Source organism: Coptis chinensis, chromosome 3 (assembly GCF_015680905.1).
Source record: "Coptis chinensis isolate HL-2020 chromosome 3, ASM1568090v1, whole genome shotgun sequence".
In the NCBI taxonomy this organism is placed as follows: Eukaryota; Viridiplantae; Streptophyta; class Magnoliopsida; order Ranunculales; family Ranunculaceae; genus Coptis; species Coptis chinensis.
In genome coordinates this window covers 25,732,725-25,804,813 of record NC_141458.1, presented here as the reverse complement: position 1 = coordinate 25,804,813, position 72,089 = coordinate 25,732,725, and the positions used below count along the sequence as shown (strand labels likewise).

The following is a 72,089-nucleotide window of genomic DNA, read 5'->3' as shown; positions in this document are numbered from 1 at the left end:
TGATAGGTCGCGCCCGCGTTCTTGAGGCCGAAAGGGAGGACGTTGTAGCAGTAGATCCCTTACTCAGTGATGAATGAAGTTTTCTCTTGGTCCTTTTCTGTGAGTAGGATCTAGTTGTACCCACTATATGCATCCATAAATGACAGGAGTTCGTGGCCGCAGGTCTGGTCCACAAGTCGGTCGATTCTTGGTAGGGGAAAACTATCTTTGGGCGTTTCTTGGTTGACGTTGGTGAAGTTGACACAGAGGTGAACGGTGCCATTCTTTTTGGGGACTGCTACTATGTTAGCGATCCATTCTAGGCAATCGACCTTTCGGATGAAGCCGACTTGTTTGAGTTTGTCGATCTCATCATTAATTGCTTTTTGAAATCTCAGAGATAGCTTCCTAGGTTGTTTACGAACTGGCCTAGCATTGTGGTTGACATTTAAATTATGACATGTAATACTAGGATCTATACCAGGTACATCGATGTACTACCAAGCAAAAACATCTTTATTCAATGATAAAAAGCTTACAAGCTGTGCCTTGAGGGTAGGGTCAAGGTTAGCTCCTACATAGACAAACTTGGGATCATCTTCAGTTCCTAGGTTCACTCTCCCCTTTTCTTCAGTCTGAACTACTGCTTTAGAAGCTGAAGCGACCTCAGTGGAGCTGGTCTCGAGTGATGTTTTCTCGACCTGAGGAATGGAGATCTTGGCAACAGGAGTTGGTGCAACCTTTGAGGTCTTGACAATGGGAGCTGGAGCGACCTCTGGGGTCATGACAACAAGAGCTGGGGCGACCTCTGGGGTCTTGAGAATAGGAGTTGGGGCGACCTCTGGGGTCCTGACTTGTGGAGTGACTTTTTTGACAAAGCCCCCAGCGTTCTCCTTTGGCATTTTGGTTTTTACCTTAGCGATGAAGTCTTTGGCCATCTTGGTGCTAGCGAGCTCGCTTTTGGTTCGGATGGAAGCCCCAGTGGGCTTGTTCGCTGAGAGGATCTGATTGCAGTGGTAAGCCTCGAGTTGGTTGTTGCGAAGATCCATCATACCTCTGGGGCCGGGAAAGCGGAGTAGCTGATGGAGTGTTGATGGTATTGCTTACATTTGGTGGATCCAGTGACGTCCTAGGATGGCATTATAGGACGATTTGACATCTAGAACGCTGAACCGCATGGTGATGCTGACCTTGTCCTCTCGAGATCCAACGGAGATGGGAAGTATGATGTCGCCAACTCGGTTAGTTCTAGAGCAATTGAATCCATAGAAAGGGGCAATTGGATAGATGAATACCGACTTGGGTAGATTCATCTCTTTGATGGTCTGATAGAACAAGATGTCACAGGAGCTACCTGGGTCGATCAACACGCGCTTGACTGTACAGTCGCTAATTTTGACGTGGACAACTAAGACATCATTATGGGGGAGGCAAACCTTGTTGAGGTCAGCCTCAGTGAAACTTATGTCGCCTAAACTGCGACTTGAAGTACGTGGGGCAGGTGCGGCCTGTGAGGAGAACTGGTAAACTTCCTGGATAGCGCCTACTAGTCTACATTTTTCCCTAGTAGACATAATAGAATTGTCTTGGAAGGTGATCATGTTGATCGTCCTGTCGTTGTCTTTGTTAGATGAGTGTTGATGGCGGTCATGACGGGATCGGTCGCTGGGACGTCCTCTTTGTTGAGAGCAAGTGTGGCCATGGTTGCGAGCTGGAGATCTGCTACGCTCTCTGCGAGCCATGAGTTTATGGCACAGGTCACCATCGACTATATTGGCATAATGTTTGATATACCTTGATTCGATGAGGTCTTGGAGGTAGTGTTTGAGCCCCCAGCACTTGTTGGTGTCATGACACATTGCTCTATGGAAGGCGCAGTATGGCTTTCCTGGTCGATTTTCTGGCTGCCTTACCGTAGGTCGGTAATAGATGGCTTTCTTGATTTTCTCCAGTATGTAACTGGGAGATCGGGTAAGAACAGCGAACTCACGGCTGCGGTGCGTTCTGTCTCCTGAGTTCTGCCCGTTTTGTCTGGGACGCTTCTTAGAAGGTAGGGTGTCGTCAGAGATCACTACCACCTGTTGTTCTTCTATTAGGCCTTCCCGTTTCAGGCCTTCTTATAGCTTGATATAATTGTCTACTCGAGCATACAACTCAGCTAAAATTTCTGGATGTTCTTTCAAGAGTGATCTGGAGAGCGCTGTGTTGCATACACGGCAGGCGTTGGTGAATGGCAATGTGGCGAATGACTCTTTAAGGCTACTCTCCATGCATAGCAGTTCGGTTTTGAACCGCCCTAAGAAGGCGCAGATGTCTTCATCTTTGCCCAGTGAGAGCTGGAAAAGTGAATCTAGGTCGGCCTTTTTACTCTTGTTATGGACGTACTGGCTAGCGAATAGATCAGTGAGATTCTCGAAGTTCTTTATTGAGTCGGGCTCAAGTAAGAAGAACCAATCGAGAGCGTCATCTTTAAGGATTGCAGGAAACAAACGACAGTGGAGATGGTCGAACTCTTGGGTACTATAGAGTGCGAGGCTCTGTATGTAGCGAGCCGCGTGTTGACCGGGACATGTGCTGCCATTGTACATTGCAAAGCGTGGTTGGATGAAATCTGGAGAGGATGGTTTGCTAAGTACCTCAGCAGTGAAAGGGGATGCACGGTACGTCTTTAGCATTTTTTGAACGATCTGAGTAGCGTCCTTCTTGACTGCACTCTGATCGATTCTTTGCGACAGCTCGTTAATCTGCTGATTAATTTCATTGATATCGTCCTCTGCTATGGCACCATTAGGGTTTTGCGCGTCCACTTGTACTTGTAATGCAACATTCTCCTGCCTTAGCAGGGTGATGTGCTCGTTCATTGTACCTATATGATTTTCTAGGCTTTGTATTTGAGCTTTAAGGCTTGCCATGCTTCGTGGGCTTGAGGGTTTTTCTTATTGGATGGTTTGTGAAAGTTGGTTTCTCAAGAAATCGAGACCACAGACGGCGCCAATCTAAAGGTGTTATTTGGTTTGACCCTACAAATGTGAGTAGGAAGGAGGAGAGGGGGTTTGTAGATTGGAAAGACTGAGTTCGTTATGAGCGAACTGCCTACGTATCAAGCTCTCACTTTAGAGGGGAGAGTTGAATCAGGTCTGGCGTAGTTCATGCAGGTGGTATTTATAGTAGTTGTGCATGTAGATCTGCGCAACACGTGTACTGATGAGTACAGATGTGTGGTTGAGATCAAGGATGCGTGTAGGGCTAGAGCTGGTGGGAATTTTGTAATGATGGGGAGTAGTTGCAATAGTTCGTATATTGCGGTAAGGGGTTGTATAAGTATGGCCTTGGTAATGATTGCATCAGGACAAAGGATGATGTCATGAGATGAAGCGTTCTGCGTGAGATCGTCTGTTCGACCTGCGTCACCCTGGAGCGAGCTAGTAGGACAAACATCTTAGATCGGGCGATGATGTCGTTGCTTGTAATACAAGCTGAAGTAGACCACCAACATGAGGCGAGTTGCTTATGAAGCGAGCTCAGAGGACGAGGACATGAGGTCGGTAGGATATTTCTGCTTATGCTGGACGCGTGCCTGATATTCATTAGATGTGAATATCACTCCTTCACATTAAGCAAATATAATAATTGAGTTATCAAAGCAGAGCGGGTAATCTTTTCTAACCAGGTTAATCTTGCGAGTTCTTGAAGTTTAGTTACTTTCACTTGAACTATTCATATACACTCATTATGGAGTTCTTTTGTTTAGTACCTACACACTCCATTTTCCAACTCTCGTCGGAAATTAATACTATTACAAATCCACCAGACTAGATACTCCCAACTAATGTTGAGGAAACTGGACAGTGCTTGGTTAGTTGCACATTTTCGCTCTCACTATGTCATTTTATGTTTTAAAGATTTTCTGTGATTACTTGGAACGCTAGCACAACACTATGGAATGAACCGGAGTAGGTATTACATCAATGTTATAGATGAGTGTATATGTTGTGATATACTGGTTGCCTATCTTCTTTAAACTATCAATCATATCATAATTAGCACTATGAGCTCCACAATAACTACCTACTTAAAACATATAATTTAAGTACTTTAGATTAATGTTATTTGCGATGAACTGTGGATAGTAAACGTTAAGAGTTATGCTGGACTAATTGGTAGCGACAGTGTCCAATTTCAAGAAATAACCTAAAATCATTCAATGAACATTATTGGGTTAGTCAGACATACCCCCATTACTAGTTCCAATTACATCCATCCCATCCCCCCCCCCCCCTTTTCAAAAATATTAGGGTCACTCCTCCATTTTCATACTCCGTCCAATTTTCCAGTGGAAATTAGGCTTAGCCGAATGTCAGGGACATGTCTTACATCCTTGAGTGTCAAGGTGTAGCCGACACTGGTTTCTACATGAACATCACCAATGCCTACAATCTTTGAGACGCCACTGTTACCCATATTTACCTCACCAAATTCACCACAGCTGCAGGTAGTAAAAAATCCCCTGTGCGGTGTGACGTGATAGGATGCTCTTGTATCTATCACCCACTCAGTATCCTGGCATGAGGTGCTAACACAACACTCACCACAATCTGACACAATTCCCACTAGATCATCGTCTACTAGTGCGGTAGTATCTCGACATGTGTTTCCATTCCTCTTTACCATGTCTTCATGTACACAGTTATTCTTCTCATCCCTCTTCAGTGTTCTGCACTCATATCTGAAATGACCCTTGGTGGCACAATAGTAACATTGTCTTTCTGCCCATGTCTTCATGTACATAATTATTCTTCTCATCCCTCTTCAGTGTTCTGCACTCATATCTGAAATGCCCCTTGGTGGTACAATAGTAACATTGTCTCTCTGCCTTAGGAGTTCTAGCTTCATCCCTAGATTTGCTTCTGTCATCACCTCTAGAATGAGATGGTTTTATGATATTACCTCTCCCCTGCTTCTCTGTGACAAGGATCTCTGAGTAAGAGGAGCTGCTTCGTGAACCCCTTATTGTCTCCTCATTCAACAACCGGTAGCTATCTCCATGGAAATAACTCCATCCTTAGCGGCTCTGTTAAGAGAAACTGCTAATGTCTCCCAATTGTCGGGTAGAGAGTTTAATAGGAACAAAGCCTCAACTTCGTCACCCATATTAATCTTCATCAAGTGCAACTGATTGATGGTATTCCGTACTTTATTAAGATGCTAAGACATTGAAGAACCTTCTTTGTACTTCGTGTTAGCAAACTTCTTAATGAGCAGTACCTTATTTCTGGCCGACTTTCTCTCAAAGAGGTCTTTGAGTTTCTTCCACAAGCCAAAAGTAATAGTCTCTTGGGATACATGGTGGAAGACACTGTCCTCAATCTACTGTCGAATGTTTAGCGGCTCTGTTAAGAGAAACTGCTAACGTCTCCCAATTGTCGGGTAGAGAGTTTAATAGGAACAAAGCCTCAACTTCGTCACCCATATTAATCTTCATCAAGTGCAACTGATTGATGGTATTCCGTACTTCATTAAGATGCTAAGACATTGAAGAACCTTCTTTGTACTTCGTGTTAGCAAACTTCTTAATGAGTAGTACCTTGTTTCCGGCCGACTTTCTCTCAAAGAGGTCTTTGAGTTTCTTCCACAAGCCAAAAGTAATAGTCTCTTGGGATACATGGTGGAAGACACTGTCCTCAATCTACTATCGAATGTACCCAATTGCTTTTCTGCCAAGCTTGCTCCACTTAGCCAGAGCAATCGCTTCCAGTTTTTCTCTCCCATTCTTAATGGGTTGTGCCAAGTCCTTGCAATAGAGTAAGTCTTCCATCTTGGTTTTCTAGATAGTGTAGTTTGCTCTATTTAGACTAGTCATTCGAGTGTTCACAGAATGATCCATCTCTACAAGCTATTTCAACTCAAACCTTCTTCCAGGGATTTTATCAAACACCTTCCGAGCAAAATTTGGATAATAACCTAGGTTAATCTAACCTGACTCTAATACCACTTGTTGGGGACAACGATACTAATCGATCCCCACTACTAAGATAACTTGCATTTGGACCAACTACAATCTCCAGACAAAAATCTAAACTTTCACTATAACTAACCTAGCAAGCCCAACTCTCTAAACAACTATCACAAACAAGTTATAATAATGCAAAGAAAATAAAGTATACCATAACACAAAGATGTACAGTGGTTCGGCCAATGATGTCTACTTCCACAAGAGCTAATTCTATTATAAGTGTGGGAAGGAAGATTACAATCACTCCTCTCAAGTCTCTCCACCTTACTAGATCTCTCTTCTCTCTTTACAAATTTTTCTCTTTGGAAGGGTTTTCTCTCAATCTTGATTGCTCTCAAAATTGGGTTTCAATTCCGTTACTTAGGTTTTCCAAGACCGTACTTCTGTTTTTATATTGCACTTTCAATTTTGCGGTTACTGTAGAAATAGAAACTGCAAATATAGGCATGGGCACGGGCGCGCTCTCGGCAAGGCCAATTCAAGCGCGTGAGCCCTCAAAAGTCCAGTAACAAGGGCACGGGCGTGCCTTGGGCTCGGCCAATCTGAGTGCGCACGCGCTCAGACCTCATCACATGAACAGTACGGCTTTTTCCAGCTTCTTCCTCATCCTCATGTGAGGGATAACTCCAACATGGGGGATTACGGAATGTTGGGCAGTAATAGTGAGTTACCAATTAGCTTGGAGCATATATATTTCTTTTTCCCTGTAAGGAAGGTGTTCATTCGGACGAAATTTCAGAATTCATTCTTGCATAATGTATATGGCCTACACGCCAGTTACGGAGAACTGAAGCCAAATCAGCAATGTTCGCACAAGCTAGTTGCTAATTCTAAATTATATTAACAAGGGGCTCTTGTTGATAAATACAGCTTGAACCATCATAATTTGCACATGATGGTGCATTGAACACTTGAACAACTTCATATAGACTCGTCAAGTAATTTAAGACACTTAAAGTTCGCACTTCTTATTAACAGTACTTGACAAAGTTTTACCTAGAGCACCTAATGATCATGACAAGTTATTGATGAAGTGAATAAAGTGATAGATATGTGGCTGAAGAAAATGGCCAAGGTCACACTCTGGTGTGTTCGGATGGACCCAAGTAGGTGGATGCATGAGTCATGTGGGAAGATGTTAAAGAGTTAAGGTTGGTTATTTTAGCATCTATATAGTCAACAATTTCCACACATAGCTGTTGGAACATATGTATTCTGATTAATTTCAGGAATTGACAGAGGGAACTATATATGGAAATAGGGGCTGCAGTGGTCCCAATTACGATTTTGACCAATTAAATGGGCTCTCGTGAAGTCACTTGAGTCTAAAAGGGCGATTTGATAGGCGATTTCTTATCTTCAAGAGTCCACTTTCATATTGAACTATGAATCTATCAGAGTTTGAGCTCCCACCTGCTGTTGAGAACACAGTGAGAGCAGCAATCAAGAAACTACGGCAGCGAAAATGTTACTGATGCAAGTGAAAAAAGACAGCTTTTTTCATATGCAGATGCAGCAAGGCAAGTTAGACCACCACAATTCGATTTCCAAAACCTTTCCCAGCCTGAGAAGATGGGGGAGTACCTAACTATTCAAATCCCTCAAGCCGCTTATGAACGTGGTTTGCAGTATTGCAAGTTCTGTCTCATTGGGAGGATTGATCTGATAAAAGTACCAATTGACAGGGTGAGGCAGATTGCAAAGGAGAAATGGAATCCTTCTGGAGACTGGCTCATCACACCTATAGGTAAGGGTTATCTCTTCATTCGATTTTCTAATGCCGATGATTTGAATAGAATCTGGGCTAAGGGCTCCTAGATCTTTGGGGATTTTCCCTTGAGACTTAGCGCTTGGAGCCCTGATTTCAACCTAGATGTATAACGCCAATCTCATGCCCTCATTTGGGTTAGATTCCCAGGTCTGAGTCAAGAATATTGGGACCCCAAAGCTCTCATGTCAATTGCTCGAGATGTGGGGCATCCTATGCAAATCGACCAAAAAACACTTAATAGAGACTTCGGCTACTTCGCAAAAGTATTGGTAGATGTGGATCTATCTTGTACTATTCCTGATCAAATCTATGTGAATACTAAAAATACGGAATTCTGGCAAACTGTAGAAGTTGGTCAGCTACCTAAAATGTGCAATCATTGTAAGTGTGTTGGGCACCTAGTCACTGATTGCAAAAATTTGAAAGGAGTCATGCAACAACAAGACAAAATGAAGGTTGTGGCTGAGGATATTGCACCTATATCTCATCAAGCGGATGTTGGTACCATGCATGGGTAAGAAAAGACGTCGGAAGAAAACTGCTAATGCGAATGAGAAGGGGAAGGAAACATGGGTCCCTAAAGCACCTCAAGTTAAAGATGTCTCAAATAAATTTAGCGTACTTGCAGACCTTGCTGATGCATGTTTATGCATATGAGTCTAACATTTCAGCAACTAAATCATCCTCACCGATGGTTGAGAAGGCTGCAGAAAGCACCCAAGTTGAGGTGGTTGAAGTGATTAATGTTGCAGACAACCTGGATGTAGAGAATGAGCAATTTGTCCAAGCTTCAGCAGGAAAATCTCTGTGTCAAGACGGAACTGAAAACTTTGTTGAAGGTGCACTGGAAGATGTAGATTATGGAACTGATAATGAGGGTAGTGGATCTGAGGATGAAGTCAATAGTGGCTCTGAACCAGAATACGCGGATGCCCTCAATGCACCAATTGAAACTCTAGTCCCTACCAGTGAACGCAGCAACGAGGCAACCGCTAACTTGGCTGAAAATCTTGTTACTACTGATAAAGATTTGTCAGATGATGTTGACAAGGGGGGATATGAGATGAATCAAATGAGGTCAGATGTTGAGATTCAAGGGTTTCCAATTCTCAACATAACTCCTAACTTAGCATCCCCTCTTGATATAGATAAAGGCACTGCAGTTGGGAGCCCGAATAGTCGAGTAAACTCCTATTCTTCTTTATCTACAAGATATGCAGATCATTCTTCTTCCATTACTGGAGATGGAAACAGGCTCAAATTATTGAATGAGGCAAATTTACTGCTAAAATCGGTTAATTGGGCTGACCTCGCAGATGATGATGAAAATGCCGAGGATGGTAAAGAACCATGGAAGAAGATAACAATGAAAAAGTATAAGCCTGCATGGATGTCGCAGGAGCATGTTGATGACGAGGATAACTCACAAGATGGTGATGAACCATGGAAGATTCAAAATAAGAAAGGAAGCAAGGAACCATGACAGATTCAAAAAAAGAAAGGAAGCAAGAAAAAGGGGAAAGATGTGGATCTGACTCTTCTTCCACCCAGGGCTAGAAAAATTCCAGCAAGATATAAATGAATTACTTTTTTTGGAAATACACATGGTTTAGACATTAGAATGAAGGCTTCATCACCCTCAAGGATTTTATTTTTTGGTTTCAAAGTGGGAACTTAATTCAGCCCGGGTGGTGCTTAACCCCTGGATTGTAACCTTATTATTATATATAATATATTCACATTTTGCCTGCAAAAAAAAAAGGGCAGCAGTGGTAAAATATTTTTAGAAACTCTGTGGTTGTGCGTGGTAAACCACTGATTTGAAACATGCAAACTCACAAACAGAAAACTTCAAACTATTTCTGATGACTTACACCAGGGACGGCCGAAGATGAGCTCGGATGAGCTATATCTGGTTCCTATCCCAAATATCCTTTTTGTTGAGACATAATTAAATATCCAGAAGTTTGTCTTGTTAATAATGGCGAACTTGAAGCTGTACTCTTTCCATTCGAAATTTTCAAAATCAAACCAGTTGATTCAAGGTGTTGGAATGGGTTTGGAGGTGGGCTAATCTCGTGTCCTCCTTCTAGCATCTTCACCACAGTGCTCATAAGCGGTCTTGCCTGAGGCAAGTACTGAACGCCCCACAAAGCAATCATAGACATTCTCTCTGCTTTCTCTCAGTTTCTCTCTTCAATAGAACAAGACTCCATGATCCCACCTAACTGTCCTTGATTGAAATTCTCCCAAGTCCACCTCGGAAGCCACTCACGGCCCTCACTTAAACTAGCATCGAGGTTTCTCCTCCTTCCAACGATCTCGAACAAAAGCATTCCAAAGCTGTATACATCACATTTATGAGAGACTGGGTATGGCTGCCACAACTCTGGCCCCGCATATCCTGGGGTGCCTTTACATCCTGTCATGGCTACATGAGTATCTTTGTTACAAAGCTTTGCCAATCCAAAGTCTGCAACCTTTGGAGTGAAGGCTTCGTCAAGAAGCACATTTTCAGGTTTTATGTCATAGTGAATTATCCTCTTTTGGCATTCCTCGTGCAAGTATGCAATTCCTTTCGCTGTTCCAATTGCAATTTTTTGTATTATTTCCCATTGAATTGTCTTGTTTTCACCAAATAAGAACTGGTCAAGAGACCCATTCTCCATGTATTCATAGACGAGCGCTCTCATGGTTGAATGGAAGCAAAACCTGTATAATCTGACCAGATTGACGTGGTAAGTTCTTCCAATTGTGCTTACTTCTACCATAAACTGTTTCTCAGCTTGCTTGTTCGAGTTGTTGTTTAGTATCTTAACAGCTACTTTCTCTCCATCTGGAAACTGTCCTTTGTAGACTACTCCATATCCACCTAATCCTAGTACCATGCTGTAGTTATTGGTGATGCCTTCCAATTGTTGAGGCGAAAATCGGATAGGCTTCTCTTTCGTTATGTCTCTGATACACCTTTCCGCGGTTGCTGTTTGAACTCGTGAATCTATATTTACTAGGAAGTCTTGTGGAATAGTAACTTTGACAGCATCAGTAATTGAATTTGGGTTTGCAGAATCATTATTGGAGATGCATGCATTCGTTGATACCAAATTCGCTGCCTTCTTGCACTTGATGATTAAAACGATTGTAACGACTGTTACCCCGACTATTACTGTAACAACTGCAAAATTTAGAAAAGTTAGATATGCGATTAACAGTTTCCAACCCATTTTGCATGACAAGAATCTTTATAGACTATTTATGAAGTATTCTGCTCAAGACCACATAAGAAAAAACAGCAAAACAAGCTGAAGATTTCTACGAACAACAGCACTATCACGATATTAATTATTAATACGTCTAATAAACTATAACAAATGTAATAAATTCAGATTAACTTGAAATGTATGCATTAATTAGCTTACTAATGGGAACTGCTACAGCCCATTTATACGTAGACATGATGCTGGCAAAAGATTTACGATGGTGGTGTCCGACGGGAAATTCGTAGAATTGAACCCATCACCTGGCCAGTTATTAGACATCTCTTCGGAGTTTCAACAAAATCAATGGATAAATAAAGAGAGTGCAAAAGTTTCTTTCAGTTTGGAAGTTAACTTCAAATTTCAACTTTCCCTAATTGGATACAAAACTTATACTTAATTGAATCATTATATATTTTTGCGATGAATCCAATGTATATATTAGAATATGGAAAAGAAACTCATATAAATATAGTGATTGTTTGACCATACTCTTTTTGTAAAAACCAATGTTCACATAATGTAAACTAGGCATTTATCTCCATCCTGTGTATAGTAGGACTTATTTTGGATCTTTGGTGGTGTATAATGGATATTTGGATGTCAATTCACTTATTTCCTATGCTGTTACTGTTTTTAAGGAGAATACCAATGAGACAAGTAATGGAAGGAGGATGCTTTGCTGTATCAGGAATGTGGTGTACTTAGACCTACTTTTTACGAGAAACTGAAAAGAAACAAAAAGGAGTTTTTGGCGTGTGGACTGTGGAGGGATCACAATGAAATTTCGTTGTGGTTGCAGTTCTCGATATGGAAGACCCGGTACCATAAGATGTTAAATAATGATCATGATGTTAAATTATGCTAGGAGATACATATAGTGGTTAGCTAGTTAGGTTAAAGAGATGAAGTGGAGAAGAAGAAGAAGAAAGGATGGAGGCACAAGAAGAAGGTAGGGTTTAGAGTATATTTACTCTAACCTACAATTCATATATTTATCCTAGGTGATAGGTTTCACCGAAATGGAAACTACTAAATAAGATACGGTCTCACACTTATAGAATGTGTGAGACTCTACATACTTCAACACCCCCCTTCAAGCTGGAGCATAGATATCGCTCATACCCAGCTTATTACCAATATAATTTAAAACTGGACGAATCACTGGTTTGGTGAAGATATCAGCTAACTGATCTCGAGACGCCACATAAGGAGTACATATGATGCAGTACAGATGCTTGCGGAAGAATACCTTGATGAATATGATAGGGTCGTCAAAGTATGAGTGGTTGCTCTGAGGAGTACGAGCGCGGGGTGCGCTCAGTTTACCTTGATACAAGCGCAGGTCACACTCAAAGCTAGTGAATGTTACAGTAGAGCAAGCGCGTGGTGCGCTTAGTTTTGTCTTGATATAAGCGCAGGTCGCGCTCTGGGCCTTATCGTGGGCTTTACACGAATAATCGATTGTTTTTCTTATTTTTGGTAGGATTGGTTCGGAAAAGTTACCGCTTGTTTAGTTTAGGGTTAGGATGCCTATTTAAAGGCTTAGGAGGATTGTGATAAGATCATTCATTGATTTTATAAAGTTATTTTATCGTTTCTTAGTTAAAGAGCGATTCTTTTGATTGTTTGTGAGCTAACGCACTTAGTATTACATTAGTTGGTATCAGATTCAGCTACGATCTAAATATGCCTCGTCAAGCAGCAAGAGGACGTGGTAGACCTCAGAGAGAAGCTTTTCTGGACGATGTGTATGCTCGTGACCTCATGGCCGAACTTTCAAGGCAGGTAGCAGCACTAACCCGCCAGGTCGAGGCCCTTAATTGGCAACCCGACCAACCACAAGACCGTGAACCACTACACAACACGTGGAGGACGTTCTGGAGGCAGAGGATAATAATTCCTTTGCTGTTTTGGAGGAGGATGATAATTTCCCGCGTGTTCCGCAACACAGAGAGAACAGACGCTGGGAATCGGGTTTGAAAATTGATTTGCCTGAGTTTCATGGCAACTTATAGCCGGACGATCTAATTGATTGGCTCGGGACTGTGGAGGAGGTTATGGAGTTCAAAGAGGTGCCAGATGACAAACAGGTGGCGCTTGTGGTAACTCGTTTTCGTGGTCGTGCTATGGCTTGGTGGCAACAGTTGAAAGCGACTCGTCACCGAAGAGGTAAATCTAAAATCGTTGATTGGGGGAAACTAAAAAAATATCTCCGTGCCGATTTTTTACCATTCAATTATACGCGTGAACTATATCAACTCTTTCAGAACTTGCGTCAAGGTGCAAAATCTGTGGATGACTATACCAAAGATTTTTATCAGTTATTGTCTCGTGTAGATTTGACAGAGTCTGATGATCAGTTGGTGGCCCGTTATATTGGGGGTTTTCGTTCTAACCTACATGATGCCTTGAACTTGTTTGATGTTTTTTCGATCTCTGAGGCTCATCGGCGTGCCTTAATTCTGGAAAAACAACAGAATCGTAAGAGTAGTGGTCATGTTCCCCGTACTCCTAATGTTCCTATCACTAGGCTGTAGGGTCCAGAAGCTCTAGGTCGTGGCACTAATGCGGTTAAGTGTTTTCGTTGTGGTGAGATGGGTCACTATGTTAACCGATGTTCCAAACTGCCTGCTCCTGGTAAGATTTTGTTTGCCGAGAATGAGGATATTAATGAGGATCCCGTGGGTGGTTTTCTGGGGGCTCCCATTTTTTATGTGGGTTCGGATGACAGTTCGAAAGAACTAGTCACTGGTGATAGGAGTGAACTTCTGGTGGTGCGCTGACTGTGTTTTACTCCTAAGGAGACTGAGGGTGATGGTTGGCTCTGCAACCATATTTTCCAGTCGACTTGTACCATTCTAGGGAAGGTCCGTAAAGTCGGGTTATTAATTCGGTAGTCGTGAATGTCATCTCTTCAAGTCGTTTCAGAAAACTTAACTTGGCCACTGAGAAACATCCGGCGCCTTATTCTCTCTCTCTTGGCTGAAGAAAGGCACAGAGGTAACAGTGACTAAACGTTGTTTGATTTCTTTTTCTATTAGTTCTAAATATGTTGATAAGGTGTGGTGTGGTGTTGTTACTATGGATACTTGCCATTTGTTATTGGGTTGCCCCTGGCAATTTGATCGGCGGGTTGCTCATGATGGTTGGAAGAATACTCATAGTTTTCAGTTTGAGGGTGTTAAAATTGTGTTAGTACCAACTCGGGAGCCTGTGCCCACAGCCTCACCCGAGCCAAAGTCTTCTTGTTTGGCTTTGCGCAGTTTTGAGACCGAAATGCTTGGTGCTAGTCACGTGTTTATTTTAATGTGTGAACCTAACACGCCAAAGATTGCAGTGCTAGCGTGTGTGCAGGGATTGTTACAGGAGTTCTCAAACCTTTTTCTGGATGAGTTACCGGCTAGTTTGCCTCCTATGAGGGACATACAACACCAAATCGATTTGGTTCCTGGTTCTAAAATCCTAAACCGTCTGCATTATCGGATGAGTCCGGAAGAGCATGCTGAGTTATAGCGACAGGTTATCGATTTGCTTGATAAAGGTTTTATTCGGGAAAGTTTAAGCCCATGTGCGGTTCCTACTTTGTTAGTTCCCAAGAAGGATGGGTCTTGGCGTAAGTGTGTTGACAGTCGAGCTATTAATAAAATCACTACCAAATACATATTTCCTATTCCAAGGTTAGATGATCTTCTCGATCAGTTACATGGTGCTGTCGTCTTTACCAAGCTTGATTTAAAATCGGGTTATTATTAGATTCGCATCCGAATTGGTGATGAGTAGAAGACCACCTTTAAGACTAAGGAGGGCTTATATTAGTGGTTGGTCATGTCATTCGGTCTCTCTAATGCACCCAGTACTTTCATGCGAGTCATGAACCAGGTGTTGAAGCCATTTTTGGGCAAGTGTGTGGTGGTTTACTTCGATGACATCTTAATTTACAACAAGGATACCACGTCTCATCTCCAGGATCTCCAAGCAGTGTTGTCTATCTTACGCCAAGCTCAGCTCTTTGCTGTTGTTGCCAAATGCGTTTTTTGTACTGACTCAGTTATGTTTCTGGGTATGTGGTTTTGGCAGCAGGTATCTCTGTGGATATGTCTAAGGTCGAGGCGGTTTGCTCCTGGCCTAGCTCGACGACTTTAACTGAAACCCGTAGTTTTCATGGGTTTGCTTCTTTTTATCGCCGCTTTGTTCCTCATTTTAGTACTATCACTGCTCCTATTACTAACTGTTTGTGTGGTAGTAAATTTCTTTGGTCTCTGACAGCTGAAGAGAGTTTTCAGTTTCTCAAGACTAAGCTTATTTCGGCACCAATTCTTAAACTGCTGGATTTTTCATCTCCCTTTGAAGTATGTAATGATGCTTCTAAAGTTAGTATTGGGGTTGTTCTTAGTCAGCATACTCACCCTATAGCTTATTTTAGTGAGAAACTCTCAAGTGCGAAACAGAACTATAGTGCTTATCAGTTAGAATTTTATGTCATTGTTCAGACCCTTAAACATTGGCGTCATTATTTGATTCACTCCGAATTTCTCCTTTATACTAACCATGAAGCACTTAAGCATATTGGTAACCAAGATAACGTCAGTGCCCGCCAACTGTGTTGGTCTAGTTATTTACAGGATTTTACCATTGTCTTGCGCCACAAATCTGGGGTTCAAAATTGTGTGGCGGATGCTCTTAGAAGGTGTTCTTTGTTGTTGGTGTCCTTGCGTACTTCGGATTTTGGGTTTGACTCTTTTCTTGAGATGTACACTAGTGATCCCTATTTTTCACTTATTCTGACTGATATACAGGAGGGCCAGTTATCTGAATTTTCTCTCCAGGAGGGGTTTTTGTTTAAAGGTAAGTGTCTCTGTGTTCCTGCCTACAACCTTCGTCTCCGCCTCATAACTGAATTGCATAATGAGGGCCATTTTGGGCGTGACAAGACACTAAGGCTCGTCTCTGAGTCTTATTTTTGGCCAGGTCTTAGCACAGATGTTCACAAATTTGTTGCTCGTTGTCATATTTGCCAAGTCTCAAAGGGCCATGCTATTAATGCAGGGTTATATATGCCTTTACCTGTTCCGAGTCGTCCATGGTGTGATATCAGTATGGACTTTGTTCTTGGTCTTCCTCGTACTCAACGGGGTCATGACTCTATTTTTGTGGTGGTGGATCGGTTCTCTAAGATGGCACATTTCATTGCGTGCAAGAAAACTACCGATGTTGTCAGTGTTGCACAGTTGTTCTTTCACGATGTTTACTGGTTACATGGTTTGCCTACCTCTATTGTTTATGATAGGGATACTCGTTTCCTTAGTAATTTTTGGCATTGTTTATGGAAGACAATGCACACTGAGTTGAAATTTAGTACTGCCTATCATCCACAGACGGATGGCCAGACTAAGGTTGTTAACCGGTCCTTGGGTAATCTGTTACGTTCTTTGGTGGGTACTATGATCAAGCAGTGGGATTCTCATCTTGCCCAAGCCGAGTTTTCCTTTAACCGTTCGGTTAATCGGAGTCCGGGGTATAGTCCCTTCCAGGTTCTCTATGGGTTTAATCCTCGCATTACGGCTGATCTGGTGCCTATTCCTAGTTTACAGCCTATTCATTCTACTGCTTCTGAGATTGCTCAGCACCTTTAGGATACTCATGCTACTGTTCGTCAGAAGTTATTAGAGTCCAATGCAAAGTACAAGGATACTTGATAAAACATAAAATTGATAGTTTACCTACGAAATGAACAATGAAACTCAAAACGTAAGTAAACTAAAACTAAATTATGTGCCTATATTTTATCAAAGTTTCTACTCTCAATCCTATGAGATATAGTGGAGTAGAGTGATTCGTTCCACTCCTAGTCCTTCCGCATACTGTGTTCTCTACGTATAAGTATTCTTAACTCTAAAGTCTAATGAGAGATTTACGAAGTGGCAACTAGACTACGATGCAACTACCCACAAGATGCAACTAGTCGACTATTAGAACAACTATGGGAATGCTACGTTGATTCTATGATAAGGAGTTAGAGGGGATTGATTCCACCTTAACTTCGACTTAATCCTACTAACGAATCTAATCGTCAGAATCCGAATTGAATTGCTTCGCAGGACAATATGGTTACTCCTAATCCCTAATTACACATGACATTTCTACCAATTCATAACTAGTATGTGAACGATTAAACCCATTCTCATAGTGAACTAATCGTTTCTAGAGTGGAAAGGAAATTACGATGACTCTACGATAATCGGAATCAAGCTTTCATCAAGGCTTCTCAACCCCCTCAATGGAGGTTTAGCCGAGAATCATCACGCTATCATTCCCAATGGAATTCAAACAAGACATGATATAAAGATTGAAACTTTACTTGTTTAAACCCAATTCAAAACTACTAATGCAATAATTTGAATTAAACTAATAATGACAATTAAATGAATCTACGAATTTAAATTAAACAATTAATGGAAATGAAACTAACTTATGGAGAACACTATTTTATTAATCTAATGAATAATAAAACAATGATTCAATACTAAATTAATAATCTAACTAATCTAAGTCTAGCTATCTACGTAATAAGGGAATTTAGATCTACACAATTGTAAATGGCAAGAATCAAAATTGACAAACTAGCTATTTTATTAATCAAACTAATTAAGAATAATGATTCTAAGAGTTTAATCTAAAACAAGAATTGAAATGGAACTAAACTTAATTAATCTACTGAAAACTAGATCTAGAATTCTATATATTTTTAGGTCTAACTAGCTACCATTAACTATCTACCCTATCTACCATTAACAAAGAGTGAAGCTTTGGTTTTTATACATTCAGATCCAAAAATCGTGCATGGGCTTGGAGCCATGTTTTGGGCCAGAGAATCAGGCCCAAAACCCAATTCTTTCAGTCCAAAAAGGCCTCTTCAGCTGCAGTTGGCTTCAACAGATTTTTCGTCCACTTTTGCTCCTCTGATTGGGTCAAGGCTTAGACCATTGGAAAGCTCTTTCCGAGCCGGTCGTTTTGACATAAGGTAGGCCCCATTCCGAGGTCTGAGTCCAAAGATACGGCCCTTCTAAGTTCTCGACTTGTGTTTTGTTACGCGCTCGCGTCGACTTTTCAGCTTTTGATCGGCTTTTAGAAGGCTTTGTCTTCTTGAATCTTGGCCTTTAGTCACGGAACTCCTTAGTAACCGACCTTTTGCTCCTTTATCTCGCTAAAGTGGCACATTTATGCACATAATGGACTTTGAAGCCCGAAATGCATAAAAACACGTAATCAGTGTTAACTCTTAATTATTACTCACATAATTGGTCTAAAAGTATGACTGTTACAGGGTTAAAACTACAGTTTTGGGCTCTTATCAATACTGTTGATCGCCACCGTCGTGATGTCCATTTTGAGGTGGGTGATTTTGTCTGGGCTGTCCTTACTAAAGACCGTTTTTCCATTGGTGACTATAATAAGTTGAAACATCGCAAGATTGGTCCTGTGGAGGTGATTGAAAAGATTAACACGAATGCCTATCGCCTTCGTTTGCCTAGTCATATCCGGACTTCGGATGTCTTTAATGTTCAACATCTGTGGTGCGCTAAGTTTTGCCTTGATATAAGCGCAGGTCGCGCTCTGGGCCTTATCGTGTGCTTTACACGAATAATCAATTGTTTTGCTTATTTTTGGTAGGATTGGTTCGAGAAAGTCACCGCTTGTTTAGTTTAGGGTTAGGACGCCTATTTAAAGGCTTAGGAGGATTGTGATAAGATCATTCATTGATTTTATAAAGTTATTTCATTGTTTTTTGGTTAAAGAGCGATTCTTTTGATTGTTTTTGAGCTAACGCACTTAGTATTACATTAACTTATCTCCTTTGTTTCAACCTTATGTCTGACATAATGACAATCTACCTCTATGTGCTTAGTTCGCTTATGAAATACTGGATTAGAAGCAATATGAATGGCTACCTGATTGTCACAATGAAGAGGGATCAGTAGATGTACCTCGAAACCTAACTCATGTAGCAGATTACGAATCCACATTAACTCACCAGTCCCCTAAGCCATAGCTCTATACTCAGTCTCTGCACTAGACTTTGACACAACTGTTTACTTTTTACTCTTCCATGTCACTAAATTTCCACAAAGGAAGGTACAATACCCAATGGTGGATCGTCTATTTGAAACTGATCCTGCATAATCAGCATCTGAATATCCAACAACATCAAAATTTCCATTAGAACGATATACCAATCCACAATTAGGAGAACCTTTCAAATACCTCACAATACGAATAACTACCTGGCAGTGAGGAATCTATGGTGCATGCATATACTGAGATACTACACTGACTGCAAACGAGATATCTGGGCGAGTGATAGTAGCATAGATCAGCTTTCCCACCAATCTACGTTATCCCTCAATATCGACATACAACTCTCCAACATCTGACTGGAGTTTGTCATTCGAATCCATAGGAGTCTCTACTGGGCGAGCTCATAAATTACCTATCTCACTGAACAGGTCTAATACATACTTTCTTTGTGAGAGATGAATTTCACCAGAGAACCTTGTAACTTCAATGCCTAAGAAATACTTCAGTTCTCCTAGATCTTTGGTCTGGAACTGTCTTGAGAGATTGACTTTAAGTTGAGCAATACCCTATTTGTCAGACCCTGTGACAATGATATCATCAACATACATAACTAAGATTCATTGCTGGGTCTTTCGGTAAAACATGGAATGATCATATTCACACCTAGTCATTTCATTAGCCATCAAAACATGGCTAAATTTCGCAAACCAAGCTCTAGGAGATTGCTTGAGCCCATAAAGAGACTTCTTTAATTGACAGACTTTCCCCCTTTGAGCAACAAAACTAGGAGGTTGTACCATATAGATTTCCTCCAGGAGATCTATATGTAAAAAGGCATTCTTCACATCTAACTAAAACAGAGGCCAGTGATGATGAACAGCAAGAGAAATAACAATATGCACAGAGGCTAACTTTGCAACAGGAGAAAACGTCTTGGAGTAATCAATACCATAAGTCTGGGTAAAGCCTTTTGCAACTAGGCGAGCCTTTAACCGAGAAATAGTACCATCCGGATTATGCTTAATAGTGAAAACCCACTTACAAGCAACCGCTTTCTTCCCAGAAGGAAGATCTGTAAGGACCCAAGTGTCATTAGAATACAAGGCACTCAACTCCTCATCCATTGCCTTCCAGCCAGGATGGGATAGAACTTCCCTGATGTAGTTAGAAGGGACAGAGACAAACAACAAGGACGTAGCAAAATACTTGACAGATGGTGGTAAATGATCAGTGGAAACATACTGAGAAATAGAATACTAGGCATACTTACTAGGAAGACGCATACTGGCAGGTGGACGTTCAAGTTTCCGTAGGGCAATAGGAACATCGAGGTCAGACGGAATGGCAATAGGATCCACAGATACAGTGGGAAGAGGTGAGGGCAGCGGAGCATGCAGTTGAACTTTCGGCCTCAAACTCGCGAAGAGCAGCTGTAGGTAAGGGGGCGCGTGCTTCTGTAAGGCTATCTGTAGGGCGTGCATGCGTTCCGTCTGATGGAGCTCCAACCTGATTATTAGCTTCCTCATTAGCACCAATTGTCGTAGGAAGATCAACAACACTAGATGGCATAACACAATATAATCCTCAAATGGTTCAGAGGACACCTTCCCTTCTGAAGAGTAAAACGGGACATCTTCAAAAAAAGTAACATCAACACAGACAAATGATTTGCGCAGATGATGAGGACTATAATACTTGTGTACGAGAATACCCAAGGAAAACACACTTAATAGCACGAGAGCCCAACTTATCACGACTCGGTTGAAGATTATGAACAAAGCAGACACAACCAAAAATTCGAGGGGGAAGATGGAAAGAAGGTTGACCAGGAAAAAGAACAGAGTGTGGTGTTTTTCCCCCTAACACTGAAGAGGGCATACGATTAATCAAGTATGTGGCAGTAAGGACTGCCTCTGCCCAATAAAACTTTGGGAGATTTGTTTGAAACATTAAGCATCGAGCGACTTCAAGAATGGGTCCGTTCTTTCTCTCAGCAACCCCATTTTGTTGAGGTGTATCCACACAGGAGGTTTGATGTGTAATGCCATGGTCATCTAAAAAACACTTGAATATTGCAGAGGTATAGTCTTTTGGCATTATCAGTTCGAAAAACATGCATGTGTGCAGAATACCGATTAGTAATATCAGCATAGAATTTTTGAAATACAGAGAATACTTGAGAACGATTTTCCATAATATATACCCAACAAACACGAGAGAAATCATTTATAAATGTAATAAAGTACTTGGCTCCAAAAAGGCCAATGGTTCTACAAGGACCCCAGACATCTGAATGAACTAACTGAAAATGAGCACTAGAACACTTATTTAACCTATTTTTGTAAGTAGCACGACGATGTTTAGCTAACTCACAAATCTCATAACTTAAAGACTGAATACTAGAAGAAATATTGGAAACTAAACTTCGCAAACTAGCCAGAGGAAGATGACCAAGACGTCTATGCCACTGAACAGGAGAGACTGAGACTGTGAAAGCCTGCTTTTGGTGAGAGTGCCCATAACCATCTTGAAAGTAATAGATGTCGCCGTGCTCATACCCCCCACCAACTAGTGTCTTTGTCTGTAGATCCTGAAACACAACATGATTAGAAGAAAACATGACATTACAGTGAGAAGATTGGATGAGACGATGAATAGACAATAGATTAAAGAGAAAATTTTGAATAAGCAAGACAGAGACAAGTGATATATTACGAGTTAACTAAATAGTACCCCGACCAAGAATACTAGCCTTAGCCCCATTTGCTAATGTGATATATGTTGGTGTGTGAGTATACTCAAGATTAGGAAACAACTGGGGATTACCTGTCATATGATTAGAAGCTCCTAAGTCAATGACCCAAGAGTTGTTACCACTTGTATGAAAACATGTTTTACCTGAATCGGCTAGGGTTGCAGTGGGTTGGATAGATGAACTCGATGAACTGATTGGAATAGCTTGTATCCGCTTCATCAGGGCTGCAAGGTCTTCTTGAACTTGTTGAAAATCGGTCACTTTCTGATCAACTACTGTGGCATTGTTGGCTTTATGCAAAGGTGGGCGTCCTGTTATATCCCAACAAAAATCAGAACTATGATTTGTGCGCCCACAATGCTCACAAGGATCAAAACCGCCAATACCACGACCACGACCACTCCCTTGGTTACGACCACCTCTACGTCCACGACCGGCTCTACCCCCTCTACCTCCATTACCACGACCAGAGGAGGGGTTGTTATTGTTGCTTGGAGGGATCAATAAAGCCGCACTGTCATTGTGCCTTGGAGGAGGTGCAGTAATACGAGAAAGACGAGAATAAGCTTCAGACAGAGTAAGGAACTTAGATTTAGCTTGAACTTGGGCTTTCACATTAGCAAACTCGGGACGTAGCCCAGATAGGAATTTTGAGACTCAAAATTCCTCTATTTGTTTCTTCAACTGATTTATGTCTGTAGTAAGTGGGTGATAAATATTCAGTTCTTCTCACTTGCTACGAAGAGAATTGTAATATTCAGAGATAGACATATCGCCTTGAGTGAGATCAAAGATGTTCTCATACAACTGAAAGATATAAGAAGTATTCTGAGATTGAGAGTATGATTCTTGTAGATACTCCCAAATCTCCTTAGAGGTTTTGAAAAACCGCACAGTATTACGAACATCCTTCTCTATAGTATTCCACAGGAAATTCTTAACCAAGGCATCATCTTTCGTCCAGGTTGTCTTTCTTTTATCATCTGGGGGATCTATCAGATGATTTTCCTTACCTTTTCCAATAAAATAAACAATAACTGCCTCTGCCCATTAAAGATAATTGGCAACACCCTCCAATTTGACAGAGGTCATACCAACAGAGAAAATAGACGTATTACCGAATTCATCGAATTTTGGAACAACATCAGTCATTATAAAGAGAAGAAAAACTCACTTGATGGAAAGAATAAGAAACCGAGATACAATGGTTCGAAAGGCCAAGCGCGACTTCAAGACTCTTTAACCGAAAGCGCCGCACGTAGAAATTGAGAGATACAGCGAGATGACGATATCACGCCTTCCCCTTTTGAAAACTTGTAGTACTCCTCTTTATCAATATCGAGAGATTGCGGAAGCGAAACAATACTAAGACAGCAATTAATACTAAAACTGGAATCTTGAAACTGCATATCTCACTCTCTTAGCATTCTCTAAACAGAGTCGGCTCCTGATACCATGTTACATTATGCTAGGAGAGACATATAGTGGTTAACTAGTTAGGTTAAAGAGATGGAGTGGAGAAGAAGAAGAAGAAGAAATAATGGAGGCACAAGAAGAAGCTAGGGTTTAGAGTATATTTACTCTAAGCTACAATTCATATATTTATACTAGATGATAGGTTTTACTGAAATAGAAATTACTAAATAAGATATGGTCTCACACTTATAGAATGTGTGAGACTCAACATAGTTCAACACATGATAATGATTTGGACCCAGTGATGGTGTTTATTTATTTTTTGTTTTTGGTAAATCAACTGACAGTGATTTTCAAATTAATACTGTCAGTAAAGAAGCTAGATTAAGTCCATGCCTCAGCTGGCTTCGTTCACGATCCTATCATCTGAAATAATCATTTTAGTTTTGAGGAAAATTAATCCATTTGATGGCGTATTTATTTATTGTATGCCATCAGGGTAGTAGCGGCAGTTGGCCTGAGGAGACTGGAGACGCATGTTGAGTCCCCTGGCTTGCAATGCTGCTGAAAGTGACTAATTAAGAGACGGGTGTGATAGCCTACTCCCCTGGCTTACCTTAAGAAATGCCTGGTAAGCTGGCAGGACTCTGTGGTGACTAGGACCACCCGAACTCCCGAAGTGAAAACCACGTTAGAAAAAAATAATATATTGTATGCCATTGGATTTAGCTACAAAGAAAGAACTAGCAAATTATATTATCATCACTTAGCATACCCTCAACAAACCATAAACTGATATTCAAGTAATTCAATCATGCCATCATGGGCCAAGTAGCAGGAGAAGGGCTGGACTCCGATCCTAGGAAAAACAATGTTCTTAATTATTGCTAATTCCAGTATAAGGGATGCATAAATAGTCGCAGATTCATTCTCGTGAGATCGAGATGTCCTTGTATGACCAAGCATCATTTACAAAGTCTCTTTGGAAGAATCCATTTTAGTTTTATGCCTGTAAAATTCTAGAAGCGCATCTAAGGTGATCTTTATTGGGAAAGTATGTTGTCTTCGTTTAATAGACTATGGTCCAGTGACTTGGTGAGTATTCATGTGTTTGCTGTACGTATTCCAAATTGTGGGAGAAGAAAGACGAGCGCAGTTCGTGCCTTTGGACAAGCAAAGTCGAGGGCAGGGCGCGCTCAATCGCCTGGAGATTCGGCAAGGCAAGAGCGCAGGGTGCGCCTCGACCAAGACCAATATGAGCGCAGGGCGGGCCCTAGTCGGTTTTGACAAAAATTTATCAAATTCGTATGTTTTCTATAAAGGAAAGTCTCCAATCCTTTTAGAAACAATAGACACGAATATGCACTCATGTTGTGCTATATAAACATCTCTGTAACTCAAAACTATCTTATCTCAAGCAATATAAAACTTTTCTTCTCCCGTGGACATAGGTCGCTGCATTGGCACCGAACCACTATAAATTATTGTGTTTTGTCTCTTTACTTAGGTGTTAAATTCTACACAAATGAAGTGAATAAATGAAGATCAGAATTGCTCTAGTAGTACACTGTACACTACTTGAGGGCTCATATAGGAAATGAAACTGTTCGTCCAGTGCCGAGGTTTCTAACACTTGCCATGGATCAATTCTTCCCAACTACCAATGCACAATATATTAGGCAAGCCACCATGAGATCAATGTCTTTATACAAATTGGGCCTTAAAAAGCTTAAGCATGAAATCTGATTTTAAAGATACCTTGAAAGTGAACATATATTGCTGAAGCATGACAGAGTACCTGGACAAGTAACAGGCCGAGGAAGAAGAGGGATATATGGCTGAGAGAATGGTCAAGGTTGGTCTACAGACTACAGTGTTACCAGTATCGAGTCTAGTAAAGGCTGATGATAATTTTGGTCAAGATGTAGCTTAGGAGACATCGTAACATCATATCCCCTGTCCTGTTTCCACACTTGGCTATAACTCTATAAGCTAGTGCTCCTCCATTCTGATATGTTAGGAACTGGACACCAAGTGGTGTTATGTATGATTGAAAAACATTAGGCAGAGATATATGTTTCATTACATCAACAAGAACGACGGAGGACACTACTTAACTAAGTTGTCAGAATATATTAATACAGCTGATTTGATACAAAAACTTCTTACAAACGCAATTAATTGGAAATAATTTTTGATGAACTTGCTAGCTGCTTTCTATCTCGAATATCCTTCTTATTGGGAGAGAGTAAGATATTTCAGAAGTTTGTGTTGTTGATATCCAAGAACTTGAATCTAGACTACTTCCATTTGAAACATTCAAATTTAATCCAGTTGATTCCAGATGTTGGAATGGGTTTGGAGGTGGGCTAATATCATGTCCTTCCTCCAGCATCTTCACCACAGTACTCATAAGAGGCCTTGTCTCAGGCAAGTACTGAACACACCACAGAGCAACCATTGCCGTTCTCTCTGCTTTCTCTCGGTTTTCCTCTTCAATCCCACAAAGTTGCATCAGCTCACCTAAATGTCCTTGATTGAAATTCTCCCAAGTCCACCTCGGAAGCCACTCGCGTTCCTCACTTAAGTTAGCATCGTGGTTTCTCCTCCTCCCAACAATCTCAAACAATAACATCCCAAAGCTGTAAACATCGCATTTATGAGAGACTGGGTATGGCTGCCACAGCTCTGGTGCGGCATATCCTGGGGTCCCTTTACATCCTGTCATGGCTACATGAGTACTATCCCTATTTAAAAGCTTTGCTAATCCGAAGTCTGCAACCTTAGGAAACAAGGCTTCGTCAAGAAGAACATTTTCAGGTTTGATGTCATAGTGAATTATCCTCTTTTGGCATTCCTCGTGCAAGTATGCAATTCCTTTTGCTGTTCCAATCGCAATTTCGTGTAGTACATCCCATTGAATTGTCTTGCTTTCGCTAAATAAGAACTTGTCAAGAGATCCATTCTCCATGTATTCATAGACGAGTGCTTTCATGGTTTGATCAAAGCAAAATCCATACAGTCTGACCAGATTGACGTGGTATGTTCTTCCAATTGTGCTGACTTCTGCCATAAACTGTTTCTCAACTTGCTTGTTCAAGTTGCTGTTTAGTACCTTAACAGCTACTTTCTCTCCAGTAAGAAACTCTCCTTTGTAGACTACTCCATATCCACCTGATCCTAATATCATACTGTAATTCTTGGTATAGCCTTCCAACTGTTGAGGTGAAAATCTGATAGGTTTTTCTTTCGCCATATCTCTTATAAACAATTCCACAGTTTCCTTTCCATCTTGTAAGTTTGAAATTAATGGAAAATCTTGTGGAATAGTGACTTTGACAGCATCACTGACCGAATCTTGGGCTGCAGCATAAGCACTTGAGATGCGTGCATAGGTTGGTATTGCAGTCCCTGCCTTCTTTAAGCAATCAATGATTGCATATACTATTGCAACTATCGCCACTGCACCTATCACTGTAGAAACTGCAAATTGTGGATAATTTGCAATGTTTAGTACATAGAGCAGCCTTACAAACCGAAGTAACCATATAATTTAGCTCATCTATGGCGATACAAATATCAAACATAAATGATTGTTACTTCTCAGTTCACACTATTATTCTGTTCAACTATCGATCAGCTAAGCAACATGTAAAAGAGAAAATTAATATGAGCAAGTGCGTTGTATCTTGTATCATGATAAAATCAAAACTGAAAATATATGAAAATTGTTATAGAACAGGCTTCCAAAAACTGAGGTTAAGTGGTGGTCGAATACCCGTCTTAAACATCTTATACAATACAGACAACGCTTCTCTCAGCCTATGATAGCATTTACAAGCCAAAGAGAGACACTGACACTGATATGTATGGACTTCTCAATCCAGGCAAATCACTTTTTGCGAATTAAGGTGTGAGAGCAACTTTGTGAGTAAGGGTATTTCCGACCTTTACTCTCTTTTTACCTAAATTACAGAAATAGTTTCCTTTTGTAGCAAGTTTTCTAGATAAGGTTCGTGAAGGGAGGAAACCTTTCCTTTTTAAAATGGGTTGACCGGCGGTTAACCCCATTTTCCTGATCGGAAAAGCTTTGCAAGAACAGAGAAACCATGGGAGACATCATAGAAACAACCCCTCTCCCTAAAGATGCAGTATTTTGCCCTTGGGGCTTCTTGGATGGAATTTCAGACAAGGAAACTGATAACGAACCTCTAAATGCTTCACTGAATGCTACAACCACTGGAGAAGTACAAAACATTCAAAGCACAGGTGTACATGGCAAGAAAACATATGCAAATGTTACGAGGACCACATATGGAAGGGATGTTGATACAGCTACGCTTCCAACCCCTGGTCGACAAGGTGAGTACCCTACTATCTCGATTCAAACTGATGATGTGGATAAAGGGTTAGAATATTGTAAGCTTGGACTGGTAGGAAGACTGGACATGTCTAAACTCAACATGTATGATGTCAATAATAAGGTTAAGGAGCTCTGGAAACCTAAAAGTGAGTGGCAAGCCACCCCACTTGGTAAGGGATATATCATGTTTTGTTTCACTGATGAAACTGATTACCAAAGAGTGTGGACACAGGGAACTTGGGTTTTTGATGAACAAGTCCTTAGATTAAGCAAATGGACTCCAAACTTTTCCACTAGTAAGGAGAATCATTTGAATGGTCTTGTTTGGATAAGATTCCCTGGCCTCAGTCTTGAGTACTGGGAACTGAAAACTCTGTTCTCGTTAGGAAGGGCTGTGGGAAGACCAATTCACACTGATGAGAACACCGCAAAAAGAAAGTTGGGATACTACGCAAGTGTTCTTGTTGATGTAGACTTAACACAAAAAATTCCGGAAAAGATATGGGTTGAAGTCAGTGGCAGAGATATTAAGTTCTAGCAAAAGGTGGACACAGGAACCCTTCCTAAATTCTGCAATCACTGTAAACGAGTGGGCCACTTGGTGACTGAATGCAGAATTTTGAAAGAAGATTTGAACAAGAATAAGGAGAAGGAAAAGGAAAAGGAGCAAGTTGGGAGAAGAGAGGATGCCACTAGTGGAATGTCCAAGAACCAGAGAAGGAAACAAAGGAAGAAGGACAAAGAGAATGCAATTGTGGAGAATACTGAACAAGGGAAAGTACAAGCCAGTGATGGAGAACACCTGCCAGAGATAAACATAGTAAGTGATGCACAGGGTGAACCGATTGAAATCGTTGATGATAAGGGCCAAACTTCAGAGAGTCAAGCTCAATGGGTTACAACAGATGCACAGAATGAGAACCAAGAGGTACAACAAGAGCCACTGAATGAGAATCAAGAATCCACAACAGTTGCACAGAATGAGACACTGAATGAAGCACAACAGGATCCAAAAGAGACTGAAGTGCAAATTCCAAAAGAAACGCATGCTGAGAATCAAAAGGAAACTCAGGTTCAGGAACAGAATCAAGTTATATCCCTCCCTCTTGAGGAACATACACTTGAGAAACATAATTTGGAGGAACAGACTATCTGTTGCATTAATGAAAATCTTCCTCCAAAAGATGTTGAAGAATCCCTCCAAGTAAGTAACAAATTTGCTTTGCTAGAAATAGAAGGAGAAGTGGGTGTCGAAAAGCAGAATCCTCCTACAAGAAGCTCCGATAGAGTAATTAAGCCCACACTTAAAGCAAAAGAACTTCAGCAGCTCACTAATAAGAAGAAGGGCAAGGACTCGGACTTATCCTCTGGTGTGAAAACTCATGAAAAGGTGAAAGATAATCCTACCCCCCAAAATTCTCAATGAAGACAATTTTTTGGAATATTAGGGGTGTAGTGAAAGAAAATGGTAGGGAGAGACTTAGGGAAATGATATATTCCCATAGCCCAGATATTGTTTGTTTGGCGGAACCTCTAGTCAAGCCACAAACCAGTTTCTTGAATGATTTTAGATTGGATTATTTTGAGAATTCCATTATTCACAATGATTCTCAGAGCAGATTGGGTAACTTATGGATTTTCTGCAAGATTGGCATAGATATGAGGGTGGTGTTAGTTACTGAACAACATATTTCGGTTCTTGTCAATGATTGTGTTTTGTCTTTTGTGCATGCAAGTTGTTCTCTTATTCTAAGAAGAGAACTCTGGCAAGACCTTAAACTCATTAATACTACTTCGCCATGGGTAGTGATTGGGGATTTTAATGTGGTCTTGCGTAATGAGGAAAAGAAAGGAATCAGAGCACCTAGCAGAGTGGCAATGCGAGATTTTAATAATTTTGTTAACGAGATTGAGCTTTTAGAGAGCACTTGGGAAGGCATGAAGTTCACTTGGTGTAACAATCAGCTGGGATACAGGAGAGTTACTAGCAGATTGGATAGAGTATTTTACAATGAAGCATGGAACCTAAAGTTTGCTGGTTGGAAATACAAGGCTGAAGCCAGATATGCATCTGATCACTCCCCAATCATCGGCTTTCATCCTTATGTACCAAAGCCAAAAAATATCCCCTTCAGATTCAATAAAATGTGGTGTACACACTACTTTTATGGATATGGTAAAATACAGTTGGAATCAAGCCTTTGAAGGGTATCTTTCACCTATCATCAAAGTCATGAGAAAACTACATAGATTGAAAGTGGATATCAAGAAGTGGCATACTGAGACCTTTGGGTTGGTAGACATAAACATCAAAAAAGCACAGGCAGAGTTAGTGAAACTACAGATGCTTGCAGATGAAAGTAATGAAGATGGTTTAGTGGCTGAGATGGTTCAGAAGGAAGTTGAGCTGGATGCAGCCAAAGGAAATAGAGCTTCAATTTTGAGATAGAAAAGCAGAACCAAATTCAATGAAGAGGGGGACAGAAATTCAGCTTACTTTCATAACATGTGTAAGATCAGATTAGGTGCTTCTATGATGACAGAAATTATGAAAGAAGATGGAACTCTCTTGACTAAACAAGACCAGATTAAGCAACATGTAATCAGCTTCTATGAAGCAAAGTACCAAGATACACCAGTCACCCATGATCTAGAATTGCTGAGTATTATTCCAAAACTTATTGATGATGAAGATAATTATTTCCTCACAAGAATTATCAACTATGAAGAAATCCAAAAAACAGTTTTTTCAATGAAAGCGGATAGCTCTCCAGGTCCGGATGGATTTCAGGGTCATTTCTACTTCAAATGTTGGGAAATTATCAAATAGGATGTGTGTACTGTTGTTCAATCCTTTTTCATTCAAGGGTGCTTACCTAATGGATTAAATGCTAACTTCATTGCATTGATTCCTAAGGACAAAGAAGCCAAGAAATTAAGTCAGTTTAGACCCATATGCATGGGAAACTTCGTGTTCAAGATAATCACAAAGCTTTTACAAAGAAGGATGAACTCTATGGCTGATAGGATCATTACCAAGGAACAAACAGGTTTTGTACCAGGTAGAAGCTCCCAAACTAGCATTTGCTTGGCTTCAAAACTCATGAATGAGATGAAGAATAAGAAATATGGTGGCTCAGTGGCTCTGAAGCTGGATATAACACAGGCCTATGATGCTATGAATTGAGATTTTCTCTTTTAGGTAATGAAAAGGCTTAGGTTTTCAGATACTTGGATTAAGTGGATTACAAAGATTGTGAACTTAGCTTATATTTCTATCTTATTGAATGGAGGTCCAGTGGGATATTTTGCAATGAAGAAGGGCTTAAAGCAGGGTGATCCCTTATCTCCACTTCTCTTCACTCTTGCTGAAGACACTCTAAGCAGAGAACTGCTCTATCTGAGAACTAAGAAGCACTTAATGCCTTTAACCACCATTAAGAGTGTTGAAGCTCCTTCTCATCTGCTTTTTGTAGATGATATTATCATTTTTGCAAATGGAGGGATTAAGGGTATCAGAAAGCTTAACCATGTTTTGGGAAGATATGTCAGCACATTAACAAAGTAAAGAGTAAAGTGTTTTTTGGAGGCTTCAATGAAGACAGAAAACATACAGCTCTACAGGAATTGAACATGGTGGAAGAGAGGTTACCTGAAAAGTACCTTGGGATTCCTTTGAATCAAGGCAAAATCACTAGAGCACGTGCTGCTCCTATTCTTGATAAGATTAAGAAAAAGCTTACTAGTTGGATTAGTAGGAGATTATCATTTCAAGGTAGAATTATCTTAGTCAAATATGTGTTATGCAGCATCCCAATTTACAACATGGCAATTTACAAATGGCCAATGTCTGTAATTAGAGAAGCTGAAACTCTCATGAAGAATTTCTTGTGGTCAGGTGATCCCACCACTAGGAAAGGTGTGACTATTAGCTGGAATAGAGTGTGTAAGCCGTTGACTGAAGGTGGACTGGGTATAAAATGGTTGAAAACTATGAATACAGCAATGTTAATGAAATTGGCATGGGGGGTTCTAGCTGGTGATACTGATCTGGATATTTTTCTTAGAGCCAAGTACTTCAACAAAGATGGAGAAATAATCACATTTCATAAGCCTACTTCTATTTGGGCTGGCATCAAAGAGGCGTTAAATGAAGTGATCCCAAGATCTCAATGGGTGGTGGCAGATGGTGAAAATGTGGATTTGTGGAGAAGTAACTGGTTGGGAACTAAGTCTCTGAAACAATTGCTTAACATCAATCCAATGGAACTGAAAGGGTGTAGAACAAAGGTTTGTGATCTACTGCAAGATGATCAATGGTCTATTCCTTCAGTCTTACAGGAGGTGATGGAGAGTGTGAATGTGGACATTACGTCAGTACAGAAGTGTGATTCAAGCTTCAGTGATTATGTAGTGTGGTTTCCTGATACGACGGGCAATTTCTCTACAAAATCAGTATATAATCAGCATATGAAGAGATCAGAGAGAAGGAACAGGTGATTCAATGGAGCAAATGTATCTGGAACAGTTATATACACCCTAGACCTACAGTTTTAGCTTGGAAGATCTTGCAAAAGGGTGTAGCAACTGACGATAAAGTGCAAAGACTGGGGGTACATATGGCATCTTGTTGTAGACTATGCAGACAATACCCAGAGACACATGAGCACCTATTTTGGCAATGTAGTTCTTCTCAACAATTGTGGCAGTGGATCTCTACAGCTTTTAATGCCACTCCGGTGTTAAATCTGAATGATGCGTTGAGAGTGAATAACCAATGGAGCCCAAGAGTGAAACAGCTGTGGAATGCTTGTATGGTTGCTAGTCTAGTTGGTATACGAAAGCAGAGGAATCTGATTCATTTTGAGGGAAAGAAGCTTAACATTCGTGAGTGTAAGTACTACATTCGCACACAGGTGAAAATTACTAGCAACTTGTCAAACACCTATAATTACCGATCCCAGTTTGAAAATGGTGTTTTTAAATTCTGGGATGTTGGGTCTAAAGCACGAAGAGTACCAAGTATCAAGCAATGTATTTGGATTCCTCCTGAACCAAATATATTGAAGTTGAACACAGATGGGGTTTCGCTGGGTAATCCGGGAATGGCTGGAATTGGCATTTCTTACAGAGACAATATGGGAGCTTTCAAGCTTACTGTGTGGAAAAACATTGGCAATGGCACAAGCTTTTGTGCAGAGTGTATGGCCATTCTTGAAGGGGTGGAGATTGCAATATCTAGGGTATGGTTAAACCTATGGGTGGAGACAGACTCTGAGGTTGTTGCATTGGCTTTTAATAGTAGAGATGTGCCGTGGAAATTGCAAGCAAGGTGGAAAAATTGCATACTTGCAGTTCCGAACATAAAAATTACTTGCATTTTCAAGGAAGCCAATTTTACTACGGATATATTGGCTAAGACTGGAACATCTCTTGCTGTTAATGAACGGGTAGTGTGGGACGGAAAACCTGATTGGCTTCACACATGGGAAGGACCATTCCAAACTTTCTACCGTTTTCAGTAAATGTAAACTATTTCAAATCTAGTTGGAGTAGTAGATGCTTGAAATGGCTTGACCTTAGAGTGTGCAGAATGTTGCAACTCTAAATACCCTCTGTACTTTCTTTTTATTTTAATACATTTAACCTTACCCAGCAAAAAAAAAAAAAAAGGTTAAGTAGTTAACTGATAAAGCACCGCCTTATATTAGATTTACTTATGTTATTAATATGTAAACTTCTAGATACGGCACATGCATGTCACATGATAGGCACCTTGTAAACATGTATATGTATATGATATGGCACATGCATGTCACATGATAGACACATGGCATGTGTCGTATCTAGAAGTTTACATATTGATAACTTAAGTAAATCTAATCTAAGACGGTGCTTTATCACAACCTGCTTGAATTGGATCCACCACTAATAGACGCATCTATAGCCACACACATAGCATACACGAGAGTGTTTGTTAGTTAATCACTCCATCGCGTACACAATACACACAAGAAATTAAAATTGCTACGAGCAAAAGTGCAAGAGCATACCATGCTAGGATTACATCTGAACATGTATTGTGCTAATTGAGAAATACTAATTGCATGTTGAGAATATCTTGAGTCGTATCAACTTACTAATGGAAATCGCCAAAGCCCATCTAAATGTAGAGTTAACTTCGTCGTTAAATGTGTCAAAGTTGTCCATCGGCTGAGGGTTGCTGAACACATCATTTGGCCAACGAGTATTTTCCAAGGACATCTCTTCGGAGTTTCAAAAGAAATGATTAACAAACTCAACACTAAAAGAGATGAAGATGAACAAACAAAGCTAAGTCTTGAAGCTTTCGAAGTTTGACTTGTAAAAATTCAACTCCTCATGAGTCATAACGCGTTTCCCATGGAAATTTCCTAGAAAAAAAGCATGAAAACTACTTTGACTTGGGAAGTTGGGAGGGAATTATTTTTGTCAGTAAACGTATCTGTACTTCGGACTCGAGATCTCTACAACCGGGTACAGAGATCATCACTGTAACCGTGTTATTTCGCCGTTGATCCGAATTCGAGATGTGTGTGCCTCAATATCTGTGTGTATTTCGAGATGTGTGTGTGCGCCGAGATACGAGATGTGTGTGTGTGGTACAGCGATCAATCTCTGTACCACACACATCTCTGTAATTCAACCGGCCTCGTCACGGCTCATCTATTTGTTTTGAAACCTGACTACATATTCAGGCTTATGAAATTAACTTGTTCATCAATACTCGATCAGTAATCATTTTTAAAAGAAGGGTCCAACCAAATATTGAAATTTGACACATAAAAAAACCTCTTGATCACTTAGAAATTTTAGATTGGTCCAAACTATAAGATATTTGTTACTTTGCGCAGACTCTTACAAAAAAAAAACTATTATTACAAGTGTGTCATTGGTCTCACAAAATCTAAAAAAAAAACAATTATTACAAGTATGTTATTGGTCCCAAAAAAATTGAATTCGAAAACCCCAAACTTAAACCACCTGGCTAGGTAGTTTGGACTAAGTCTCAAACGACTTGGCCACACCGTTTGGGATTTAGTCTAAATGACCTGGACTTAGTCTAAATGACTCGGCCACACCGGTCAAGAGCCCAAAAAATAGAACTTTAAATTTTTTTCAAAGTTCAAATCCCAAACGATATGGCCACATCGTTTTGGACTCGACAATGTAGTTTGGGATTTAGACTTAGAAAAAAATGGTCACACCGTTTAGACTTAGAAAAATCCCCAACGATATGGCCACACCGTTTGAACTAAGTCTCCAACGATATGGCCACACCGTTTGGACTAAATCCAAATCCCAAACGACATGGCCACATCGTTTTGGACTCAGTCCAGACGGTATGACCATGTCGTTTGGGATTTGAACTTTGAAAAAATATAAAGTTTTGTTTTTTGGGCTCTTGACCGGTGTGGCCGGGTCAAACGACTAAGTCCCAAATGGTGTGGCCAAGTCGTTTGGAACTTAGTCTAAATGACCTATCCGGGTCGTTTATTTTTTGGGGACTAATAGCATACTTGTAATAATTGTTTTTTTTTTTGGAGTCTGCCAAACACAAATTGGGGTCCGGCAGTTATAGTACCCAACTATAAACAGATAGGTCAGAGAAGCCGGTTAAAAACTATATACAAACCCTGAAAACCCAAGATTTCAATCAGCAATTGTTTTCCGATATTTCACCAGTGGTAAAACCGTAAAAGCTTGAAAGTACAAATTACAAAATGCACGAAATTTAGCATTTAAGGAGATCGATATTGATGTATCGTGGCATCAATTTTCCTCTTACTAAAACTTGTAATCTTTCCCAAACGTTGTCCATATATTAATATATAAGAGGTATCGGATTCATCCATCGGCATGCATTTTGTTTACTCACTAATGGTAAAAAGAAAATTCAGCAGTATTTTCGTAACCCGATTGATGAAATTCCGCAGAGAGCCAAAGAAGCTCAACTTCTTGGAATGCTTCCTAATTTTCCTGTGCATGACCTCGTCAATCTGAAACAGGGTCTGTTCAATGAAATATTAAGCTCCCTTTCTAATCTGTGTTGGACAATATATGTGCACTAATTTAATCAGTATTCAGGATCGAATTAGAAGCACTAAATTAAACATATGTGAGAGAACAAAGAATAACATCCACATCACAAAGGGAACTCACCGGGAAATTATATTGTGTTATATTTCGTATAATCGTAAGGACCATAATTTTATTTTTAAAACTTTAAGGCGTTTGAAAATATAAATTGTATGTAGTCATTCTATCATACAAAGAGTAGGTTTTTCTTTGTACATCAAAATTACAGGGAGAAACTCCCGGGACAAATAGGAAAAGAAAGTAACTCAACTCATAAGGACACTTTTTTTTTTAACACTTTTCTAGCTTTACCCCCCCCCCGAACTTAGGCCAATTAGTTTTTTCATTTAGAGGTTTACCCCCCTAGTTCTTTCATTTAGAGGTTTACCCCACCCAAGACCACAACAAATCCAAGTCAACTGAGTTTGACCGTAATGTTTTTGGTCAAGACAAATGAAAAGACTCTAATGCCCTTTTCTAGGTATAATTATATAAATATCCTGTGACTTTGGCAAATACAAAATTATAATTCAAATCATCTATGACACATGTCATTATCTTGTGAATTCTATCCGACAGCCATACACCACTCTAAGGGTGCGGATGTCATTTAATAAGAATTGGTATATAACAAAATATATCAAATATATAATTTTTTTTTATTGTATAAAATATTATATAAAATCATAAACTAATAATATAAAATTGTAATAACAAAATAATAATAATAAATGATAAATATCTATATCTATATTTATACTAGTTTTTACAGTGGTAAAATGAATTATTCAAAACAAATAAAATTTTAATTAATTTTAATTTTCGGATCGGATATTATCCGATATCTGATTCAGATATCCGAAATCGGATTCGAATAAATTTTTTAATATTCATCGGATTCGGATATCGGTATAAATTTTCGGATTCGAATTCAGATACAGCCATATCCGAATCCGAACCTATCCGTTTGCACTCCTAGATTGTAGTGATGGTGTATAGCCGTCGGATATAGTTCACAAGATCGTGACATGTGTCCTAGATGATTTAAATTCCAATTTTGTATTTGCCAAAGTCACAGGATATTTATGTAATTATACCTAGAAAAGGGCATTAGAGTCTTTTCATTTGTCTTGACCAAAAACATTACGGTCAAACTCAGTTGACTTTGATGTGTTGTGGTCTTGGGGGGGTAAACCTCTAAATGAAAGAACTAGGGGGGTAAAGCTAATTGGCATAAGTTCTGGGGGGTAAACCTTTAGATGAAAGAACTAGGGGGTAAAGCTAATTGGCCTAAGTTCTGGAGGGGTAAAACTAGAAAACTATTAAAAGGGCAAAGGGTAATAAAGTCTTTTTACATGCATTGACCAAAAAGATAACAGTTGACTTGGATGTAATGTGATCTTGGGGGGGTAAACCTCTAGATGAAAGAACTGGGGGGGGGGGGGGGGGTAAAACTAATTGGCCTAAGTTATGAGGGGAGTAAAGCTAGAAAACTGTTTTTTTAATCACTCACAATGACCGGGTAGATGAAAATTCAAGTATACCCTTTACGCAAAATTAAAAACGGCTCGGGTAGATGAAATGTCAAGTATACCCCTGATACGAAATAATAAACGGCTCGGCCTGGCCCAACCGAAATGACCCGGTGTATATAGTATGAACAATGATTGTTCATACATTAACATGAGCTATAAATACTCATTGTTCATATAAACAATCATTGTTGATTGTTCATACCTATTTGGGATATGAACAATCACTATTCATACCTCAACATAATGTATGATCAGTAAAAACACCTATTAATAGGTATGAACAATCAATGTTCATACCTCAACATAATGTATGATCAATAAGAACACTTATTGGAGTATGAACAATCATTGTTCAATTCATACCTATTTGGGGTATGAACAATCAATGTTCATACCTTGACATAATATACATGATCAGTTATGAACAATCATTGTTCATACCTATTTTGGGTATGAACAATCAGTGTTCATACCTAAACATAATGTATGATCAATAAGAACACTTATTGGAGTATGAACAATCATTGTTCATACCTATTTGGGGTATGAACAATAATTGTTCATATCGCAACATAATGTATGATTAATAAGAACACTTACCTCAATATAATGTATGATCAATCTAAAACCATTATTGCACAGTGGGCGAAAATGCTACTAAGAGTTTTCAAATACCACGCGTCGGCAATTTTTTCAAGTGGGTACACGAGTTAATTAAAAGTCGGGACAATATTTTGATTATTTGTGAGTCAGTCCTTATTACAAATTACATCGACGTGGATGTTCTAGAGATTGGTTATATGCTTTTCGAGATACAAAAATTATGAAAAAACAATTACACGCCACTCTCCAAACCAATTCGTGGTAGAACTACAAATCATACAAACACAAAATTTGATTCTAAAGAAAAACCATCCGACTTCAAACTATAAGAATCCTAAAACCCAAAAACCTTCAACTATCAGATTAACCAAAAATAGAACACCCAAAACATCAATGACGGCGAACAAAAACAAAATTTTCAAGCACCATCTCTCTCTCTCTCTGCCACTCCAAGCCCTCTTCTTTAACAGTATGATAAGATAATTGCAGTTATCTTCTATCCTATTTTCATTTTTGTTACCCATTCTTTTGTTTGCCTAAGTATATGATCTCATTAGATTTTCTGTTTCAGGGGTAACATTGAAGATGCTTTGGGAAAACTGCAGGTAGCTCACTCGCTTACCTTTAAATATATCATGTGTACTGAGAGAAAAAAAACTGAGAGGACTTCCAGTTAAAATCTCAAAACGGTAAAACCAAGTCGCTTCTTATGTTCTCGCCACCACCTTCTTAAGAGCGTAAAGAAAAAAAATAGCTAAAATGTAAGAATCATACTTTTGTATGTTTTGGCTTTTGGCTTTCATATTGTATTTACATCGGTGGAACCTTTCTACTATCGTAGAATAAAAGCAGAAATTGGTGTGCCTACCGTTAAGTATTAATCAAGAAAGGAATCTCTTAAGTACTTACTTGTTGGCTCTCTTCCCGCCATTGCTTGGGGCTGCAATTGGTGAGCAAAAGAGGCTGCAAAGCAAGAAGGCTCTTTCGCACAAGAAGGCCATTAGAAGAACCGGAGATAGTTATGACTCGACCATTAAAAAAGTTTGGGCTATTGAGGTGTTTTTCTGAATACAGTTCTATATTTTGCATTTAAAACCATTTTATACCTGAGAATGGTTGTTTAGTTTGGTCTTCTTAACAAAGTTTCTTCTTTATCCCTTAGCTGGAAGTATCCCAGGAAAGTGAAATTAATCAAAGCAGCTGGGAAGACCATCTGGAAAACGTTATTTTTTTACCGATGGCCAGTTTGATGCAGTATGAAATTAAATACTAGACCGTTGTTATTTCCCTGAGTTTCGTCATTATCAGGATATCAAGGAGCTTGCTCCTCATTGCCTTGCCGAGATCCGTCACTTCATTGAGGACTGTATCCACTTTCATTCTTTTATTTCTTTACAGTTCTCTTGGTTGTTCAAATTAAGGGAATTTCGTAACTCTTAACTCTGAGGTATCAGTCCCGTAAGTTGATTTCACGCAGCTAATATATATTGCAGTAAAGTATTTATTTCCTTAACTCATTGCTTTAACAAAGATAAGAAGAATGAGAACAAAGAAGTTGCAGTCAATGACTTCCTCCCTTACGAAGATCTTTGTTAAAAGCAATCAAATACTCAATGTAAGTTTAAAGAAGATCCTACATTTGTAAAAAAAACATAGTTATAGATACTCTCCATTTCAAATTTGGTATCATCAACTGTTTAATTCTTTTGAGAAATGCTACTAAGCCTACTAAATAGTTGGTTATGTTGGTTATAGCTTAATGAACCAATATTAGGAGGGGGCTCGCCTCTCATCAATCAAAGTTTGCGCCGCTATACTCTTTCTTAGCTTAATCTCAACATTCGCAAGGCCGGCACCGCCTATGGTTCAAAACAGGTCGTCATCCTAATCCCAAATTTGGTATGCAAATTAAACTTTCCCTCATTAGAGATTGGGTTAATCGATTAGTTATCTGGGTGCAAAATATTATATTCATTGACATGTTTTCAGACCCTTTTATGCCTTATGACGTCAAACAGTAGGTTTATAGTGGTGTCAGAATATGTGGTGGCATGGAAATAAGAGAGTTGCTTCATCTTCAAATAAGTGACTATTAAGAAGGTTTTTCTAGAATCTGGAAATTTTGTTTGTCATGGATTTATTTTGCGTACAAGAGAGTAGTTGTAACAATCAAGATACAAAAGAAGAAACTATAAAAAAAAACAATTCTAAACACCAGCTTTTTATAAGCTTAATTTGAAATAATATGTTTTGGAGCTACCATATATATACTACTGCAGAAGGTTAGTTTGAACCCCTGTAAGAAAGTGAGCTTTTACTATGAACCATGTAAGAAAAATGAACACAAGCATGATAAAATAATAGCTATAAGATCTATTCCACTATTTTTGTTGGACACTTGTGTGAACTCTATTTTTTTGTGTTTGTAGGTTGGGTTCTTCTCGGTATGGCGTGAGAGCATCTTTAAGTCTCCGATGATCCAAAGGGTAAGGTTGGTGTCACCGGCAATGGAAAGGGATTGACAGACTTCCAAAGGAGGGACAAACACTTGCATCTCAAGGCGAGGAGGTGCTAAAACAGATCTAATAAGGGGATTTACATTATCTTTGCTCTTTCCGTTCTCTCCTTTGCCCGGACTACATATATGAAGCCCGGTCACCATCTTTTGTGTAAACATGTAACTCTAGCTTATTTTTCATAATTTAATATGAATTTATAAGTCGCTATGGCAATGAATCCAAAGATGGATCATAATCTTTAGCAATCAGGTCTTCCTCAAGTAGCTTTGCTTTTTTACCAAATTCTTTTTAGTCTGCCGCTAGGTAAATTGCTTTTTGTGGATGTGCAAACACATTGTGTCATTAGAGTTCAAAAAGGCTATCATTGAAAAATTGTGGGGAATATGTTATGAGCTGCAAGATGACATTGTATCTCTTCTTCCAAAATTAATTTGTGACCATTATTTCTATCTCAGATCGTGAGATAGGTATTCAAATGAATGAGGGGAAGTGCATCTATTGCAAATGGATCACATGAACTAAGATATGATTGAAAAGATTGTCCTGGACACGCCAATGCTGCAGCCTAACAGCTATACAAGATTCCGCCAATTAGTTCAACCTTTGAACAACAACAATCTTCCCATCTGGCAAAGCGCCCTGGTTAACAAGCAGAAGTGGTAACGAAGTACTTATCTAAAAACATTTAAAAAAGCGCTTAACTCAACTTAAAAGATCCTCATTGAAGATGAAAATTTAGAAGTTTATACTTGACGAGAAATGTGTTGGAAGTCTAAATAATGTTCTAATTATTAAGATGGCAAATTGGTATCAAATCATGAGTATTAGTAAAGGGATTAAAATCACTGAGTTTCCTAGCTTTTGAAAGATCTAGACGATGGTGAAATTTGGTCCAAGCTCAATGATTTGTAACATGAAGAATAAGTAAAAGGTAAGTTCTCAAAGCTTCTTCCATGATCTTAGTCTTGAGCATCTCAAGAACATCATCTCTCCTCGACAAGCCGCCCGGACATCAAGGGACTTGATGACATTGAAGGATTTCTGAAATCTCCCTTGCTAAGGGCCCTAGTGGTCGCCATAATGTGGTCACGAACATTTTCGGGGCCAAATGTCCGTCTCTCGCCACCTCAAGCAGCCCCTCTAAATGTCTTGCTTATGATTTTCCGCTTAAGCGTCAAGAGTGTTTCCTGCCATGTTAGGAACTTCCAAGAGCATAGCACAAATCGGATGGACGGCTTCCGAAGCTCAAGATTTATGTGCATGTGATAAGGCATCCGCCTCCTTCGTTCCAACTTTTCCCCGATGAACACAAACCTGAATATTAGTACAAAGTGCGGACATATGAAAACTCAAAAACTAGTGACCATTATCAACCACGAATAAAATAAACCAAACTCTCACGATCGTAGCCACGTTCAACAAATAAACTATGCATAGCCCATAAACAATTAAAACGAAAAACATCAACTACATATATATAGAGCAATGGCACATCATATGAGTAAACTTTAAGTCTCCATCAAAACCTATCAATTTCAGTTGCTCGGGATAAACCAAAATTTCAAACTAGAGCCTTGCAACAACTGTGGTGAAAAAGTAACAAGATGACTTAAGTCCGGGCACAAGCATATCTTTAATGCAAATGCGTTTCGAGATATGTTTTCCGTACCATTGGTTAGAATCTTGGTTAGAGAGCTCTGAGAATCTATCTTTGTTTATCTACGAATTTATGGAAGTTGTGTCTAGGTAAATAACCCGTGTAGCAAACCCACCCGACAACATAAGGACCTGAAAATAAGCAAAAGCAAAAGTCCAAAACTAAAAACATCTAAATTACTAAGCCTAACCATAAGCCCAAAACACAAGTAAAGCCGAACCTTTAAAGCATACTATGCAACAATCCCGGCCATAGGCCGGCTCAATGGCTAGTAAGAATACTTATTTCAAATCCGGGTCATTTGTACTTGAGGGTTATTTTCACTCGAAAATTGGTTTTCAGGGTTATTTTCACCCGAAATTTGTCCTTGTGAGTGATTATAAAAAAATTATGTCCTCTAGAATTGTTTTGAATCAAAATTGGGGCTTGGGACCAAATTCTTGTAAAAATTAAAATATATTGTAAGATAAGAATTAGGTATTCATTGTTTTGGTTGGTAAATTGGTATTATTGTATTCAGAACAATGTCTTTTCATCCTCGTTCCATCAAGTCCAAAAACAAGTCATCCTCGTCCATGCAGATTTCGGCAGAGCAACTAGTTGTTGAATCCCACGCACATGGCCACAATGCTGAAATCCAAAAACCTGTCAAGCACAAGATTACTGACTCTGAAGAACTACTCGAATACCGCCTTCAAAAGAGGAAGGAGTTTGAAGACAAGGTAAGAGGAAGAAGCAAGGACTTGGCGGTATGGATTAGATACGCTCAGTGGGAGGTGTCGCAGAAGGATTTCTCTCGCGCACGCTCAGTCTGGGAGCGAGCGCTCCATGCAGGTGGTAATAGGAATCCTAGCATCTGGTTAAAGTACGCTCATGCAGAGATGGAGAATAAGTTTATCAATCATGCCAGGAACATCTGGGATCGAGCAGTGACTCTGCTTCCTCGTGTGGATCAGTTGTGGTACAAGTATGTTCATCTTGAGGAGATGCTTGGTAACGTCGCAGCTGCTCGGCAAATTTTCGATCGATGGATGCAATGGATGCCTGATAACCAAGGTTGGATGAGCTTTGTGAAGTTCGAGCTTCGTTATGGCGAAGTGGATCGCGCTAGGCAGATATTTGAGAGGTACGTTAACTTTCACCCAAAGGTTGTTCAGTCTTGGATCAAGTACGCTCAGTTCGAATTGAAGAACGGGGATATTGCCAGAGCTAGGCGATGCTTTGAGCGAGGCGTGGAAAATCTGGATGAAGACGATGACAGTGCTGATGCCGAGCAATTATTTAAGGCTTTTGCTGAGTTTGAGGAAGGCTGCAAAGAGGTGGAGCGCGCTAGATGTATCTACAGGTTCGCGCTAAGCCGTCTTCCAAAAGGACGGGGTGATGGTTTTCATGGCAATTTACTGGAGTTCGAGAAACAAAATGGAGACATGGGGGAAATTGAAGAAGCCATTGTGGGAAAAACAAGGATTCAGTATGAGGAAGAAGTGAGAAAGAGTCCTCTCAACTATGATGCTTGGTTTGATTACATCCGTCTGGAAGAAGGCATTGGAAACAAGGAGAGGATTCGCGAAGTCTATGAAAGAGCCATTGCCAATGTGCCCCCTGCCGAGGAGAAGAGCTACTGGCAGCGATACATCTACTTGTGGATCAACTATGCCTTGTATGAAGAGCTCGACGCCCAAGACATGGACAGAACAAGAGAGGTCTACAAACAGTGCCTGAACCTAATTCCTCACCACAAGTTTTCCTTTGCAAAGATTTGGCTACTGGCGGCTCAGTTTGAAATCCGGCAGAAGAACCTCAATGGCGCACGAAAACTGTTCGGGAATTCAATTGGTAGAGCAGCAGAAGAGAAGATTTTCAAAAAGTATATAGAAATCGAAATGCAGATTGGAGACTTCAGACGCTGCAGAGCATTGTACGAGCGGTACCTGGAATGGGCTCCGCACAACTGCTATGCTTGGCTCAAGTATGCTGAGCTGGAACACTCATTGTGTGAGTCTGAGAGGGCTAGAGCTATTTTCGAACTCGCAGTTGCTCAACCTGCACTTGATATGCCAGAGCTCCTATGGAAAAAGTACATTGATTTTGAGATCTCAGAAGGTGAAAATGAAAGAGTGAGGCAGCTCTACGAGAGGCTATTGGATCGAACGAAGAACTTGAAGGTGTGGATTAGCTTTGCACATTTTGAAGCAACCGCAAGTATGGAAGGCTGTGACATGTTTGAAAAAAATGATCAAGCTTCACTTTTACAACAGAGGCAGCACCGCCTTCAACGCACTAGAAGAGTATTTGAAAGAGCTCTCAACCATTTCAGAACTAGTGCGCCTGAACTAGAGGAAGAGAGAGCTATGCTCTTGGAAGAGTGGCTGAATACGGAAAGCAGCTTTGGTGACATAGGTAATGTTGGCCTAGTGCAGAATGAATTGCCAAAGAGGCTCAAGAAAAGTTATTTCTGCGAATGGAGCATCTGACTTAGAAGAGTTTTATGACTACATTTTTCCTGAGGAGTCCAATTCCCCAAATCTGAAAATTCTGGAAGCGGCGTATATGTGGAAGACTCAAAAGATTGCTCTGTCTCATAGGCATAACCTTTGAGCTGCTCTGGTGACCATCACTCTTAAAATGTTTTAGATCTTCTGATTCAACTTTGTGTATTACTGAATTATACATCTTGCATACTGTAATTCTAATTCGCGTATTTCAGTATGCAGAACACGGATATCAAACAATGCATTTGAAATATTTCATTTTACTCTGCATTTGTGTGTTATCATTATGCCTATCAGTAGATTGTGTTTCTTGATAACTCTTGTTTAGAAAGAACCAAGTTTTAACTCTTGCTGTTCAAAATATTTAATATCCCTTTTCCTTCAAACACTCTTGAAGTGTTAATGCGATCAATTTTGGAGTGCATTGTAAAGCTTAAGCTCTTGCTCTCCTCTGTCATTGTTTCCCATATCACATTTAAACTTCTGAATCATTTTTGTTTTAGACTTCTGGTAACTAAACTTATGAATCTGATAGTAACTTGTGACTATGATGCCACAAAATATTGGACATCTTTCTGTTTCGTCATCTTTGAGGTCAAGCATACGTATCTTTCCAGCATTTGTAACTATCATCTTCTGAACACTGTTACCGCAATTTATTACCGGTTCCGACTGTACATGAATGACCTTATAACTTTTGTCATGCCTCTGTTTAGCTTGCTCTCTACCAGGTTGGTCAGTCAAGAATGCCTTTCTCTTTGCCGCATGTATATTCGTCGTGTTGTAGCTATCTCTATCATATCTAGCTAGCCTTTCACTCTCTAGTTGAAAGCATGCTCCCTGTAGCTTATCAATGTTGGGATTTATATCCCCTGTCATCAAATCCTCTAAAACATTTGAATCAAGTGGATCAAAGGGACCAGAGCAACGAACAAATATAAGCTAGCTTACCCCGTGGCAAGCCAGTTCGAAGTAAGACCTTCTAAGGCTGCCTGAAACCCCTGTTCCCCACAGAAATTCTGACTGCCCTGAAAATCTGAAATTCTTCGTCTCATGGCAGATATACTTTGATATTTGTTAAGGTGGATCTTCAAAAGAAATTGATGTCGGGAGCAGAAGAGGGTCTGTCCTAGGAAGAGAGATAAGAGAATTGAAGTTCAGTATTTTCCCCAGATCCTAGGAAATATGTCGAGAAGTTTTGTTTTTTTGTTTTTTGTATTGTGATAATGAAAGAATAATCGAATTGGTCTCCTATTACTGAATGGAAGGGATATAAGGTACACTGACTTTGATTATCAGACGCATATAATTGTACAACGGTGCCAGTCATACTCACCACTCATTACAATATGGTACAAATTGATGGCAGAGCTAGAATATGAAATAGCGCATGTTGTTATCACAATTCTCACTGGATGAGGACGTGGGTTGTTAGTGTTGCAGTCTTGCAGAACTTGCATTCAGCTGAAAATATTTGTTTTCTGAGTTCCCAAAGTCATTCCAATATTGTGCTGCCCCTGGAGTTTCACGAATAGACAGACATTGGAATTTTTATTAATCAGTTTGTTCAGTAGAATGAACATGATTTTTTCCTTCTTTTTCAGGAAAAGTATGGCCTTAACAACCAAGCCGTCTCAGGTGATATCTTTTTTGCCTTACGAGTAATGAATCCTCCGCTACTAACATTATGGACTGTCATAATTTTCCTCGGTAACAGTAAGTTCTGTCTCACAATTTCAATTTGGTTTCTTATTTAGGAGTTTGATCATTTTCGTGCGCTTCTGTAAATATTCATGACGGTGGTAGTGTGGTACGCACACTTTTTCAGCTGCAGGAACCTTTTCGAATTTTCTCAAGAAGACGATCGCACATTAAGTAGTACAATTTAGTGGTTCAGAACTTACTGTCTGTAAAAAATGATTACGGAGTTCCCAAAGTCATCCTAACAATGTGCTTCCCTTGGAAAGTTCCTAGCGATAAATCTTGAGAATAGTCAGTGGACATATTACTGAAAACCTTAACGGTTTAAGATTTTAATTATATAAGCAATTCGTTAGTAGAATGAATTTGATCTCTTCATTCTCTTGCTAAAGATAATTAGCGCTAGCTTATCAACCAAGCCATACGCCTCGCGCAGTATCTCCTTTGCCCTCTGTAAGTTCTATCTCAGAATTTCAAATTGGTTTCTTACTCAGGAGTCTGATAATATCTGTGCGCTTCTGTAAAAATTCATGATTGTGGTTTGCAACTTTGCATACTGTTTCACCTGCAGCGGTCTTTTCAAACATTTACAAGATGATGGCTCGTAGTAGAGGAAATACTGCTGTGGATAAGTTTCTAGCTGAGATGGAAAGAGAGAAGCCCATCAGATTTTCCTCTCAGGAACTAACGACTGCTACCAACAATTTTTCGCACTTTTTGGGCGCGCAGGTGGGTTTGGTGCAGTTTATGAAGGAGTTCTAGATAATGAAGTTCCAGTAGCAGTGAAGATTCTCAATGGGAGTTCTGACAAGAAAATTGAGGACCAGTTTATGGCAGAAGTGGGTACCATTGGAAGAACCCATCACTTCAATCTGGTTCGACTCTATGGTTTCTGCTTTGAGAGAAACATGCGAGCTCTTGTCTACGAGTACATGGTAAATGGATCACTAGACAGCTTCTTGTTTCAAGAGGAAAAGGCCATAGAACTTGAAAAGCTTCACGGAATTGCTCTTGGAACGGCTAAGGGAATTGCCTATTTACATGACGACTGCCAACAGAAAATTATCCATTATGATATAAAGCCAGGAAATATTCTCTTGGACGAAAAGTTCACCCCAAAAAATTGCTGATTTCGGATTACCAAAGCTATGTAACAAGGATAGCAGCCATGTAACAATGACTGGAGGAAGAGGGACTCCAGGATATGCTGCACCGGAGCTGTGGATGTCGTATCCAGTAACTCATAAGTGTGATGTTTACAGCTATGGAATGCTTCTATTTGAGATCATTGGGAGGAGGAGGAATCACGATATGAAACTCCCAGAAAGCCAAGAATGGTTCCCATTACAGGTTTGGAACAAGTTTGTAAAGGATAATTCAGTGGACTTTATGGGTGTATGTGGGATTGAGGAGAAGGATAGAGAGATGGCTGGAAGGATGGTGAAGGTTGCTCTTTGGTGTGTTCAGTATCGGCCCGAGTCAAGGCCTTGGATGAGTCTTGTGGTGAAGATGTTGGAAGGAGGGTTAGATATACCAACACCTACTAATCCATTTCGGCACTTACTTATGGACACTCCTCCCAATCTAATTGATTTTACGAGCTGGACAGAAAGTGGGTTAGAATCCGCTTCCTCTCAAATGCTTACAGGATCTGCTTCTGTGAGCTCAACCCCTATCATGAGGAATTATGAAATCGAAAGAGCGTCCGCATAAGGTGATTGGATGTTTGATCCTTTGATATGATTGTACATTTACTGATTTACACCAACAACAGAAATTTACTTTCCCCTGTTACGGCCTACTCATCAAGACATTACACGAAGTAGCCACATTGTACTTTGTTAGATTCTCCAGACAGGAAACAAAATTTTGCAAATATTCCTAATTGAATTGTAAGAGTTCACATGTCAGTCGAATTTACACAACACTATCAAACTTCTGTTTTGAACTTTCTAGCTCTTTTATATCTCAATTATAATAGAGATAAGCCGGGTTATTTTTTCCTTTCTAAGAATTGAAGCAAGCAGTGCTTGTACTGTCAACTTTGAAGAATTTGATGCTGTACTACTTCTAGTTGATACAGGTATATTTGATGATGAATCCGCAAATGAGTGTAGTGAAAGCCTAAGTTTTGGCTGTTAGAGTTTCAGTATAAAACTAGCACAAAGGGAAGTTGGGGAAACTACATTCACATGCCTAGCTTGCAACCATGGCCGAGTTGAAAGTTAACAATTACGATGAGGAATTCAAATGCTGAGAGGAGCCAGAGAGACTAGTGTCCCAACACTCCCACCACTGGGAGGTCTTATTACCTCTGGAAGTACTGAACAGTCTGAAAACACAACAATGTGTCCATTTTCGATCTCTTTACCTTCTCTGGGTCTTCCTCTTATTCTCACAATTATCCATTCTCTCACATTCTCACCCAATTCCACATAATATTGATGAGGTTTATTCAAACTACAGTAGTGATCATCCTCATGTTATTTTATTTTAAAATTCCGGAGCTATATAAATACGACGTATTATTCCATGTGTATCTATAACATCAATGGCCTCAATCTGGAAATCCCAGAGTTGGGCCACTAAACACCTGAACTAGGCTCGTCCAAGCCAAATATATATTTACTGCTGTTGGCTGGGATCAGTCAAATTTTCTCTGAGACTTCATACAATAGGAATTCACAGTTTTTTTAGTTTCTGCTGTTCAATTAGCGTTGTACATTGCAGGAGTCAGAAACATAATTTATGGCCTACCTGATGCTACCCAAGTTGGACTAGTCGTCTAGTCCAACCAGGTTCAGTAACTGAACCGATATCATGCACGTACACGCCCTTGATTTATATAAAGCACACTGAAATTTAGAAGATAGCATAAGAACAGAAATCAGAAGTATATGAAAGATTGAAGCATGGCAATTTAAATTAAAAGTATTTACATAAGGTTGCAATACAGAAAATGTTGAACAAACACATTTCGACTTTAAGACAGCATATGCTGAAATTACTTGCAGTATATGAGTTTATCGTCAATTTGATATTCCTAATTATTAACAATGAAGCAAGTTAACGAGGACACTGTGATGCCTCCAAATTAGCTCCAACAAACGAATCAGCATTGTGTTTAAATGGATTTAAAGGAGTAGGAATCTCCACCACTCCAGCCAGCATGTTAGCCACAACACTCATTAACGGTCTAATCTCTGGCCTAAACTGTACACACCACATACCTACCATTGCCATTCTTTGTGCCACCACTCTATCATTTTCCTCAAACCCACACATCTCAAATACTTCTCCCATCTTCCCCTCCTCAAATTTCTTCCAAACCCAAGTTGGAAACCACTCCTGACTCTCTCGCTGACCGAGACTCAAGTTCCTCCTCCTCCCCAGTATCTCGAATAAAACCATCCCAAAACTGTATACGTCGCATTTCTGAGTTATTTGCGATGGCATCCAGAGTTCTGGTGCAGCGTAACCAGGAGTCCCTTTAAAACCACTGAGAGTAATATGAGTGTTATCTCTACTGCAGAACTTTGCAAGACCAAAATCTGCGACCTTGGGGTTAAAATTGACATCCAAAAGTATGTTCGCAGGCTTTATGTCGTAGTGAATTATCCTCTGCTCACATTCTTCATGTAGATACGCTATTCCTTTTGCGGTTCCAACAGCAATTTCATGAAGTGTCTTCCACTCCACCTTTTTCCTTTCATTAAACAAGAGTTTGTCCAATGAGCCATTTTCCATGAACTCATAGACAAGTGCAAGCAAGCCTCTCTCGAAGCAGAAACCATAGAGGTGGACCAGATTTAAATGGTTGGTTATTCCAATAGTGCCCACCTCAGAGACAAACTGTTCGCAAATTCTGCTATCACTTGCGTTACTACATACAAGTTTCACAGCTACTGGAACTCCACTTAGTAGACTTCCTCTATAGACTGATCCGAAACCACCGGAACCCAAGAGTTGGCTGTAGTGATTTGTTGCTATCCTTATTTGGCGAGCTGTAAATCTTATTGGTTTTTCCTTAATTACCTTGTCGATGAGTGCCTCCACCGTAGCTGGGTTTATAGCCGGTTCATTCCCTGATGTTGCTTCGTCTTGTTCATCGGTTCGATTGCACATATATACAATCACAAACGCAATAATAATAACTACACTTCCAGTGCCAACGTACACAGGGGCCTTGAAAAAAATTCTAACAGCACCTAAAAGGAGAACAAGGAGTAGAGCTACTAGCAGCAGAAGCAGTAGCAGAAGCTGCACCAACCCCTTCAGCATACCAATAAGTTGACATTGATTCTGTGTTTTTGGATCCATGTCCTAGCTAATCCTAGTTAGTTCTTTCAGTTTCACACTAAGGGGCTCCTTCGAAACTATGTGATTCATCGACAATTGGGTGCACTGATAAAAAGAGTATGCACATGATTTAGCAAAAGAAATGGTTCTAGATAGAACTGAAGTAGCTTAGCACCTTCTATTGATATTGACAAAAGTGGAGGGAAAGAGATTGTGTACAGTGAGAAGAATATACCAAGATTATATTATTGTAAGTAGATAATATCAAGAAAAATCTTACTCTCGGAACATCCATCAAGCTTGGAAATAACCTATGGGTGTGCATCACAAAGATCAAACGAATCCTTGTTATATTGCCGTCTCCTTCCCATAAATGGCACAAAAGAACTAACAAGTAACAACTCATACAATGAAATATTCATGCACTTTGTTTGATTCAACATAGACAAACAATAACGCCATAATCTCAGGTCGTCATTTACTTAGAAATTCGAGGTTTCTCCAAAATTTATTTGGAATGACTACATAAGAAACAACATGGAGGTCTTTCTTATTCCTGATGGGATCATGGCAACATTGACTGTTGTGGATAAACAATTGCGGAAATAACGTTATCCACTACAAATAGATCAACCCTACACAAGGATTAATCCTTCTCTCTAGACAAGACTTCAACACCCTCCAAGTACAATCCCAACACTTTTCAATGTCAATTAAACAAGCATATAAAGTAAAGCAATTAATGCAAAAGAAGAACAAACCACAAGACGAGATATATCGTGGTTTCGCAATTTGCCTACGTCCACACTGTGAGTTCCAAACTTTACTAGATGTCCAGAGTAACAGATTACAAGAGCTCTCAATTCACTTACAAAGAATGAACACTCAACTCACTAAGAATTGCTCTCTTACAATCACTCTCTTTCTTGGTTTTGGTTAGGTTAAGTTTTTACAGAAAAAACTTATATTTATACTGTTTTTGAAAACTTCTAAAAACAGTCGAATTCGTGCTGAAAACCATGGAGCGCGGGCGCGCCCTTGGCTAGGCAAAAGTCGAGCTTGGGCGCGCCTAACAACCTGGAAGTCGCCAAAGAGAGGAGCGCGTGCGCGCCCTTGTCTAGGCATACATAGAGCACGGGCGCGCCTAACACCAAGGAAAGAAAAACGTCTTTTTTCTCTACATTCTCCACCTCGGTGAGGTTTTAACACATAAAATCGAGCCGAACACGTCCAGCAAGAAGTACTAGTCCCAGAACTCGTAGTCAACCGCCCCGAAGGGCCATGCCAACAAAGGGCTCTTTCAAGCATGTACGATTTGGAGCAAGTCCAAACAGTGTTGGAACTTAACTCTGGTGACAACCTTTGTCAGAGGATTGTCATGGGTGTCCACTTTCTCAAGTGCTACATCACCATCCTCAACGACATCCCGTATAAAGTGATAACGGACATCAATATGCTTGGTCCGAGCATGATGAACCTGGTTCTTCGCCAAATGAATAACACTCTGACTATCACAATATAAAGCAACATTGTTCTGCTCAATACCCATATCATTCAGAAGACCTCGAAGCCATAGTGCCTCTTTCACTACCTCGCCCAATCGCCATATACTGCGCCCGAGTAGTAGATAGAAAAACCTGTAGCATGTAGCATAGATCTCCAACTAACCAGTGCACCATGCATCATAAACACATAACCAGTAGTTGATCGTCGTCTATCTAAATCACCTACATAATCTGAATCCACATACCCACTGACATAACAAGTACCTCCACCATAAACTAATCCCACATCCAAGGTACCCTTCAAGTACCTCAATACGCCCATTTCACTGCTTTCCAGGATTTGTCATATACCTACTTACAACACTAACTACCTGTGAAATGTCTGGGCGTGTGCACACCATAGCATACATCAAACTACCCACTACACTTGCATAAGGAACATGAGCCATATGCTTTTGTTCCTCCACCGAACTAGGAGAGAACTTAGCTGAAAGCCTAAACTGCCCAGCCAAAGGTGTAGAAACCGACTTTGCATTCTCCATACCAAAATGAGAAATTACTTTGTGAAGGTATTTCTTCTGAGATACAACTATCCGTCGCTTCTTTTTATCTCTGTCAATCTCTATGCCCAATATTTTCTTGGCTCCATCTAAGTCTTTTATCTCAAACTCAGAGCTAAGTTAAGATTTCAACTTGTTTATCTCCACCATGCTTTTGGAAGCAATAAGCATATTGTCACACCCCGAATTTGGATAGAATTCGGAAAAATAGTATTTATTCCCGACTCTTCGATCTTCGAGGTGTGACGCACTCTCAACTCCCAGAAACCCATAAACAGTTCAAATATGCGGATAATTTAAAAACCAATAAAAATTTCAAATTAACAAAAGTCCTCTTCATTATAAAAATTAACAAATGAAAATGCAAATAACCTTATCTCAACTGAAAATCTATATCACCTTAAAGGAAAACAAAGCCTATCCTGAGATGCAACGCTAACGCAAACCACAAGCAGCAACCAATCTTCTTCAACACTAAACCTGTCAAGACTTATCAACTATGTTCATTTAATGAACACACCCGATAAGCAAACATGCAAATCGGGTCAGCATTATAAAAATGCTGGTGTGAGTAGCTTTAAAATACAACATATACTTATACATATATTTACACAATCTATAAGGCAGTTAGTTCCTCCACCGAGGCGCCTTAACTTCCAACAACTAATACGACATTCTTAACTACAATAAATAAGCCAGGTAGTTCCTCCACTGAGGCGCCTTAATAACCACACAACAACACAACACAACAAACCATACGCATAATAAAAAGGCATTTAGTTCCTCCACGAGGCGCCTTAGGTTCTAACTAAGCTAATAACCAGCCAAATATATTCTATACTTACCTCATTTCATGCTCAATTACAGAGTGGGTCGTCCCTGCACCAGTAATTAGTTTGACCCACCCTTCTCCAAAACCATATACAAACATCTATTTAAAGATCTATCATTTACCAACATATTACTATAATTATATTAATTAAGGCTTTCTTTGTGTGTCCCTAAAATCACGTCGTATTTATGTCTTACCTAGTTTCCCTGGCTACCACAATCGCTTCCCAACGCCAAACATGTACATCCACATGCCTCCCCTTACATAATAAACCACTCCGTGCGTAACTACCCTGAGCGGGATGCCACACACCAGGTAACCCTCACACGAAAGCCATTATGTAAATACTGCCACTATTCGGCATAAAATATCGCGCGTCTCGTTCTATTTTGCGGACGGAATAATCAAGCCACTATTCGGCTACGCCAGAAGGGCCATTAAGATTCACTGAAACGCCAGAGGGGCCAATCACATTACTTACGCCTGAAGGCCATTCAGATTCACTGAAACGCCAGAAGGGCCAATCACATTACTTACGCCCGAAGGCCATTCAGATTCACTGAAATGCCAGAAGGGTCAATCAAATTGCACACGCCCATACAGGGCAAATCACATGAGTTGTGGTAGCTAGGTTCTAGGATTTTCGTTATGTAATTTATTCCAATGTCATACATATATGACTCATAATAATTCCACTATATCACGTGCAGGTCAAATACCTTATTGCACTATGCCACAATATTTAGAAATATCTTAATTATATCTCATAACCACTTTCATTCATTCACATGCCAATATATTATTGCACTAAACCATAATCCCGTGGGAAAATATCCACAAATACTATACTACCTCATAGTAGCATCTCACATATATTATAATGGAGTGTTTATACATTTATTTCTCCAAAACTATTGCATTTAATATATATATATCTCAACATATTGTATAACGTCACAATTGCTTCAAACGTATCGCATACATTTTTATAGCGTTTTAGGAATATTATATCTCCTAAAGTTTCTATCTCGTCACGTGTCAAAATATACACAATATCAACGTCAAATCATTTTTAGATAACGACAACCAAATTTATACAAGCTTCCACAGCATTTTAGCATTTGATTTGTCCATACAATTTACAACATAAAACGTAGCACAATTAAACAGTCCACAATCCACAATCAAATCCCAAGAATCTAAAGTCTATAAATCTAAGTCCGTATATAATTTAATACTCATAAAAACATATATATCAAATTCTTATTATCAGAATTCCCCTCAAGTTACGTGCCAATATTATATTGCACTACTCACGTCAAAACTTAATTAGATAATGACAAACAAGGTTATACAATTTCGATAATATTTTATTACTACATTTGTCCATATTCTTAAATATATGAAAAACTGGAAAAAGTCAACATTCCACAGTCAACGGTCAAATGTCAAAGTCAACTGTCAAAGGTCAAAGTCAACGGTCAATGGTCAAAGTCAAGGTCAAAGTCAACATATCATTGTCAAAGTCAAACTGTCGTTTCCATGTTCGACAGGTTCCAGGGTCATAGCCATGGTTCATGGCTAAGGGCAAAGGTGCATGGCTCATGGGCTCATGACTAAGGAAACGGTTCGGACCCAACTGGCCAAGTCCAAACCTTAAACCCAAATTTCAAAAGTCTACACCGCCTAGTGAATCAACCTGACCCACTTTAAAACATATGGACCAAGCCCAAAACAAAAAGCAAAAAACCGGTCCAAAGAAAGCTAATGTGAGCCGACCTAACAATCAAAAATAGAACTGGCCCAAAGGAAAACCAACTAAGGCCCAACTAACTAATATAGAAACCGGCCCCAAAACAAAACCCATTTACTTCGGCCCAAGCATTCTAAGTTAATTCCGGCCCAATCAAAAACAGATCTATGGTTTTCGGCCCAAGCCCACTTAAGTTAGAAACTGGAAAAAGAATTGGGTGCACTAGATCGTGACTTCGGTCACCTTCTCCACCAACGCACCAGCAAGTTCCAGCCACCACCATCTTCGATGGTCCGCCCATTTCAAGCCCACGGTTTTGATCCCCGCGACAACCCCTACCACTTTAATGAAAGCTAAAACTCCATTCTTGAATTTAAAATCTTCAACCCAAAACTGGATCTGGAAGCTTCTCGCCGCCATTAATGGCTTCTCTCCGAGCTTTGACAGCACCACCTCACTACACGACCCAATCACCCTTTCCCCCAACCACAGTTCAAACAATACACTTCACACATACCCCTGACAGCACCCATACCAACCACTCACCCTCCACCAAATTGTGAAGACGCCATTAACGTCTCCCTCAAAGCTTCGACAGCCCTTTCTCCACCACCAAGTCATCCCCAATTAGCAATCAATCCACAATCAATACAATATACCCAACAATTCCCAACAATGGAAATTTAAAACCACAACAAACAAAGAGACAAACTATGCAGGACGACTTCTGTCTCCTGGGCTTGCGCCACCATTGACGGGCCCAATCAAGCTTCTTCGACAGTTCAAATACAAATTTCCCATTTTTAACAAAGTTTAATAATACGGCACGACGTCGAATAAAACATGATAATGAGCAGTATAAATAGGCCAAAACCTTAGACAGATAAATATGTACATGGAAAACTATAGATTCGGTGAAATAGCAAAAATAACTACTCACCTTAACTAACAGCTCGACGAATCCCTCGTAGTCCGAATCGTCGCGCTCCACCCTCTTGTAATCCAACTTTTATCTCTGCCTCCATTTTTATTATTTTTTATTCTCTAAAACCCTATTCTCTAGAACAATGTGATTATATACTTGGGTTTGAAACCCAAGCCCAACACAGACTCGGGCCCAGAAACCAGGCCCACATATCCCAAATCCAATCCAGCGAATTTTAAATAAATAATTAAATTAATTAATTAATAAATAAATAAATACGTATTTTAAATACGGGCGTTACACATATCATCCACATAAAGCAGGAGATAGATGAAATTATTACCACGAAGCCTACGAAAGTAAGCACAACAATCATATTTATTTCGGGTGTACTCATGTTGCATCATGAATGTGTCAAAACGCTTGTACCATTGCCTTGGCGATTGTTTTAAATCATACAGTGACCGATTCAACTTGCACACATGATCTTCTTTCTTAGCAACAACAAAACCATCATGTTGTCTCGTATAGATATCTTCCTCTAAGTCCCCATGCAAGAAAACAGTTTTCACATCAAGTTGCTATAACTCCAAGTCGAAGTGAGCAACTAAACTCAATAACACACGAATGGAAGTATGTTTAATCACTGGGGAAAATACTTCATTGTAGTCGACTCCTTCCTTCTGTGAGAAACCCTTTGCTACCACTCTTGCCTTGTACCCAGTTTTGTTAGACTTAGGAAGGACCTCTTTCTTTCTAAACACCCATTTATTACCAATAGTCCTTTTGCCTTTTTGTAATAAAACTAGGTCCCATGTGTGATTTTTATCAAGAGATTCCATCTTTTCTTGCATAGCAACCAACCAATCTCTATAATGAACATCTCTAATAGCTTCCTTGAAGCTATCTGGCTCATCATCTTCGATATTCAGTGCATATGCCAATAAATCCACCTGACCATAGTGTTTCACCGGCTTCTCGTGCCCATACTTGTGCACTTCTTTAACTTGTCTCTTTGGCCTAGGGTCAACCACTACAAGTTGTGGATGCTCAGCATGCTCTTCTTCCTGTTGTTGCATGGTTCCATGATCTGGTACCTCATCATGAACCAACCAGTCATCTGTTGCATCAGACAACTCAAGCTCAACAGTTTGAACTTCTATAGACTCACCATTCTGCCCAGCTTTTTCCGGCTTACTGAAAGATAACACAGAAGTCTTATCAAAGGTAATATCTCTGCTAATCAGGAACTTGTGGTCTTCTAGACACCACAATCTGTATCCCTTTACCCCATTTGCGAAGCCTAAGAATATGACATTCTTAGCTCTAGTATCTAGTTTGTTTTCTCTCAAATGGTAGTAAGCAGTCGATCCAACACTCGCAAAATACTATAATCAGCTGGGTTATCTTACCACACCTCATAAGGCGTCTTGCAAACTATAGCTGGAACTGGTGACCTATTATACAGGTAACACTCTATGGACACTGCATCTGCCCAATACTCTTTCCCTAGACTAGCATTAGACAACAAATATCTCGCTCTTTCAAGCATGGTTTTATTCATCCTCTCTACCATTCTATTCTCACAGGCGCCCTCGATCGATCGGTTAATGCCGGCAATTTCATTTACGCACAAAACTCTTGCAAAGGCTCATAGGTATACTCTGTACCATTGTCAGACCTTAGTGTATTAACCTTCCTATCTGTGCGATTCTCAACCTTTGCCTTCCACTTCTTAAATGTCTCAAACATTTTATCTTTCGTTTTCATCATATACACCCACACATAGCGAGTATGATCATCAATGAATGAGACATAATAATGGTTATCTCTTTTTGAAGCCACTCTGGAGGGTCCCCAAACATCCGTATGCACATAATCAAGGATGCCTGTTGTCGTGTGCTTTCTTGAACTGAACTTAACTCTACACTGCTTCACATAGACGCAATGCAATGCTCACAGAACCCCATACTTGGCTTCTTCAAGAACCTTCGCTTGCCCAACTCAGACAAACCCTTTTCACTCATATGCCCTAGATGCATATGCCACATCTTAGTGCACTCAGAATCATCACTACATGCAACCACTATTACATCACCTATCACCATACTACCCATCAAAGTATACAAGGTTCCATGTCTTTGACCCTTCATAACAACTAAAGAGCCATTGACAATCTTTAGGACTCCACCTTCCCCACAAACTTGTGGCCTTTGGAATCCAAGGTACCAAGAGAAATAAGGTTTTTCTTTAGCTCATAAACATGTCTCACATCGGTTAAAGTCCACACTACACCATCATGCATCTTGACCCGTATAGTTCCAATTCCTACCGTCTTACAAACAACGTCATTACCCATCAAAACGGAACCACCATTAATGCTCTCATAAGAAGTAAACTACTTTCGATTCGGGCACATATGGTATGAACATCCAAACTCAAGAATCCACCTTTCGGCCATATAGTCTTGTGTGGACACACAGAGACTCACATCGTCCCCTTCAAAGCCTGAAGCAAAACTTGCCTCAACTTTAGCCTTACCTTTCTTCTTAGCATTATACTTGTTATTTTTCTTCGGGTGAGGACAGTTACTTACGTAATGTCCTTTTTCATCGCAATTGTAGCACTTCACATGTGTCAAAGGCTTCTTTGACTTGCACCTAGACTTCTCATTGCTTGTAAAAGCCTTTTCATACGACCTTCCTCTTGCCACTAGCTCTTGTCCTGCATCAATGTTATTCTCTACTCGTGTCTTCTTCATTAACTCATAAGAAAGAAGTGCACTCTGAACTTTGTCAAAATCAACATATTCTCTGTTCATAAAAGTAGTGATTAGATGCTCATAGCTTTCTGGCAAAGAGAATATTAAACATGTCGTTTGATCATCTTCATGCCAACATTCAAATAATCCGCTAAACGTCGACGGAACTCACTAACATGCCCTTGCATCGTTGAACCATCCACCATCATGTACCGATAAAGATGCTTCCTAAGGTACATCTTTTTCGTTATACTCTTGGTCATATACAAAGATTCTAGATTGAGCCAAATACCGACATTGGTATTTTCTCCCATCACATTATGCATGACCTCATTAGCAAGACACAATCGGATTGATGAACAAGCCTGTAGATCGAACTCTTTCCAATCATCCTCACTCATACTCGCCGCCTTAGATTTAACCCCCTTTAAAGCCTTGTGCAAACCTTGTTGGATGAGGATGTTCTTTACTTGGACTTGCCAAATCCCAAAGTTATTTTTCCCATTAAACTTCTCTACTTCAAACATTGTATTTGACATCTTGGGAGCCATTTTTCAAGTCACACACAATAACCCAAAAAATATTTTTCACTTCGGAATTTTATCGAACATCTTGTCTACACAAATTTCGAGTACTATGGTTCTTTACCAAAACTCAAAATCCTAAGTCATATACTTCGCTCTGATACCAATTGTTGTGAATAAATAACTGTAGAAACAACGTTATCCACTACAAATTGATCAACCTTACACAAGGATTGATACTTCTCTCTAGACAAGACTTTAACACCCTCCAAGTACAATCCCAACACTTCTCAATGTCAATTAAACAAGCATATAAAGTAAAACAATTAATGTAAAAGAAGAACAAACCACAAGACGAGATAAATCGTGGTTCGGCAATTTGTCTACGTCCATACTGCGAGTTCCAAACTTTACTAGATGTCCAGAGTAACAGATTATAAAAGCTCTCAATTCACTCACAAAGAATGAACACTCAACTCACTAAGAATTGCTCTCTTACAATCACTCTCTTTCTTGGTTTTGGTTAGGTTAAGTTTTTATAGAAAAAACTTATATTTATACTATTTCAAAAACTTCCAAAACAAATAATTCGTTAGTAAAAAGCGGTGGAGCGGGGCACGCCTGCCGGCCAGCAAAGTTGAGCGCAGCGCCGCTTTTAACAACCTGGAAGTCGCCAAATAGAGGAGCGTGTGCGCGCGCACCCTTGTCGAGGCATACATAGAGCGCGGGCGCGCCTAACACGAAGGAGAGAAAAACGTCTGTTTTTTTCTCTAAATTGACCAATACTGCAGCAACACCCAATTCTGACACATCGAAAGCTTAGAATCATCTCTGCCTTCTTGATTTTTCATATATTATTGCTTCTAAATGAATACATAAATGTTTTCTAACATGAACTTCATTTGGCAATTTGTGCATACAACAATACTAAAGCGGAACATCGATGTAAAGCATCAGTTTAATGTCTCAAAAGCCAAACAAATTTCTTTTGATCCCCCATTTGGCTAAGTTGAACTGACAAGCTGCTTCTAGCTTTTTGATAACTTCCACCACATTAGAATCAGTATGGAGATTAGGGACTGAGCTAATGTAATGCAAGCTATGAGCTCTGAGGAAAAAAACAGTTATAACAGTTTAACGAGACTCTGCTCATTACTAAACCGAAAAGTGGACCTCCACAAATGAGTTAATGGCTTTTTGGGGGTGACAGCTATCGGTTACAGCAACACCAGGTTGAGTAAAATTTACAAAATGCTATATTCAGACATCAGAAGTTATCCACAAAATTGATATCAGTTTTGTCCATGGAGCTACCTACTGTTCTAAAAATCGGTATAGGCGGTCTCTACGCGCTAGGCGGTGCCCAACGGACTCGCCTAGGCCCAAGTGGTTTAAAAAATTGGTGGACCGATTAGGCGGGCTAGGCGGTCTAGTCAAGTTTTTTTTTTTTTTTTTTGAATGATTAAATGTCGAAAATTAAAGACCCGTGTAGGCTTAAGATTTGAATGAGTTTAAAAGACTAAAGTCTAATGCAAATTATATGCCACTATAACAACGAGTATGTTTTTATATGAAGTCGATATTCTTCAACTATTACGTATTTTTGTAATAAGTATCTTTGTTTGTGTTTATTTTTTGAGTTATGGTAAATGATTTTCTTCATTTCTTGTAATATAGGTGTGTATTACTATATATATTATGGAAAAAACCGCCTAGCGCCTAACCCGTCTAGGCACTGCGTAGAAGGTCTAGGCGCTCTCCCACCGCCTAGCGTTTTTTAGAACATTGGAGCTACCGCTTATATATTTATTTTTTTTGTAATGTGGAAATTTTATTGATAATAATAACGAATTTTACAAATAATTAGAACAAACGTACAACAAACTGCGCCGCAAGTCCTTTATGAATAGCAAATTCTATCCTCCTAAAGACAAACTCGTTAGAACCAGCTGTCATTACGTTGCAGTCCATAACTTTCTACAATCTCTTAAGGAGCTCAACAGACTGTTGTGCCAAGAAACCAAAAGTGTCAAAACTTAACGGAATGAAACAATGCTGGTTAGCTCTACAAGCTTCCTCGTGTTTCTCAATTTTCCCTACCGCTGCTCTATTAGCTGCTTCTCCCACCTCAAAACTCCATTCCCAAACCCTACCAACGGAGAGACTCCAGTTACATCAACACATGCATGTCTCCTCTCAGACTAACTGTAGATCAATACATCCGCAAGCCGAAGTGTCGATCTTCCCTCATTCGGATTAGTGAGAAAATTCACGGGAGCCTCCTTCTTCACTTGTACCCAGCCCTCCAAAATGCATCACATAAATATCTCTTACATGATCATGTTGATATTTGAAACCTGAAAAATGTCTACAATGTGCTGCATGGTCCCTAAAAGCATCTAGTCTACTCTTTTTGCAAACAGGGCATAGACCACCATCAGAGTACAAATGAATCATGAGACGGTACCGGGGAATAGAACGATACTCCACCGACGACATACGCTGTCCAAGTCCCTCCATCAGAATAGCAAGTAGAAAATCTTTTGCGTGTTTTGACTGCAAGCATCCAATAATTGCTTTCTGACGAGCAGATAGCACAAACTCCCTCTTAAGACCAGCAACAATCTTACCATAGAACGCTTTCGCCAAAAAAATTTGTGGTTTTGAGGGGACGGTAGCATTCACAGCCATAGAACTGAGGTCAAAATCGGGTAAATAAAGACTCAATGCACTGTTAGCAACATCAAGAATCTCATCCAAAGACACTGTGCCACAACTCCTAAGAATGTGGTTCTGAAGCTCAGAAGTCTGACAACGGGAGGCCACAAAAACAAAAGTAGAGACATCAGTGGCACAATAAATGCCTAACCCACCAAGACATAATGGGAGTGTCGATAAACGCCACTGCAAATCACAGAAGTCAGGACCATCAGAAACTATAATACCCTAGAGAACACTACGGAGATGTCGATCAAAAGTCTTAGCTGCCTCTCTAAAAAGGGATGGTGGACAAGTATGAATCGCAAATACCAACTTAGAGAGCCCAGCACAAGTACGTAAGATAGCTAACTCACACTGTGGATCTTCCAATATAGCTAAACTGTCCATCAAAGTCACAACCTTTTCAACACGCTTGCGAGCAAGGCCCATGACAAAAGATGAATCAGTGCTGACCGCACCTCCAAGCAACCTGACTCCCTGCTGAGGATGGGACAAATCTGAAGGAAAGTGACCAGGAGTGGAGCGATGTGGATCCAATGACGGCCAAAATATCTCAGTTTTAGCCAGATTAAGAACTAGCCCGTAAGAAGGTCCTTCTTCTTGAATCATACCCAAAGCGGTCGCCACCTGTTCTGTATCTCCGATCATAGTCCCATCATCTAGATACCAAGCCTGTAGCAATAACTGACAACTGGACTGGATCCGCATAATCAGGGGATGCAACACCAGTGCAAATAGAAGGGGACTCAAAGGGTCGCCTTGCTGGACCTCAGTAGCAGACCATATGTAGCCATCCCCCAAATATAACCTCGCAGGTTGACAATATAAGTACTCGACCTAAGGGGCAATAGCTGGGCAACGGATACGAACCTCTCTCAACATAGTAGTCCGATCAACCATGTTAAAAGCATTCTGAAAATCTACAAGCAGCATCGAAAGAGAGGTACTGTCGTTGTTAGCATACACTATGCGGTTGACAACGTGCAAAATTGCCTCTGCTCCACCAGAAACACCAACCCCATGCTGAAAATCCTGTAAGTATCCTACCACATCTTTGGAAACTCTTTTTATTGCAATCTTGGAGACCAAACGACGCCAAACCATCCCCACAGCTATATGACGAATATTATTATTCAGCTTGAGAAATGGAGTAAGCGGAGCACTCGCAATGAATTCCACTAACGGCTGTGGACATCGTCCCTGTAACCAAAGATTCACCACAGCGGTCAATGCATCTAGCAAATCAGACGATATAGCTGCTGCAGCACCACTCATGGCATCCAACAAATGTTGAGCTCGAAGACCATCACGACCACAAGAAGAACCTTTCGGAAATGACCTAATACATGACAATAGGGCGTCTCTCTCTACCACTAAAGGGGGCTCAACAAAAGGAACAATTGGTCTTACAAGTGGTTGTCGCATCAGGTGCTTCTCCTCTAATGCACATATAGTCTCTGCAGTATTTGAGGCAACTCCTGATGATGACAACCCTTTTACCGCTGCAACAAAATGTTCATCAGCAACTTTCTGCAAGCATCGATGCACATTCTGAGAGGGGACAGATCTCTGGGGTGGCTGGGTTGAAGGAGGCTCTATTACAGACGTTAAGAGACGAAACATCCCATCAGGCTCATTCCATGTCGTCAAAAGCATGGAGAATTGGTTTCTACTAAAAGTTTTTTCTAGTACCAGAACAACATTCCTGACGATTTTGTGGTTGAAAAACTTGCAAAGTATAGCACGACAGAAGAAGAAGATGAACCCAAGGTATAACTGAACCAAGATCAGCCGTAATATCCCAGAGAGCAGATTTCAGTGCACCAGAAAAAGCCAAACAACAAGCACGTGGTATACTTTTCATAGTACGAAAAGGTATACAGAATGCACTATCAAATAACGTCTCATCAAGATGCTTAACAATACCAAGTGGATTAGGAGTATCACCGTTACCCTGTGTGTCGTAAGTGTAAGATCTGTAATGTTGGGCTTAGAGGGCGGTTGTAGCATGCTCACAATGACACGTGCGAATTCTCCACTCTCCATCAAAACAAATGGTTCTATGGTATCATTTGGGTAACGACATGATATACCAAGTGCATAGATGTAAAGACAAATGCCACAAATCCATTTGTCTAAAGACTTTAGAGAGTTTTCTAGTGACAAATACATTTCACGATCATCCTTAATTTCATCTCGTAATTTTTATATTCAACTTGGATAAAACTTTTTAAACAGTTGGATATCATAATACAACAACGACCATTTTCAATACAAGATTACCTTCTTTCAATGTGAAAAGTCCTAAGAGACAATTATTTGGATAACATACAGGACCCCTAGCACATGCTAATTCGTTAGCATGAAAAAAGCTAAAACAGTTCAGGAAACATTTTTTTAATATCAGCCCTAAAAATGGCTCAAAAACTTGCATCTTCAGTGGAGGGCCGCCTCAAGTAGTACCGCAAGCTATTAGCAAGAACCTGCGCAGTTGATCGTCAATTAATATAAACTGTGTGTAGATTCATATATAGTCTGGTGTAGAACACCTTAAATCATTTAAGTAATTTACCAGCTGAAGAGGCTTGCTGATAGCTTTACCACGGTAACTGACATGAAATTTTGCTTTCGCCAGTAAGCCCTACACACAAAAGCAAATTAATATCTGATGCACTGAATGTGGAAACTAGAATGACGTCCACTTGTTTACCTCTGTGTCAAACTCTCCCGACTCGACTGCGACACTTATGTCAGTAATGATCTTGACGAGATCTACCAGCAATCCAGGACGATCAGCACTCTCCACATAAAGCAAGCTGCAAGTATCAATAAACCGAAAGATATATGTCAACCTCCTTGTTCAACTTCATTTTCTTATTCATGTCTCAAACACACGACAACCTATTCTAGTTCAGCCACCAAGAGAACATGCATACCTACGATCGGGTCCATCATCGTATATGTTTATATGAGTTGCAATATCCACATCAATCTGAGTATGAAATAGAATCAAAATAAACACGTGTATCTTTCAACGTGGGGGGAATAGATTCATCAACTACATCAAAAGAGAAAATAGACCACAAGCAATCTGACCATAATAGTAACCATCCACTTTGAACATTCTATTTATTTTTAATTGGTAATTTAAAGATGGATGTATAATTAACAATATCTCTGAAATATGATATTCTTTGTGGGTAACCTCTTAAATAGGTTAAATGTAAACGACTTGTATGTCAATAGCAAAAAAAGATCAGAATTCAGCACGCTCGATTATCTTCACTGTAACTGAATGTTCACTACGTCAAACCAGGTTTAATGTTATACAAACCATGCAAAAAACCTGTAAAGAGTGCGCTCTCAAAATCCACCCTTACTTGTACTTACAAAACTGGTATATTTGTACATAGAAACAAATAAATATAATTTATTGAAGAGACCTAGGAATTATACACTTGAATGATCTACCTGATATTTTGGTGGCTCCATTCCAAAAGCTATTCCCATCGCCAACTGGGCACTTGATTCCTAACCCATAGATCCCAGTCAATCAAGATACAGTCAAATGTTGGCAATTAGACAATAGAAAGAAGTCCTTTTCTATGGTGTTTAACCAGAGTAATGATGTTAAAGAAGGCTTAGAATTACCGGGTGATACTCAAGTAGGTTGTTGATTATAGTCAAGCGTATAGCCTCTAACAACTCTGGATCATCAACTTTTCGTCCAGTATCCCTGCATATCACCCCTAAAACTGTATCTGTCAACAATTACAACATAATTACTGGGAAGAACTCTAAACTTCCAGTAAGGTACACCTAACACTAAGAAGTGACAACCTTGTTTTGACAATTTTGCGGCAACACTATTTTATGTTTAGTTAGTGATATCTTCCCTTTGAGCTTTCACCACAAGAATATCGTACTTTTTGGTGTATAATTTTTATGAAAACAAGAGCACTATGAATGTTTGTTAGCCCACTTATGCAATCCTAGTCCCATAAAAAGGCGAATTTTGTTTTCTCAGTACCCCTAATTTCTTGCAGAAGATCAAAAATTTACCAATTTATGTAACATCTGCATATCTTATTGACTTGTCAAAATGCAAACAGGATATGAAACCACAAAGAGAAAAACCAAGGTGTAAAAGAGAAAAGGATTACACCGATAATAGTATCGTTATCTAGTCAAACGGCAACATCAGACTTACGCTTTAGTGATTGCAAATTTGTTATGCTTCCCAGAGGAGTCCAAGAAGACATTTGCCTTCACAACATTGAGCCCAAGGTTTGTGAGTGCACGCATCTGTAGCCAGAAAAACATAATTAGCTAATAGAATGAAAAATAAATAAATAACTTAACTTATAATTTCTTGACTGTTCTAACTCACTGTTGTTGTCAGCTATTAACACATGCTAAACTCAAATGGCCCCAAGATGTCAATTCATATCTTTCTTAATTAGCTATCATCTTTGCTGCACCTAATTGTTCATTAAGAGGGCATATAGTGCTTAATAAACTTTAGTTTTTCATTGCCAAAAAGAAAAAAGAGGGCTTTGGCTATGGACAAAGACTAAAGGAAAATATGAGTTTCTCATATTCTAACGGAATAGGAAAGGAAATTATCTACAATATGATACTCTGTCCAATATAAAACAAAAATATAATAGCAATAGTGATGGCATCAAATCCTCCTTTAACTTGAATTTTAAGAGGATGGACAAATTCATAAAATGTTCAAAAAACTATTCCGTGCCAACTGTCACTCTTTGTACCATTGATCCCCGATAATGTACCAACATTTTGGCTATTGGTGCAGTTTCAATTAGCACGTGACAAGCAGTCCTTACTCAACCAGATGGAAATTGGCAAGCTCACACCCGACCAGAAGATAACAACAATTAGCACTTACAATGATTAAATAGAAAATAGCAAGTTTTATACCGTGTCGAGGAGAGCTCCAAGGCGATCACCAAAAGTAATCTCAACAATAGTCGCGTCTGGATCTGAGTCCTGATCAATTATAACTTTTGGAGTAGGAACTTTATCAGTCTCACTAGAACTTCCGTCCTGATACCAAATGAAGTAAAATGGTAGGTACTCAGAAACGATCAATCAGTTAAGAATTAATCGTTGTACAGTACCTCAATTGCAGTTGTTGATGAAGCTCGTAGGATGCTTACAGCTCCTGAAGATAACCTGAAAAGCATAGACGGGTTATATTTCTAATGAAAACATAAGATTTAAAACTTTACTAGGAATAAGATATGCCATTGATGGATTAGATTTGTATTCCACTCCTTAAGTAACTACACCCTCTTAGTACTAAATGACCTCAGCATGTGCCCCCGCTAACAAATCTAACCCAAGGTTCTGTTACTGTTTGAATTGACGATTTAACGAACCAAAAGAATTATATCAGTACCGTCCCATGAAAGGGGAAAAGGAAAAGAAGGATATTAGTAAGAGATTTGCTATATAAGGAAGTAGCAATGACCTCCCCCATTAAAAAGACAATCTTTTTGTGGATTCCATTTCTCCAACACAAAATATTCTAATATTTACCATTTCAAGACATGGGAATCCAGAAAAAAAACTTGTCTTCCAATGGGGTAGCTCCATGCTACCTCCTTAGAGGAGTAGATCCTTAGCATATCTCAGGTATTAACTATTTGGGAAATAGTTAAGTCTCTTCCAATCAGGCCTACTTCATCACACTCATTTTAGTATGATCAAGAACTGTGACAAGGCAATGAATCAAAATGATTGCTTTCCAACACAGAAATTTTCTGATAAGTCGATGACGATCAATTGAAAAAAACTTTAAAATCTACTCCAGCTCATTAAAAAAACTATATACTTGAATTTTTCTCCCTCACTATGCAATTTTCCTTCTCTTCCAGATATCTGGAATCTAATTTTCATAATCAGAAAAAATAAATATAAATGGCAAATCAATGAACAGACACATCTGGATATGTAAACATTTCACCTCAAATACATGGCGCAAATTCACAGTGTCAATTATAAAAGCAGCAATGTTAAACAAACAAATATTCACCAGTGAAAATTTTCAAATACCAATTAAACAAACAAAAATTCACACAACTTATTATGATTCAGAATGCCATAATAAACAAAATAAAGCAAGCCCAATTTGTAATAAATTATTACCTTCTACTGCAAATTCTTCGACATTTTCCAACACCGTCATTTCCAAAACTCCTTGAACAAACCCCTCCATTAAAAACAAAAGTTTCAATCTTTTTCAAACCAGAATAAACCCCAATACTCCCAGCAGCTATAGAAACAGCCATTATACTTTTAAAACCCCAAGAACAAAAACTAAAAAAAAAAAAAAAAAAAGAGAGAAGCCCAACAACTAAAACAATTCAAGTCTAGTCACAAACTGGGTGCTGCTGTTGATAGTTTGTGCGTTGTTGTTTTTAACGTTAGTTGAGAATAACAGATAAAACAACCCACTTGGGGAAACTCCATTGGTTTGTGTTTTTAGACATATACTGAAAAATGGTTGTAGTTTGATGGTTACTGTTTTCGCCATGAGAGCTTTTTAGACACACACATACAAATATCACACAATCTTTATATCTTTTATGTTATCTCATTTTATTAATTCTCTGGATGATAACGACATGTTTGGTCATTGACGAAAGATAGAGTGTCACAGATCTCATCATCTCAAAAGCATCGTATACGTATACGTATACGATGTTGACTTTAACGTATGTCTGCCATTACTCTCTCACGTACATGCTTTTTCCTTGTCCTCATTTCTCAACTTTATTACAGGGAAATGGTACGGGAAATGTCGTATGAGATTTTGCAATATCTGCTGATATTTCAGGATTATATAATATAGTTTCTACAACAACAACTAAAATATTCACGTACTTTTCTAGCAAGAAATCATTTAACGAATATTTATTTTTAATCTTTGGTGATCTATGTAACACATACAAAAAAGTGCTATTGGAAATGGTCATTACATTTATTTATGGAAAAGGTATATTACAGAGAACATATACCAGATGATGCATATGCATACGGCTTATGGTTAAAGTGTACAACCCGTCAACCCGTGCATATATTTAACTTCATTTAGGACTTAATGCTCCCTTTACATGGAGGTGGTGGACACGGTGGTTTTGGAGTTGGTGGTGGTGGACAAGGTGGTTTTGGAGTTGGCGGTGGTGGACACGGTGGTTTTGGGACGATTGGAGTTGGTGGTGTAGGGATGACTGGAGGTGCTATTGGAGTTGGCGGTTTCGGAGTTGGAGGTTTTGGTTTTGGGGCTGGAGTTGGAGTTGGAGTTGGTGGTGTAGGGATGACTGGAGGTGCTATTGGAGTTGGTGGCGTAGGGATGACTGGAGGTACTACTGGAGTTGGAGGTTTTGGTTTTGGGGCTGGAGGTTTTGGACTTGGAAAACATTTGGCGGCACACTTCAAGTTATCCGCACGGCATTTTAAACCACAAACGGGGACGAATAGTCGACGGCAGATTGCTAGGCATTTGAATTCTTCTATTCCACAATTTATCAGGCATTGCTTCGGATCTGATTTGCCTTCAGCATGGATTATAGAGCATAAGAGCATCAAGAAAGTTAGCACATGGATGAGAATGGGTGAATGTGTAGCCATCTCTAAGTACTGCTGATTCTTTTTCTTGGTGGTGTCAGGTGTGTGATAATTGATAGGTATTAAAAGGGATTTGGAAAATAAGTTTTACAAACTGCGTCTCTAGACAATTGCTCTTACATTCCGGAAGCATGACTTTGCATTTTTCATGCATTAGAAATGACAGTAATTTTTACGGAAGACTTGATGTCTAACATGTATCTGGCCATGTGTTATTTCATTCATTTGATTAAGGCGACGCGGTTTTTTCAGCACCCGTTAGCCGGTTGGGACATGGTTTCACGAAAACACTCAAACCCGAGTGTCTAGCTGCCGAAATTGGGGCATTTTCCTAACTTTAATAACAGATAGTAATAATTGGAAGTTAACCCCTTAAATTTTCATATACAGTGGCTTTTTTTTTTGGGATAAAAATATTATATACAGTGGCTTGGTAGTTGGCCATTTGATCGACAAATGGTCCCTTTATTTCGTCGACTTTTCATTAATCAAAACAGACCCCATTTTCCCACCCATGACCCAACTACTAATTGTATGGACCTAATAAAACCGTACGCACAAATGCATCATCATCCAAGTGAATTCCAACTTGATTGTGGCTCACCATTGCTCTTATCTTTGTCCAGCAATTGATGTTTCCTACCCAAAGTTGAGTACCTATTAATTTATTTCTCTTAGGGATAATAAATTATGGTATGCGAAATAAATAAACATTATGAAATTGAAAAATTGTGTTAGTCGCGAGACAATAGAAACCGATGAGATGTCGCAGTTCAGTGACCACAGACGTAACACGGCACCAATCCGTATATACCAGTACAATGCTAGAATGGTGTATAGAATATTGCATATGGGAGTTGAGGAGAAGACAAATTATACTCCAAACAACAATAATCATGGGGGGTGTAAGACGACTTGAAGAGACACATTGGGTCCATTTCATAGTTCCACCATATCCGAATCGAACCAATTTTTTGGCAGATTGGATTCTATCTTCACATTTCTCATCCACATTTAACTTTTCAAAGCAACTCATACCTGCCAACCTTATCCTCCCAGTTTCTCGGGTTTTCTATTCAAGGAGATAATTAGCATACCATTGAAGTATTGAACGTTTGTGGATTGCATATATATATATCAATAATCAATATATAAAATGGACGTCTTCGCCTAGTGCCTACTACACTGGTACCTACTAGTATACTACACAGAAAGTTAAACAGATTGTTTCGACCTTCAGGCTCCAAGTTACATCTTATGCTAAGTTTCTTTCCTGGTGAAATAATCAATATTACAACATATATCACACAGATTGGGAATTTGGTGCAAGTAATATACCTAAACCAGTCGTAAAAGATTAGAGCTGGTCTTCAGTGCGCGAGCTGTATCGTGCGCAAGTAATATGGGCTGTTGGATTCAGTACTTCAGCCGTCCAATACACACGCACCCCTGGCATGAGTGGCCCAGAATTCACAGTGTATGGTACGCCTTGCGCAGGGTAGATTTAGCCAAAAGATTAAGCATGGAGAACTGAAATTCTTCAAGTTTTGAATTGACCCGACTGACCACATGAGAACTGGCAGCAATCATTGAATTTTTTTTGGTAGAGGAATGCTGGTAGGCAACCCAGTAATATACGCATGTCCACAAAAAATCACACTTGGTAATTTTGAAATTGTATTCGCTGTTTTGAGATCAAAGTTATATCTTGTTGGAGTTATCCCTCACATGAGGAAGAATGAGAGAATCCGATATTGTTTTTGTGAAGAGGTTTGAGCGAGCGCATGCTCAGAAATGGTCTTGCCCAAAGCTCTCTTGGAGAGAAAAAGAATTTAATTTTTTTCCGCCCTCTTACGAAACAAGTCTACTGGACTTTTCTGAGAAAAATTGAAGAGGATGCATGCGTGCTCGAATTGGTCTTGCCGAGAGCGCGCACGTGCTCATGCCTAAACTTGTTAGTTTCTATTTTTCTACAGTAACTGCGAAATTGCAGTTTACTATAAAAACAAAAGTAAGGTTTTGGAAAACCGAAATCTTGAATAGAAATTCAATTTTGAGAGCAATCAAAATTGAGATAAAACTCTTGCAAAGAGAAAAGCTTGTAAGGAGAGATGAATGATCTAGTAAGAGCATATCCAAACAATGCAGGTGGATTTATTTCCCCTCTTATCACTGCCACGTAGGCAGTATTTCCCAAAATTTTCACCGTTTTGGCGAAAAACAAGGTGAGGCTGCCCAATGCAAAGGTGAAAAATAATCCCGGACGGGATGTTGGATTCCGTATGGAGGCATTTT

General features: G+C 39.6%; 4 protein-coding genes and 2 pseudogenes across 5 annotated transcripts; 2 read left to right on the top strand and 4 right to left on the bottom strand.

The window, feature by feature from the left end:
• Positions 1-9,511: 9,511 nt before the first annotated feature.
• On the bottom strand, positions 9,512-11,466 carry LOC147508854 (G-type lectin S-receptor-like serine/threonine-protein kinase At5g24080). Its single transcript, XM_086601214.1, has 2 exons — positions 11,183-11,466; positions 9,512-10,938 (listed from the first exon to the last, which is right to left on the bottom strand). The coding sequence occupies exons 1-2, from the start codon at positions 11,217-11,219 to the stop codon at positions 9,947-9,949; spliced, it is 1,029 nt and encodes a 342-aa protein (XP_086457340.1). The 5' UTR covers positions 11,220-11,466; the 3' UTR covers positions 9,512-9,946.
• A 13,917-nt stretch (positions 11,467-25,383) lies between these two features.
• LOC147508853 (LEAF RUST 10 DISEASE-RESISTANCE LOCUS RECEPTOR-LIKE PROTEIN KINASE-like 2.2) lies at positions 25,384-34,408 on the bottom strand. Its single transcript, XM_086601213.1, has 2 exons — positions 33,774-34,408; positions 25,384-26,753 (listed from the first exon to the last, which is right to left on the bottom strand). The coding sequence occupies exons 1-2, from the start codon at positions 33,895-33,897 to the stop codon at positions 25,477-25,479; spliced, it is 1,401 nt and encodes a 466-aa protein (XP_086457339.1). The 5' UTR covers positions 33,898-34,408; the 3' UTR covers positions 25,384-25,476.
• An 8,118-nt stretch (positions 34,409-42,526) lies between these two features.
• LOC147508852 (uncharacterized) lies at positions 42,527-44,827 on the top strand (annotated as a pseudogene).
• A 295-nt stretch (positions 44,828-45,122) lies between these two features.
• Positions 45,123-48,168, top strand: LOC147508851 (G-type lectin S-receptor-like serine/threonine-protein kinase At1g34300; annotated as a pseudogene). Its single transcript, XR_015218258.1, has 2 exons — positions 45,123-46,273; positions 46,830-48,168. The product of XR_015218258.1 is annotated as a G-type lectin S-receptor-like serine/threonine-protein kinase At1g34300 (transcript).
• A 986-nt stretch (positions 48,169-49,154) lies between these two features.
• Positions 49,155-51,133, bottom strand: LOC147508850 (rust resistance kinase Lr10-like). The gene is made up of 2 exons (XM_086601212.1): positions 50,838-51,133; positions 49,155-50,662 (listed from the first exon to the last, which is right to left on the bottom strand). The coding sequence occupies exon 2, from the start codon at positions 50,576-50,578 to the stop codon at positions 49,325-49,327; it is 1,254 nt and encodes a 417-aa protein (XP_086457338.1). The 5' UTR covers positions 50,579-50,662; positions 50,838-51,133; the 3' UTR covers positions 49,155-49,324.
• A 13,184-nt stretch (positions 51,134-64,317) lies between these two features.
• Positions 64,318-68,922, bottom strand: ACR11 (uridylyltransferase-like protein). Its single transcript, XM_086601210.1, has 10 exons — positions 68,313-68,922; positions 67,283-67,337; positions 67,083-67,208; positions 66,349-66,443; positions 65,790-65,874; positions 65,610-65,669; positions 65,075-65,130; positions 64,849-64,954; positions 64,711-64,779; positions 64,318-64,621 (listed from the first exon to the last, which is right to left on the bottom strand). Exons 1-10 carry the CDS (start codon positions 68,453-68,455, stop codon positions 64,559-64,561), a joined length of 858 nt encoding a protein of 285 aa, XP_086457336.1. The 5' UTR covers positions 68,456-68,922; the 3' UTR covers positions 64,318-64,558.
• Positions 68,923-72,089: the final 3,167 nt, after the last annotated feature.

What these genes read in the sequence shown, in the direction of transcription:
- LOC147508854 (XM_086601214.1), bottom strand. Translation starts at nt 11,219, where the DNA reads ATGTCTACGTATAAATGGGCTGTAGCAGTTCCCATTA. An exon ending in GGCTGTAGCAGTTCCCATTA is followed by an intron (nt 10,939 to 11,182) that starts GTAAGCTAATTA and finishes TAAATTTTGCAG; the next exon opens with TTGTTACAGTAATAGTCGGG.
- LOC147508853 (XM_086601213.1), bottom strand. Translation starts at nt 33,897, where the DNA reads ATGTCCTTGGAAAATACTCGTTGGCCAAATGATGTGTTCAGCAACCCT. An exon ending in GGCTTTGGCGATTTCCATTA is followed by an intron (nt 26,754 to 33,773) that starts GTAAGTTGATAC and finishes CACAATTTGCAG; the next exon opens with TTTCTACAGTGATAGGTGCA.
- LOC147508850 (XM_086601212.1), bottom strand. Translation starts at nt 50,578, where the DNA reads ATGGATCCAAAAACACAGAATCAATGTCAACTTATTGGTATGCTGAAG.
- ACR11 (XM_086601210.1), bottom strand. Translation starts at nt 68,455, where the DNA reads ATGGCTGTTTCTATAGCTGCTGGGAGTATTGGGGTTTATTCTGGTTTG. An exon ending in TGGAGCCACCAAAATATCAG is followed by an intron (nt 65,131 to 65,609) that starts GTAGATCATTCA and finishes TTTCATACTCAG; the next exon opens with ATTGATGTGGATATTGCAAC. An exon ending in CGGGAGAGTTTGACACAGAG is followed by an intron (nt 64,780 to 64,848) that starts GTAAACAAGTGG and finishes TTTTGTGTGTAG; the next exon opens with GGCTTACTGGCGAAAGCAAA.